General features: G+C 37.4%; 1 protein-coding gene across 4 annotated transcripts; it reads left to right on the top strand.

The window, feature by feature from the left end:
- Positions 1-30,298: 30,298 nt before the first annotated feature.
- LOC111905902 (ubiquitin-like-specific protease 1D) lies at positions 30,299-38,015 on the top strand. 4 transcript variants are annotated; one of them, XM_052766953.1, is made up of 18 exons: positions 30,299-30,945; positions 31,244-31,295; positions 31,405-31,493; positions 31,607-31,839; positions 32,117-32,165; positions 32,506-32,567; positions 32,696-32,741; positions 33,201-33,256; positions 35,856-35,910; positions 36,092-36,135; positions 36,214-36,246; positions 36,342-36,437; positions 36,526-36,610; positions 36,701-36,798; positions 36,872-36,994; positions 37,095-37,209; positions 37,412-37,519; positions 37,660-38,015. In XM_052766953.1, the coding sequence occupies exons 1-18, from the start codon at positions 30,598-30,600 to the stop codon at positions 37,777-37,779; spliced, it is 1,812 nt and encodes a 603-aa protein (XP_052622913.1). In that variant the 5' UTR covers positions 30,299-30,597; the 3' UTR covers positions 37,780-38,015. The 4 variants fall into 4 exon arrangements, with proteins under 4 accessions (XP_052622913.1, XP_052622912.1, XP_052622915.1 ...); XM_052766952.1 differs by having other exon boundaries at positions 31,604-31,839; XM_052766955.1 differs by having other exon boundaries at positions 30,864-30,945; positions 31,386-31,493.
- Positions 38,016-72,089: the final 34,074 nt, after the last annotated feature.

The raw sequence follows: 72,089 nt of genomic DNA, 5'->3' as shown, positions 1-72,089 counted from the left end.
ACATATAAGATTCTCTTATGAAGAAACATTTCTTCACAAAACAAATATCCAAGAGTTAGTGTGTGTCCATATCAAGACATTACACACATTTGGTTTTAGTTGGTCTTTGTCTTCTCCATGACATCACAACTTATCAATTTCAAACGTGCAAGAGTAGGAAAAGCAATTTTCTACTTCACATTTGATGAGTGTGTGTCACTCAATTCACAATCTTGGAATACGATTCTAAGACTTGATTTTGGAATGAAGTATGACTCATCCTTTTGATTTAACCATTTCAACAATTTCTGATTCCTCTTCTTAGACATACCAGTGCACTAAGATGTCCTTAGAGGATCAATTGTGATATGGTTCTTAATCATTAAGATGATCATAAAACCGATACAAAAGTACTCTCCCTTCTTCTTAGATTGAAGAAACCTTTATATTTCTGCCTAATTGATTCTTCTTATTCGTTCTGCAATTCATTGAAACCTTTTCAATGACTCAGAATTCTACTTAATCTTGTAAGCATAACCACATTTACTAGACTTTTAGTAAATTATGACGAATAGTTTTATTGTTATTTGTGGTGGACTTGACTAGTGCACAACATTGTGTTCTATTCCTTTAGTCCTTTACTTGACTCACATACTTGTGTGATCAAGGAGTTAGTCTTAATTTCCTAAGTACCAAGATTTCCATACATGACATGATTCAAATCATATGATTCCAAGTTTCTGTCCAATTGAAACTTGGGCGATGGGAATCTTTCTTTACTTAGAAAATTTGACACTACCATAAATAACATAACTAAGAATCACATCCATTTATAGAAATACACAAACATCAATTTTTCACAACGATTTCATTGCAAGGATAAGATAAATCAAAATTTATTTTATTCATAAAAGCAGCAGAAAACATGTCCTTACAATGCAAAATCAACTGAAAAACTATGTAATCAAATATTCCTAACAACTCTATCATAACTTTCTAAGCTTAAAATTTTATCCTCGAATCCATGCGATCGTGATCCATTTCTTTGTGATCAAACTCATCTTGCTCTTCCATCAAGCTTCCTCTCTTTTCTCTGATCCTGCAAAACATTCAAATTCAATCTTATCACATTATGTATTAAGAATCAATGAATAGGAACTTAATGGAGTTAGATAGTGGATTTTACCTGAAGTAGAGCCAAACGTCTTGACTCTCCCATCTCTTAGATCTCTCAGGTAGACTGGGTAGCTTCGTCTCCAATGCCCCTTCTCTTGGCAATAAAAGCAAATTGACTCTTTTGGAACAACACACGGAACTACTTCAGACTTTGCCTTTCTCTTATGATCAAACTTTACGACCATGGCATGCCTTTCATTGCCATTGCCTATATCCATAGAGGTCTGGAAGGCAGATCCACCAATCAACTTTGCTTTTCCAGTGCGCCAAATCATTGCTGATTCAGCAGCAATAAGCATATAGGTGAGATTGATGAGGGTCACATTGTGGTTCATCATATAGTACTCTCTTACGAACTCACTATATGAGTCAGGAAGCGACTGAAGAACCCAGTCAACAGCCAGCTCCTCACAGACAACGGATCCTAACATTCTTAACCTATCAATGTGTGACTTTATCTCTAGGACGTGTGCACACATTGACTTTCCTTCTTCATGTTTACTTGCCAAAAGGGCTTGAGTGAGTTTGAACTTTTCAAGCCTTTGAACTTGTGGGTTAGGGAGAACAATAGGAGGAGGTGGAGGAAGTGAAGCATGATCTTTTGTTCCTCGATCGAATCATGGAATATCATCTTCATGTGGAAAGTTTGTTCCACGGTATTTGGGAAGACCATAGTTGTCATACTTTGATATCTACAAAACGGGAGAAAATTCAAGTTAGTTGATTGATTGAGTCCTTAATAAATCACCCAAATGAGATATTAATGCTAGGACCCAACACAATATTCCACAACTTGGGAGAGGGATGGCGTAACCCAAATTGCAGAATATTTGAAGGTAAGTGAATGACGATTCACTAATTTTCCACCATGAAAAACGAAAAAGAGATTAGATTTTAAATGTGTTGAAAAACTCCTAGACCCTTTGAGATTCATTGAACTTTTCGATGGCATGTTTAAATCTTGATATGCCCCTCAATTTGTGACTGGGATGCCGAGGATCACTAAACATGGTGTGAATAACCATGCAAACTTACATGGTTCCCCCAATGTTACAGTCATCTATACGATGTGCCAGTTAACCACACACGCTCCACCGAACTATGACAAACATTGAGTCACCCTTTGCTACCTTTGCTTAGAATCATTTACTGTAACGGTTAACCACACACGCTCCACTAACATCTTCGCAAGGGTACAAAGTGTAATTTCATGGAATTGCATCAAATTCACTTTTGTCTAAAGTAACTAAGATTGGGAATTTTGTATAAAACATTTAGTTACTATATACTTCATTATACTTTTAATGGAAAGGGTTTGCCCTATCCTACCCGTTCGGCTAACGACCCTCCACCAATCAAGGAAGCGGTGGATGAGAGTCGACACCCATTAAACGGTCATTTTATAGGCCATAACCTTATACCCCCTTATAGATCGGCTTCATGAATGAGGCTTACTAACGGTAAGACTAGCAGTTTAAGGTATACATATATAATATTAGACTTTTAATGTTATATATAGTATAAAGGTGTATTTTACACTTTTAAAATACTAGGTGGTCTAATTTAATAAATTATATTTTTAATTTAATTAAATGTAAACCATATCACTATGGATTTATTAACTCTCGTTTAATTATACACTTAATTAATTTAATAAAACCATAAGAGTGCAATTTAAACTTTTTCAAAACTTAGGGTTTTAGAATTTAACATTTTAAAAATTAAACTTTTTAATTAAAATTTAAATTCAAAAACTTGAGAGCAAGTTTTGAAACATTTCAAATCATTAGGGTTTAGAATTTAAATATTTCAAAATCAAACATTTTAATAAAAAATTTATATTCCAAAACTTGAGGGCAAGTTTTGAAACTTTTCAAAACTATCTAGATCAAAAAAACAAATAAGGCAATTAAACAATTAATTGGTGATTATCTAGTTTTGTCCTAATCCAATTTCATGCAAGATAATTGACCAAATAATTCAAATAATTTAACATTTATCAAATAAGGTAACAATTATCTAATTAGATGACAAAAATCTTTTATTTTGAGAAGGATAATCATAAGGAATCAATAAAAATCGTATTTTATTAATTTGAAACAATTATGGCAATTATCCTAAGTCAAAATAGGCAGAAATCCCGAAAATTCGCCTGTCTGACAGCTAAACTCGTCGAGTCCACTTTGGAACTCGTCGAGTTCAACAGGCAAAAAGCATAAAAATCGATTTTAAAGCTTGAACAAATAAACAAGGCATCAATACAATAGAAACCAATCAAGACTCTGATACCACTGATGGGATTTAGCCATAAGAACATCCTATGTGCTAATGCAAACCCTAATGCTTGGATCTAGGTTTCTCTATTGTACATGCAATTCATCCAAGACTTTAAACCCCAGATCTAGCATGTGATAATCAATATTAACATAAGAATGGGGTTTAGATCTTACCTTGATTGTTATGTAGCAATAATAATCTTAAATCCTCATTGTAACGGCTTTAGAAAGCTTAGAGTCACAAGTGTCACTGCTCTAATGGCTTATAAACACCAAGAGTAAGAGGATGAAGAATGAGAAGAGCGGAGGCACCCAAAAACGTGTTGAACCCCTAAGGAATCAGTTAGCCACATTTTTGGTGTCGTAGGGATCCTTAAATAGTGAGGCTATTAGGATTATCTAACAAGGAAACCCTAATTTGACTGCTTAGGCCCTAAGCAGCCCATGGACTCCCTCCTTAGAGGATTTGGACGATTTCTAATGGGTTTCCCCATATAATTCGTCCACTCCATCCTCTATGGAGTCCATTAGCCCGATATTCAACTATCACACAATTGACAGTTCTAGTCCCTTAAGTTTAATTAATATCTTTTAGCCACAAAAAATTAATTCTTAATTAATTATTGACTAATATTAATTAAACAATATGATTTCTCCTTTAATATATTATTCTCATAATATATTAATAAATCATAATTAATCCTCTCTCTCCATAATTCATCCTATCAAGTTGCTTCGGTGAAGGCAACCAAAAAGGACCATGCGCCATCAGGTCAAGTACATACCAAAATAGTTATGGACTTAGACACTAATCCAACACTAAGTCCATAGCTACCAACGTTTATCTAACAGGTACTAATTCCATAGCTACCAACGTTTATCCAATAGGCACTAAGTCCATAGTTGGCGATGTATTTATTAGGCACTAAGTCTATAGTTGCCATTGTTCACTCATATCATCTTTCATCTCTCATCATTCATCTACCCATGTTTTACCCAACATATTCGTAAATATAAAATACATATACAATTTAAATTATTTAAAACATGTATAAAATCGTTCATCCAGCATAGATAGCAAGTATACAGGTTATATGTACACATATCACGTAATTTATATAAAATACTTTGTATCTATGTGTAAGATGAAAGTAACTATGCACTCACTTGTTATGGTGGTGATTCCAACCTCAGACAGCGCTTCGCCTCTATTAATTTATTTTCTTTCGACGAAACCTAGTATCATTACCACTAGATTTTAGTCTAATATTCATTGCAACTAATTATTAGGCTAGATTCATCATTAACTCAAAGTCTACTTCATGATCTATCAAGTAAGGAACAACCAGCTGGTAGGATCATATCGGAGGTAGGGTCTGTTTGGCATAGGAAGTATACTGTTTGGAAATCCCACTTTAAACACCTCACTAAATCACAACCTAGACATCATCCCCGTAAGTAGATCAATCAGTATAACGACTTTAAATCACTAATAAATTTTATTTATAGGTTCATAATAATGATATTATATTTAAATATAAGCTATATTTAAAGTATGGTAGGCGTATCTCACTTACAACAAGTTTTTATTAAAAATCGGGCTTCGCTGGAGCAGCATTTCCGAACCAAAAAGCTCTTTTCTCAGAGCCTTCGGGAGCCTCAGGGCTTCCTTTGGGTGCTAGGGGGTTTACCTAGGCTTTAGGGGGGTTTAGAGGCTAGATAGAGGTGAGAGAGAGAGAGAGAGATGGCTTGAAAGGTGTGAATAAATCGGCAGCCCTTCATCTTTATTTATATGCTGAATTGGGATCAATTCATGTCGTGAACTGGCTTGGGTAACAAGTCACAGCCTGGTGCTGACACGTGGCATCGCACACATGGGGTAAATCAGTCGATTTTTCAAAAATTCATAAATTTCGCATACGAGCTCCGTTTTTGATGTTCTTTATATCCACGCGTAGGTAAAAATAAGATCTACAACTTTCATGTTGATTCCATTGGCTAATTCTCGGTCGATCTTAAATTTAATAGTACGAGGAGATTATATTGTTAAATTACCACGAAATTTTCGTAACTCCTTCATACGGACTCCGTTTTCGGCTGTCTTTTTATCGTTGAGTTCCTATAAATGAGATCTTCAACTCTCAATTAGGTTGCGTAGGCCAAAAACCACTCGAACTAAAATTCGAGTTTCGGGTCGTGCACTGCTATGCCAAATCTTAGAAAATTCATAACTTCCTCATACGAAGTCATATTTGGGCGTTCTTTTTATGGACGCTCTCGGTTTAACATATTTGATGAATTTTGTTTAGATTACTAAGGCAAAAAGTCCTCTATCGTAAATTCGCTATTTACGTCTCACAACGTCGTGCCGGTTTTGTCGCGAAACTTCGACGGGCCATAACTTATTCGTTATAACTCGGATTTCGGCGTTCTTTATATGTACGGAACCCTTGTAACAAATAATGCAACTTGGTTAAGATTAATTCTTCTCAATAATCTTCCATCAAAAACTCATTTTTGATATTTATTGTCTCTAAATTGACTAGCCCGAATCTGCAGGCTGTAACATTCTGTTTATTTATTGAATAAATAAATTAATAATTGATTAACGAATAGTCACCCTAAATTGATATTATTAAGTGGATTGTGGGTTTTGGGGAGTCGAATGTTATAAATTAGATTATTCGGGGGATAAAGTGTATTTTTGGGATTTATTTTGTAAAGACTTTTAGAAGTCAGGGGTTGTTTGGTAAGATTGGGACTTAAATTGAAAAGATATTGAAGTGTTGAGGGCTGCTTGGTAATTATTAGGATTGTTTATGAAAGGAATTATGGAAGGGAGGGCTAAAGGGTAACTTTTTGAGTTAAATTGAAAACAAATGTTGTAGGGAGGGACTGAACTTGGTAAATGTACAAAATTTGAATAAACATGGGACTTTACACTCGTCACCTCCCATTCTCACACTAACCCTAACCCTCACCTCTACAACCAGACGCCATCTTTTTCTCTCTCATCTAACCACCGTTACCACCCCAACACCCTCTCATCTTTCCGATTGGTCGAAGTCCCAAGCCACCAGAAGACCACCTCGTGTCCAACTTCGCTGTTGGGCGTCATGAACGGCCGAGAGGGAAACGTTGAGGCCAATGAACGACCACCGCCGCCAAAGATTGAAGACACACCACAATCCCACTGTTGCATCCGCTGCCATCAGCTATCGCCACTTTTGTGGTGGCTGAAGAAGAAGAAGACCGACGATTTGATGGTGGGAGGACTGGTCACGTTTGCTGCTGTCAGGTTCTTTTCTATCGCTGAAGAGCGCCGCAGCCGGTTAGCAATGTTGTTGCTTGCGGTTCTATCGTCCTCCGATCGCTGCACGCCACCAGGTGGGTGGTGGCGTCCGTTTTTGGCATAAGGAGTCGAGTGTCGCTGCTATTATTGGTGTGTATGCCTTTTTCTGTTGACGGAAGTGGAAGAGAACCACCATGGCCGCCAACCATGGTGGCTGCCACCATCTTTTGCTGTTCTGCCAACACCAGCCGCCATGTGGTGATGGTTGTGTACGTGCTAGGGTGTTGGTGTTCGTGTGTTGCGATGGTTTAGGGCTTCAAGTGTGCTTCTTGGCCGGAGATCCAAAGGAAGACCCCACCGCTACCACCGTAAGGTGGTGGCTGCCGCTCTCTACCGCCATTTGCTGCCACTAGGTGGTTATGTGTGTTTATGTATTTTAGTGCGTGTGTGAGTGTGTGAATTTGGTATTTTGCATTGTAACTTTGCAACCGATGATTATGTCACAACTAGCGTTTTGGCTAGGAAATTTCGTCCTTAAGTAAGTAAGGACTATTATGAGACTTATGCTAACACATCTAAGTGTACAATATGAGTTCCTAATGATCCATGTAGAGTTAGAATGCAAATCTCTCCTAAATCTCTCCAAGTATGTGAAATCTCTCCCAAATCTCTCCAAGTATGTGAAATCTCCCCAGGTATATCGAATCTCTCCCAAATCTCTCCAAATATGAGAAATCTCTCCCAAATCTCTCCAAGTATGTGAAATCTCTCCCAAATATCTCCAAGTATATGAAATCTCCCCAAGTATATCGAATATCTCCTAAATCTCTCCAAGTATGTGAAATCTCTCCAAAATCTCTCCAAGTATGTGAAATCTCTCCCAAATCTCTCCAAGTATATCGAATCTCTCCTAAATCTCTCCAAGAATGTGAAATCTCTCCAAGTATGTGAAATCTCTCCCAAATCTCTTAAAGTATGTGAAATCTCTCCTAAATCTCTCCAAGTATATCGAATCTCTCCTAAATCTCTCCAAGAATGTGAAATCTCTCCCAAATCTCTCCACGTATATCAAATCTCTCTAAGTACCTTCCTCAGGCAAAAACAACTCAAAACCGAAAGAGAAAACCCAAAAGAACCCTCTTGGTCCGGATACTTACTAAGGAACCAAGAAGGTTCTCACTTCGAATTTCAGCATGCTCCGGACAATCTCGCTTCGGATCCTCCTTAGTCCGAACTTTCCTCCTGCTTCGGAACTATATTCTGACTCCGAAAGATGTGGGGCGGTTCGGACCTCCAAGCTAAACCGGACAGCTTCGCTCCTGACCTCAGATCCAAGAAGAACACTCCGGACCCCGCCTAACGCCTCCAGAATTTCTTGGTTTCCACTTCAGACCCTCGCAGCCCTAACCCTCCCCTCCGGAATTTGAGATATAGCTTCGGAACTCACCCAACAACTTCGAAATTCATGTTGTGGCTCCGGATTTCACCTTTTGACTCCGAATTTTGGACTATTTCGGACTTTTCTCCATTTTGGGGTATTTTGACGTCGGGAATCCCATCAAACGCGTGTTTTTCGTAACTTAGACCCCTAAAACCTCTATTTTATGCCAAAATTGATTATTTAAATCATATTTACATAAAATAAAAGTTTAGGATTTATGAAGATCTTATCCTAAATCAAGATAAGGACAAGGAGGTTTGACCTTGTGATTTGATGTAATCTTCCATTTCCCATGCAAATCACAGTATCTAATGTTTTAACCACCAGACAACCATGCATGAACCATCAGATCCCCATGCACTAGAGTTCCTTCCTTTTCTTATACTCTTAAATTAACATCAGTAAAAAGAAAATGGGGCTTCACATTCCTCTCACTTTTCTCCTATTCTCTCACATACTCCTCCCACGAGCAAAAATCAAGGATCTTGCTGAAGCAAGATTTCTCAACTTCTCTCTAGAGTTTTAAGTAAGTTTCTCCACTCATCTAACATGTTATGTAATTTTTAAATGAATCCATATTATTTTATTCATAATAATATGTGGTGATCACCTTTATGACAACATTCCTCCCAGGAAGTTACTCATCTCAGCCAAAGGTCTAAGCTTGAGATCTTCACTCCATCCTTCCAAACAACTCACAAACTAACTCAAGGTGAGCTTCATACCCCGAAACTTTTTCTCAAAGTCTTATTGTTTTTGGGGGGAGAATACAATTCAAAGTCTTGCTTAAATCAAAATCAAATTGTTTAATGTGTATGCATGCCTTTTTACATGTGCGTAAGTATGAAATCCCTTAAAAATAGTCCAAAAACTCGAGATTTTGGTTAAGTCTCAAGAGTTTGGATTATATTTCACAAATCATGTTTGGAAACAAGAACTAGTATATATCTAGTATAAGTCACGAATTTTGGATAACAACAACTATAAGGAATTACTTCAAGCACATGTAAAAAGGCATACATACACATCAAACATAAATATAAAGGTTATTTGGGAATGTTGAGTCATACTCATGACTTTTTACCAGATTAACAAACTAGTTGAGATTATTTCTAAATATTTAAAATAAATAATTTATCAAGAGGAATATATGAAAACAAAGTTTTCATGACAAAAGTATTTGCATGTCATAAACTGTTGTTGTAAAACCTTCAGGAACATAGGTAATATGTCATGAAACAGAAAATGTGTGTCATAACCTGCAGTCACGAATTTACACAACTTATAACTTGGCACTTTTCCTTTTGACTAATATGAGTTCGAGCCAACCATTTATAGAAAGGAAAGACCCTGTTTGCCAATTTTGAAATGTTGGGTCATTTTGATAAATGTCCAAAATGGCTTATTTTTCAATAAATGAAACGGAACGAACATGAGCACCCAGTTAACAAGCACAGAAACTATATGGAACGAGAATGATATTTCTATTCAATTAGTACGAATTTCATTATTTTTCTAATAAATAATGGATCTCCAACGATTGCTCAAAAGGTTGCTAATATATTCTAGTCAGAAAAATCTCAAAAGTACCTAAATATAAAAATATTAGTGTACGTCTAAAATCCTGTAAGAAGTTATAGCCAGAGTCTCCTGGAGGGAGAGCGAGAATTTGTGTATAAATCTATATGGGCTTGACACCCCGCACCTTCGTTGTTTGCTACAGCTAGACCGGCCAGTCTAGGGTGACAAATGTCTTTATCCAAATTGAGGGCGCCGGAGAAACGCCAAAACATGTTTCCGTCATATTAGTATGGTTATAAAGACTCACTAGAATATGTTATGTTATCTAGAAATTTATGTAATGAAAACCTCATAAATAAATTTTGGCATGTTGTGTCGACTGTCCTAGACATGGTAGTGATGGTCCGCAATTGTTGTCTTGACTGTCCTTTTTCATCGCGTAGGACGTCCACAATCGCCATGTCAATTTCTTTCGCTTAACAAGTATAAAGTCTTAATACTGCTATTTTACAAATCAGAAAACGTAGGACTTCATGGAAAACGTTTTTACATGATTTTGAAAACGATAAACTAACACACACATATGCAAGTATACACAGTTGGAAACAGAACTTACGAATATTTTATAGCAGAAAATATGGGATTTTTTGGAGAAAACGATTTTATACGATTTTGATAACGATAAACTAGAACGTACACTCAATTTTACTCGATAAGAAAAACAAGATGTTCAACTATGTTCTCTTTTTGAAAATAGGGGATTTACTAGAAACGATTGACTATTACTATACAAAAGAACTGTTCTCGAACACAGCTCGCCTTTACAAACTACACTACTTTTCAAAATCACTCCTTATAAGGATGAACAAAAGTAATGACATGCACATATATATATCCATGATTTTTAAAGCAAGACTTCAAACGATTTCATAGAAAATATCGAATTTTCTGAAAGTGCGATGAGAACGATTCTAAACAAGTGTAAAACTATTTATACGAAAATGCTTATGAACTCACCAACTTTTTAGTTGACGCTTTTCAAAAAGACTTTTATTCTCAGGGATCTAGTAAGCATGTAACAAGGGATGCGGATGCTGGACTATTTACCTGTAGTTTGGAATTTTTCTGTTTATGTCTCTTTTGTGTAAATCGAAGAACAAATACAATATGTAAACAATGTAACTTTGATATCTCAATGTATGATGTTTGGATTTGTCACACCCCCGAACCGAACGACAGAAACATTCGAGGGCTCTTGTGACTCAAATTAAATACCATCACAATGAATATACATGAATCATAACACAAATCATCACCATGCATTGGAATATTACAACTGATATTGTTTACATTCAGTATATTGTTTTAAACATTACAATTCCATAACATAGACTGTCTAATAGATAGTTTAAGCAAAACACCATGACATGACTTAGTACTTATTCTTCGGCCTATCTGTTACCTGAGGGCTGAGAATACAAGTTATTTTGAAAAACATCAACATATGAAATGTTGGTGAGTTCATAAGTAATGTTATGGAAAAATGATTTTCGTGAAGTTGAAACACCTAGAAAATCCGATATTTTCTGAAAAGAGTATTTGTTTAAAAAAAACGTGAAGATCCGTAAATATGCTTGTTGATTTTGAAAACATGTATAATTCTTGAACTTTGTATACATCACACAGGTGAAAATGTTGAACTTTCCGGGAAAACCCGATGTTTTCCCAATACGCAAATTACATGACTTTTTTACTGTTATACCGATACGACGAATGTTTTTGATTACCCAAGTGACATTGGATTAACTAGGGTTTGTGAGTGGTTACAATCACACATTAATGAAAATGACTAGTTTATAACTACAGGTTACGAACGATCCCTAAGGCATCGTCCGTACTACTCACACAATCCAACCACCCTGACTTCTCTTGATTAACGCCACGAATCTGATTACTTGAATTCTCATAAGCCCAACAAACGAGGAGAAAGGAGGGTACGAAGCCCCCTTTTATTTCCATAAGTTATTCAAGGCTATCGGGAATGCGAAAGGCACTTGGCCCAACTCGCATTTGACTTCTCGACCTCGCTAACAGTACTAATGGACCATTAGGACCCAATAGCACAATAGAGCTATTGAAAGTCCTTTTACATGTAATTGGGTCATAGAAGGCCCATTAACATGTAAGCGCGTTCCCTTCGGGCCCAAAGATCATGTTATTGGGCTAGCAAGGCCCAACAAGCACGATTTGAAACTTTCAAGCCCAAAGATTGAATGTTGACTCCTCGTAGTTATCACGTGTTTATTGAAATACTATGGTGTATTGATTTTTGTTTTGTTATTGATTCGAGACCGAATCTATTCGTTTTGTAACGATACTGGTTGTTGAGAGTGTATTTGTTTTTACGTTTCGTCGGTAGTCGTGGATCTTGTATTTTGTCTTAATGAATTAATTTGTTTAAAAGTAAGATTTTTACCTTTTCACAACCTTTCTTTTATAAAAATAGCACTTTTAGTCCTTTATATAAAAGAATTCCATTTTAGTCCTTGAAACATCATTTTGACACTTTTGTATCATAAACTTGTTGAAAATACATTTTTAGCCCAAATTTATTTTGTAAACAGCTTTAGTCCTTCCAGAATGATGTTTTCTCGGTTAAAACCCTCAATTTCGCAACTTTGACAGTTTTGGCCCAAAATAGAAAATTTTTACATTTTGATCCTTTTTGAATTTGAAAAGCATTTTTGACCATTGGAATTGTTTTATTACACTTCAAATCCCCAGTTTTATAGAAAGTTTCATTTTCAGCCCCTCAAATTTAGAAATTTCGCATTTTGAAGCTTATTGGGCCGAAAAGCCCAAATTTAGCCCAGTAAATTCAAAATTTACGTTTTAAGCCCCTCAACAATGTTGATGTTCAGAAAAATTATTATAGAAACTATTTGGACCCTTTTGACCCTCCAGAATTTATAATTTGTCAGTTTGGCCCCTAAGTTTTGTATTTTTGACATTTTATGTCCAAAAATAGGTTTTATGTTTAAATATGTTCATCCTAACCATATAAACTATTTTTCTTGACTTGATTAGTGTAAAATAGTTTAAGTTATGTTTATTTCCTTCCTCATGTTTTAGATCTCGGTTTTTACACACTTTATGGATAACATATTCATCACAAACACAAGATATCACACACATACATGCATCAAATCACACATAGCATACATTTACACATAGATCTACACATTTACTTGTATTCTCCCCCCATAAAACTCATAAAAACCGAAAAGAAGGGGGTATGAAACTCACCTTGAGTTGTGGATCGGTTTTGAAGAAGAAAAGAGAAGAGTTTGTTGTTATTTTTGGCCCTAGCAACCTTTCTTGGAAGATCTCGAATTTAAAGAGCTTCTAAGGTGCAAGATCACAAGATTGAATGGATTTAGAAGAGATTTCGATGAAATGAAGGGGGTTAGATCATAAGTTAGCCATTAACTTACCTTAGATGATGAATCACTTGATGAAGATCCTTAGACTTCAAGCCAAATTTTTGAGATTTTGGATGAAGAAGAGTGGATGATAATTGAGTGATTTAGAGAGAGTTTTGTGAGGTGTGTGTGTTCATTCTCTTGCTCTCGGCCGAAGGAAAAAAAGAAGGAGAGGGAGACAGAAGATTAATGAGATAGTGCATGGATACTTGGGTTATTTGCATGGATAACCTCCATGTAAAAATAAGGTGGCAAGGCCTAAGTCAACTCTTCCCCATGGATTGGGCTTTGGCCAAGGATGGAGAGGGAAGAAAGAATATTTGGGCCTTAAATGTTTAAGCCCAATTTCATGGTTATGTTGAGTATTTTTGGCCCAAATAAATATAAATATGATTTTTATGACCTATTAGGGCTAAATTAGGTTAGTTATGGCCCAATAAGGTTCATTTAAATATTTAGTTTCATTCTAGGCCCAATATGGCCCAGAATATTAAAATAAATGAAAGTGGGTCCAATTAGAGACCATTTAAGAGGTCTAAGCCCATGATATTCCAATTGGAAGCTTATTGGTCCATTGGGCCCAATAAGGAAGTCTTAGTCCAAGATGGACTTAAACAAGGACTTCTAGGGTTTCCAATTACTTGTTGACTATTTGTAGTGCTTGTATGAAGTGTTTGATTGAAATTTTGTCGTCATAGAGTAAGCATCATGCATGCTTTCATGTTTATGATTCATAATTGACATAAGTGTTGTAGTTACAAGGCACCAAAAATTTCTAGTTGTGACAGGATTGCTCTGTTTCATTTATAATCAATTGTTATGATACTGCAAAATGAAGTCACCCGCCTCCGGACGTTTCCGTCGTCTGGTCAGGGGGTGTGACAGATAAGAATAATGAGAATAAACCCTAACCACCACTGTGAGGTGGTGACTGCCACCTCCTGCCGCCACTAGCCACCATGTCAGGTGGCTGATAAGTTAAAAATTAACTTGAAGATCGATTAGATCTATAAAACAGGTAAAGAAACAAATGAGTAAACAGTAAGAACACAATAATGGATCAAAGATGTCGAATGATTAATAAACAATCCTCAGAAGAGCTCGATAAAGAACTTCTACTGTAGAGGATTAGGGTTTACAAGAACGATGAAAAGAAATCTGTGAACTATCGTAATCGCTATGTATCGTTCCTATCAATCCACTCCCTAATATGCATGCAAGCATATTATTATATACTAAACCCTATCAGCTCACGGGTTGGACAGGCCCAAACCGAAGATCAAAACTTGGACTAATAAACGAGCCCAATGACGCAATACAAAATAAATCTGCTACCCAACAATCTCCCCCTTTGCGTCAATTGGAGCGAGATCACTTTGTCTTCTTACTTGGGCCAACGGCAGCAGGAACCTTCTTCTTTACAGTCTCAAACAGACGAGAGACGAGTGCGAGGATTGTCTGTCTGAATCGGATATACCACTTTATCATATCGTCAAAGTATTTGATATCATCCGTTGTATTATCCTTGCACCTGTGGATGATCCCCAGCACATGCTCTAGACAAGCAGTGGTATACAGATGTTTGTCCGCCAAGGCAAAGAGACATTTTTGTCCTTCATTTCTTGTAAACATGACGGAGTTTCGCCTGGCATCAATCTTGCCCATCTGCATCTGGTTTAGATCACTGGCCGAGCCAACATGAGAGATCTTCGGTTTCTTCTTGAAGACAGATGCAATCTCCTGATCCATCAGGGCTACCTCCATGATATAGCACACCAACATCCTTTTGAGGTGGTCAATGATCGGACCATATTCAGCCTCATTAGTCAATAGGATGTTGTGCAGAACGATCCAGTCATGGGGGTTGAGGTTCGGTAGATCTGCTAAAGATATGGCATGTTCGGTTTTTGCAGACCCTCTGAGCACTTTGAACCGAACGTTGATAAATCTCCCTTCAGTGTATGGCTTCAGAACCCGAACGTTGATTATCTTCTGAGCGCTCCAGGTTTGGTACTGGGGTTGAGCAACCTTCAGATAGAAGTCAATCAATTCCCGATCAACCTCCGGATGAGGATGAGGAACCTCAGCAACGTTGGCGAAGGCGTGAAAAATGAACGCCTTTCAGGTTAAGGGCATGTCGAACTGAGAGTCGACAGAGTTGTTGCAGTCAAAGGAGATTACCGGTTCAAGCCATAAGATACTCGGAGTATCGATTGCCTCCTTTAACATCCTCTCGAGAGTCCAAGCAGGGAAAAGAGTCTTCCTGCTCTCGAGAAGGTCGTGGGCTTCTTTTTGTTTGCGTTCAGCTTCTCTCGCCACACGAACATTATCATCTTCAGTATTGCGACGACTTTTGCGGTGCAACAAGTCGGCAATGGTTTCATTGTCTTCATCCTCATCTTCCTCAGCATGTTTCTTGCCTTTATCCTTCACACCCGAACCAGAGGCTTGACCTGTAGGAGGAGGTTCGGTTGTGTGAGTTGCCTTCGAGGAATGAGGGGGTTGCGATCCGAACTCCTTTTCTCCCCCTTGTTTCGGAGTGGACACGAAACTAGGTAGCCCTTCAATTTTACTGAGCAGATCCAGGGCAGGAGCGAGTTTCTCTACAAGGGTTCGCCTCACAGAATGGTTCAGGATCGGATCGTGCGCTTCTAGGATGTTGGATATAGCTGAGTGTACATCCGAAACACACGTCTTGATAACTTCCCGTTCGGATCGAAGAGCCTCAATTTGTTTTTGAGAATTGGAAAGTTGAGCACTCTTGACCTTTAGGGCAGTGGTCTTCCTCGCCAGAACGTCCATCAACGAGTTTTCAGCGGCTAGATCCTCTTGGAGTTTAGAGAGTCGCTCGTCGATAGATGTACGGAAGGCCGAGTTGTCATCTGTCAAAGATTGACGAAGGGTGGCGAAGGACGTCAACTCTGTGGAGACGAACGTGGCCAACTGTTGAACAATTGGTTCCAACGTTGTCTTGGTAGCAGCAGCACTCTCCTGTAAAGATTGTAACAGGGTAGAGGCGTCAGAGAATAGTTTATCGACTTTTTCGGTCGCAGCCTCACAAGCTTTCGTCGAGGTGTCGATGGCGGCAGTGGCAGAAGCGACCGAATCTTGCTGAGCCCTGGAGAAGGCATCAACAATCTTCTAAAGAGCAGCTTCAGAGAGAGATGATTGAGAATTGGAGGAGGAAGCAATGAGCAGATCGATCTTCTCATGCAGGTCCTTAAGGTGCTTCTTTGTTACTGGAGCATCCTCATCATCGTCGCTTTGCACCTGAAACGGACTGTAGTAGACCGAATCAAATGTCATATTTTCCCCGCCAAGGAAAGGGTTATCCATCAGAGGCATGTTCGGGAGATGGTGGTAGTGGTGAAGCTGGTGGTGTAGTGGTGTGGGTAGGGTCGGGTTGTGTTTGGGTAGGGGTAGTTTCGGTTGTGTGTATGGGTTCGGTTACTGGTGGTGGTTCGGTTGCATCGGTATGAACCCCCGTATCATATACGTTGGTTGTAACCTTTGCTGTGGATGTTGTTGTAGCATCGGTAAAGATGGGTGGTGGCACTGGAATGGAAGTGTTTGGAATATGAGTAAAGGGGTTTATGGTGGGAATGGAAGTAGGAATGGTTTGATTGGGAGAGGGAATTGGAGAGGTATGGATTTCCATTTCAGGGGTAGGTGATCTGGGTGGGGTGTTGCCTCTTGGAGGTGTATTGCCTCTTGGAGAGCCATCCGAATCCGAACCCTCACCGTCCGACTCACTTGAAGAGGAAGCGATAATGAGTTTTCGCCTGGGTTGAGTCTTTCGCCTCTTCTACTGCGGGGACTGAGCAGCTTTCGTTGATTTCCTCTTCCTAGGAGAAGGGTCTTTAGCCCCTTTCGCCACCTGCTTGCCTTTATCTGCCTTTTTGCCTCTCGGAGCAGGCTTATCGGCATCATGAATGGACTTTAGCATCTCCGGGGTGAGATCCCTTGGACCAGATTGCTTGAACTCCTTGTAGGTCCGGATGATCCTGCTGTCAGCTGGGACATCAGCGTACATAGTCTCCGGAAAGGAACCATTGAAAGGGAATTTCGATGCATCGGAGACGATGATCTTCGTGGTGTGGAACGTACCAATCGAAGACATCGGTGCGCCGGCGACAGTGGGAATGTTGTATTTGTCCATGACCCACTTCGTAATAAGGGTCCAAAACCTTGCATACGACACCTCAGAGTGCCGTGAAGAAGAGGATAAGCTTTGAATGAGTTGTTGCCAGAGAACCAACCCATAGTCGACATTGACACCGTTGTAAACTCCGTACAGAATCGACAGGAATAGTCGACTGGAGTCATTTGAACCTGAGCTCCTTTTTGAGAGACCCTTGAAAAGCACACTGAACATTCCGTTCCACTGTGGCGGTAAACAAGACTTTTTGAACTTTGCGACGGAGGTGAGCACCTCCGTGTACCCCATATTGTAGAACATATTGAAGAGGTGCCCCAGCGGAATTGTCTCCGAATTAACCCTTGAAGGGTCAGCTTCAAACCCTAGCAGTGAGCCAAATCGTTGCTTGGAAATTGAGGCTTTGTGATGAGCAACTTCGAGAAAGATCCTGTCGACAACTTTATCGTAATGACCCGTCGCGTAGATCTGTGAGAGAAACTCCATGGGTACAGACTCCACCCTCGAAAGTGCATGTGCAATTGGCGAAAACTTCAAGCACTCGATGATTGGGAACATGTAGGAGTCATATGCTTGTGGGGTTAAATCAATTACAAGACACTGTTGAGGGCGAATGGGCAGGATGTGAGAAGTAGCTTGGACGGAGGATGAATCTGCCATTGTTGAAGATGGGAAGAAGATGATGAACAGTTAGGTTGCAGGGAATTTTTGCTCTTTTGGGAATTTTGATGCAGTAAAGAGGTAAATGGGAGAGGATGTCGCTTTTTATAGTGGGTTTAAGGAGAGAGAAAAATCTGCCCAAATCTTCCATCGAAATACCAAGGGTTTTTCGGAATGACTAATGCGTGACAGTTGTAGAACCGATGATCACGCATGAGAGAGAATGTCAGATGCCGAAGAACACGCCTCCCATCAAGCGCCGTTTCTGATAAGCCGATTCAAATTCACACGCGCCTGTCTGTGCCAGAGAGGAACCGTTTCAAATTCACACGTCAGTTAGAGATTAGACGCTTCAAATTCGCATGCTTTCCCTGTTCCGCAATTTGAAATCAAATCAATTAATCTCCTGCCTGAGTCAGCAACTCTTCATCTTATCCCATGAAAGTGTAACGGCATCTTTTTCATAATACGCCCACGTGGATTAAAATCAACCACGGCTTATAAGAAATCACCAATCCAATGAAACAGCCTGTAATTAATAGAACCAGAATTTTGGAAAATCAAAGATTTTCGTGCATAGGGTGAAAAAGAAAAGAAATAAATCAATACTTTTTAGGAAAATTGTGATGTCAATTAAGACACGAAACAAATGATCCCGGGCACAAATCTCTTCCTTCAAAGTCACGAGAGACCTTAAAGTGTTAGTGTGGTTTCCCATTGAATAACGATCAAACACTTATTAAGAAGTGTTGAAAGGCTTCTTTTAATTAGGCTTGTTAGGGTGGCTTTAGCTTTGATTCAACAGTCCTAATTTTGAAATAAGATAGAAAGTGAACAAAGTACTTGTGAGACCGGTGTAGTCTGTTGAACAAGTAGGTAGGAATTAATTTTAATGTGGCTTGGAAAATATAAAATCTCAACAAAAAACTAAAACTGGATCCTAAGGGAAGAAATGTTATGGTGTTTAACAATTTCATAGGAATCACACAAAATAAAAATCTGAGATTTCGTGAGGATACATCCGTCAATTTTTTGGTGAAAACTTGAGCAAATTAATTGTTCACCGTCAATTCAGATTTGGTATTGAATTTTGGGTTTCACTCAGCTCGTAGTGGCACGAAACTAAGATCATAAACACAGTTGTTGAGTAACCATAAACCTCAGTGGTAATTTCTGAGAGTCTCAAGGGTTACGTTGGTGAAATGAATTTGATGGAGAAATGTAATGGAGATGGTGTAAGAAATCAAAGTACCTCTGCTGCAAAAAGTAGGACCAAGCAGAAAACTCTTATCTCTTGTGAGAAGAGAGTTAGGTAGCTCATGATTAGAATAAGTGTGGTAGCCTAATTGGGAAGACAAGGTTTGTGTTTACCAAGTCATTAAGGCTATTATTCAGAATCTGATGAGGCTTTGGGCACATACAGCAGCATGCTTCTAGGGACACTTAACTAATTCAACAATATCCCCATAAACAAACGAACACACAAATAATAGTAATGACAAAAGAAAAAAAATTAAAGAACTAAATATTTTTGGAGTTTGTGATATTTTAAAAAATTAAGAAAAATTGGACTGAGAGAAAAAAAATAAAATAAATAAGACTTGGAAAGAAAGAAAAAAAAAATAAAAACTTTGTAAAACTTTGGAACCGAACCCGAGCGTTCGGTTGATTTCTGTTTTGAAAAACCGAACCCGAGCGTTCGGTTGGTTTCGGTTTTGAAAAATTTTGGAAAACCGAACCCGAACCTTCGATTGGTTTCGGTTTTGAAAAATTTTGAAAAATAGAAGAAACTTACTACGTGACTTTCGATGATAGCTATGTCAAAAAGCTAAAGGCCATCGAAGACACAGCTGGAGAAATCTTTCCTCAAACTGGCCAAGTCACAGCCTCGATCGCTAATCTATTCGAAAAGTTCATGGAGCTATTTGATGAACCAGAGAAGGCCACTCTCTTTGAAGCCAGCGCAGCAGACAACAAGGTAGATCATGTGAAGCAAATTGTCGAAGATGCTACAAGAAGAATGAATGATGGAGAATCCAGTTCTGACGAACCTCCACCACACAATGCTTCAGTCGAGGGGGAGGATCAACCAACGTCACCTCAGCCGACCTCACATGTTGAGGGGGAGCCAAGGTCTCCAACTGCTCCCAAAAGCACTTCACCAACCGAAAGTGCTTCACCATCCGAAGGTGCATCATCGCCCGAAAGCTCCGCACCACAAGAAACCTCTGAAGCTCAAGATTCTCAAGACATTCCTGAAAGCTCATCTATCGAGGGGGAGCAAGCCGATATGTCTTACGACACTGAAAGCCAGTCCGAACCAGAAGAAATGATAAACGCTGAATTAGATCCAACCTTTGATCCAAACTACCCTCCTCTCACCAAATGGACCAGAGATCATCATGTCTCTCAAGTTGTTGGTGACGTCTCTGAAAAGGTTCTGACCCGATCACAACTCAAGGCAAAACAGACTTCCTTGTTCTCAAAAGTCAAATTCTACATGTTTAACTCCTTCGTATCAAAAGTTGAACCAAAGACAGTTAACACTGCTCTTGATCACTCCGATTGGGTTCAAGCTATGCAAGATGAACTGAATGAATTCGAAAGGAACAAAGTCTGGCGCCTCATTCCAACTCCTCCAGATGCCTCGGTTGTTGGTCTTAAATGGGTCTTTAGAAACAAAATGGATAAGGAAGGAAACGTAATTCATAACAAAGCTCGTCTGGTCGTGAAAGGATACTGTCAGGAGGAAGGGATTGATTATGAAGAGACTTTCGCTCCTGTAGCTAGGCTGGAATCCGTTAGAATATTTCTAGCCTATGCTGCCCACAAAAACTTTGAGGTCTACCAAATGGACGTCAAGTGTGCATTTCTCAATCGAGAACTCGAAGAAACTATGTACGTGGAGCAACCTCCTGGATTCGTGAACGAAAGGTATCCTAATCATTGTTACATTTTGGATAAAGTTGTGTATGGACTGAAACAAGCTCCGAAAGCCTGGTATGAAACGCTGACTAAATTTTTAAAGATGTCCAAATTCAAACAAGGTTGACCCAACCTTCTTTCGTAAGAAGGAAGGTAACCACCTTATGACTGTTCAGATTTACGTCGATGATATCATCTCTGGCTCAATGAATCCTAGCCTAACAGCTGAATTCAGAAAGCTGATGGAGACTAAATTTGAAATGAGCTCAATGGGTCCTATTAACTTTTTCCTTGGTTTAAACATTAGACAAGGACCCGAAGGCATCTTTATCAATCAGGAAGCTTACACGAAGACTCTCCTTGCAAAGTTTGGCATGATGGGAGATTCAAAAGTCAAAGTTCCAATGGCGTTCGGCACTAAGCTCACCCCATCCTTGGATAAACTGGCTGTTGATATTACGCTTTATCGTCAGATGATCGGTTCTCTGATGTATCTTACTGCTAGCAGGCCTGCAATATTGTTCTCTGTTTGTTACTGTGCTAGATTTCAGGCCAACCCACGCGAACCTCACATGCTTGCAGTAAAGAACATTCTACGATATCTCAAGCGAACTGCCTCTTTAGGTCTATGGTATCCTTCCAACTCAGGCTTCTTCGTTCAAGCCTACTCAGATGCAGACCTTGGAGGATGTGGACTAGACAGGAAAAGCACCACTGGCGGCTGCCAATTCCTTGACGGGAAATTGGTTAGCTGGCAATCAAAGAAACAAATGTGCGTGTCTTTGTCTACAGCTGAAGCTGAATACATTGCAGTTGCATCCTGCACCTCTCAAGTGATTTGGATCCAGAGTCAACTCCGAGACTATGGACTCAATATGAAAAAGATCCCTCTATATTGTGACTCTGAAAGTGCAATTAGGATCTGTCATAACCCAGTGCAACACTCCAAGACTAAGCACATAGCACTGAGGTATCACTTCATCAAAGATCATGTGGAAGATGGAAACATTGAAGTACACTTTGTTAGAACCACTGATCAACTGGCCGATGTCTTTACCAAAGCTCTTCCTGAAGCGTCGTTCAACAAAATTTTACAAGGGCTAGGTATGATGGAATCAGAGTCAGTACCACAAACTACCTCTAAAACTCAAACGTAAGAAGCGAAATAGACCGAACGTTCGGGTTCGGTTGAATAATCTGGCTTTCGCTCATCAACTAAAGGTAGCTTTCTTGGTTGTAAATTTAATGTATAATTGTTTCTATTTCATTTCTTTTATTGTCAAAAGTCTTTCCTTTCTGAAAATCTAATTTCTTCGGTAACCGAAATAGACCGAACGTTCGGGTTCGGTTTTTCAAAATTTTTCAAAACCGAAACCAACCGAAGGTTCGGGTTCGGTTTTTCAAAATTTTTCAAAACCGAAACCATCGGGTTCGGTTTTCCAAAATTTTTCAAAACCGAAACCAACCGAACGCTCGGGTTCGGTTTTTCAAAATTTTTCAAAACCGAAACCAACCGAAGGTTCGGGTTCGGTTTTCCAAAATTTTTCAAAACCGAAACCAACCGAACGCTCGGGTTTGGTTTTTCAAAACCGAAACTAACTGTTCATCATCTTCTTCCCATCTTCAACAATGACAGATTCATCCTCCGTCCATGCTACTTCTCACATCCTGCCCATTCACCCTCAACAGTGTCTCGTAATTGATTTAACCCCACAAGCATATGACTCCTACATGTTCCCAATCATCGAGTGCTTGAAGTTTTCGCCAATTGCACCTGCAATTTTGAGGGTGGAGTCTGTACCCATGGAGTTTCTCTCACAGATCTACGCGACGGCGCATTACGATAAAGTTGTCGACAATATCTTTTTCGAAGTTGCTCATCACAAAGCCTCAATTTCCAAGCAACGATTTGGCTCACTGCTAGGGTTTGAAGCTGACCCTTCAAGGGTTAATCCGGAGACAATTCCGCTGGGGCACCTCTTCAATATGTTCTACAATATGGGGTACACGGAGGTGCTCACCTCCGTCGCAAAGTTCAAAAAGTCTTGTTTACCGCCATAGTGGAACGGAATGTTCACTATGCTTTTCAAGGGTCTCTCAGAAAGGAGCTCAGGTTCAGATGGCTCCAGTCGACTATTCCTGTCCATTATGTACGGAGTTTACAACGGTGTCAATGTCGACTATGGGTTGGTTCTCTGGCAACAACTCATTCAAAGCTTATCCTCTTCTTCACGGCACTCTGAGGTGTCGTATGCAAGGTTTTGGACCCTTATTACGAAGTGGGTCATGGACAAATACAACATTCCCACTGTCGTCGGCGCACCGATGTCTTCGATTGGTACGTTCCACACCACGAAGATCATCGTCTCCGATGCATCGAAATTCCCTTTCAATGGTTCCATTCCGGAGACCATGTACGCTGATGTCCCAGCTGACAGCAGGATCATCCGGACTAAGGAGTTCAAGCAATCTGGTCCAAGGGATCTCACGCCGGAGATGCTAAAGTCCATTCACGATGCCGATAAGCCTGCTCCGAGAGGCAAAAAGGCAGATAAAGGCAAGCAGGTGGCGAAAGGGGCTAAAGGCCCTTCTCCTAGGAAGAGGAAATCAATGAAAGCTGCTCAGTCCCCGCAGCAGAAGAGGCGTAAGACTCAGCCCAGGAGAAAACTCATTATCGCTTCCTCTTCAAGTGAGTCGGACGGTGAGGGTTCGGATTCGGATGGCTCTCCAAGAGGCAATACACCTCCAAGAGGCAACACCCCACCCAGATCACCTACCCCTGAAATGGAAATCCATACCTCTCCAATTCCCTCTCCCAATCAAACCATTCCTACTTCCATTCCCACCATAAACCCCTTTACTCATATTCCAAACACTTCCATCCCAATGCCACCACCCATCTTTACCGATGCTATAACAACATCCACAGCAAAGGTTACAACCAACGTATCTGATACGGGGGTTCATACCGATGCAACCGAACCACCACCAGTAACCGAACCCATACACACAACCGAAACTACCCCTACCCAAACACAACCCGACCCTACCCACACCACTACACCACCAGCTTCACCACTACCACCATCTCCCGAACATGCCTCTGATGGAGATAACCCTTTCCTTGGCGGGGAAAATATGACATTTGATTCGGTCTACTACAGTCCGTTTCAGGTGCAAAGCGACGATGATGAGGATGCTCCAGTAACAAAGAAGCACCTTAAGGACCTGCATGAGAAGATCGATCTGCTCATTGCTTCCTCCTCCAATTCCCAATCATCTCTCTCTGAAGCTGCTCTTTAGAAGATTGTTGATGCCTTCTCCAGGGCTCAACAAGATTCGGTCGCTTCTGCCACTGCCGCCATCGATGCCTCGACGAAAGCTTGTGAGGCTGCGACCGAAAAAGTCGATAAACTATTCTCTGACGCCTCTACCCTGTTACAATCTTTACAGGAGAGTGCTGCTGCTACCAAGACAATGTTGGAACCAATTGTTCAACAGTTGGCCACGTTCGTCTCCACAGATTTGACGTCCTTCGCCACCCTTCGTCAATCTTTGACAGATGACAACTCTGCCTTCCGTACATCTATCGACGAGCGACTCTCTAAACTCCAAGAGGATCTAGCCGCTGAAAACTCGTTGATGGACGTTCTGGCGAGGAAGACCACTGCCCTAAAGGTCAAGAGTGCTCAACTTTCCAATTCTCAAAAACAAATTGAGGCTCTTCGATCCGAACGGGAAGTTATCAAGACCTGTGTTTCGGATGTACACTCAGCTATATCCAACATCCTAGAAGCGCACGATCCGATCCTGAACCATTCTGTGAGGCGAACCCTTGTAGAGAAACTCGCTCCTGCCCTGGATCTGCTCAGTAAAATTGAAGGGCTACCTAGTTTCGTGTCCACTCCGAAACAAGGGGGAGAAAAGGAGTTCGGATCGCAACCCCCTCATTCCTCGAAGGCAACTCACACAACCGAACCTCCTCCTACAGGTCAAGCCTCTGGTTCGGGTGTGAAGGATAAAGGCAAGAAACATGCTGAGGAAGATGAGGATGAAGACAATGAAACCATTGCCGACTTGATGCACCGCAAAAGTCGTCGCAATACTTAAGATGATAATGTTCGTGTGGCGAGAGAAGCTGAATGCAAACAAAAAGAAGCCCACGACCTTCTCGAGAGCAGGAAGACTCTTTTCCCTGCTTGGACTCTCGAGAGGATGTTAAAGGAGGCAATCGATACTCCGAGTATCTTATGGCTTGAACCGGTAATCTCCTTTGACTGCAACAACTCTGTCGACTCTCAGTTCGACATGCCCTTAACCCGAAAGGCGTTCATTTTTCACACCTTCGCCAACGTTGCTGAGGTTCCTCATCCTCATCCGGAGGTTGATCGGGAATTGATTGACTTCTATCTGAAGGCTGCTCAACCCCAGTACCAAACCTGGAGCGCTCAGAAGATAATCAACGTTCGGGTTCTGAAGCCATACACTGAAGGGAGATTTATCAACGTTCGGTTCAAAGTGCTCAGAGGGTCTGCAAAAACCGAACATGCCATATCTTTAGCAGATCTACCGAACCTCAACCCCCATGACTGGATCGTTCTGCACAACATCCTATTGACTAATGAGGCTGAATATGGTCCGATCATTGATCACCTCAAAAGGATGTTGGTGTGCTATATCATGGAGGTAGCCCTGATGGATCAGGAGATTGCATCTGTCTTCAAGAAGAAACCGAAGATCTCTCCTGTTGGCTCGACCAGTGATCTAAACCAGATGCAGATGGGCAAGATTGATGCCAGGCGAAACTCCGTCATGTTTACAAGAAATGAAGGACAAAAATGTCTCTTTGCCTTGGCGGACAAACATCTGTATACCACTGCTTGTCTAGAGCATGTGTTGGGGATCATCCACAGGTGCAAGGATAATACAGCGGATGATATCAAATACTTTGACGATATGATAAAGTGGTATATCCGATTCAGACAGACAATCCTCGCGCTCGTCTCTCGTCTGTTTGAGACTGTAAAGAAGAAGGTTCCTGCTGCCGCTGGCCCAAGTAAGAAGACAAAGTGATCTCGCTCCAATTGACGCAAAGGGGGAGATTGTTGGGTAGCAGATTTATTTTGTATTGCGTCATTGGGCTCGTTTATTAGTCCAAGTTTTGATCTCCGGTTTGGGCCTGTCCAACCGTGAGCTGATAGGGTTTAGTATATAATAATATGCTTGCATGCATATTAGGGAGTGGATTGATAGGAACGATACATAGCGATTACGATAGTTCACAGATTTCTTTTCATCGTTCTTGTAAACCCTAATCCTCTACAGTAGAAGTTCTTTATCGAGCTCTTCTGAGGATTGTTTATTAATCATTCGACATCTTTGATCCATTATTGTGTTCTTGCTGTTTACTCATTTGTTTCTTTACCTGTTTTATAGATCTAATCGATCTTCAAGTTAATTTTTAACTTATCAGTGGCGGTGTGCTTTGCATTGTTTTGTTTAATTCGTTTGGGGTGCTTGAAACCATACTGGGCCCAATGAAGCCCTAATGGGCCTAATGAACCCTAATGGTCAAAGGACCTAACTTTTGGGCCTATTTGGCTAAGATGGGTTGGAAACTCTAATTAGGGTTAAGAAAACCCTAATGCCATGGAACCCTAATTTGGGACTTATCAGGACCGCATCAGAATTATTTAATAAACCCAAAATATTAATTAACAAACATTAGCAATTTAACCTAAAGACAATATTGGACTTAATGGATTAAGTCCTTAATGGGTTAAGTAGGAACACTTAACCCTAATCGACATTTTATGGAAATACCCTAATATTGGGTTTATGGGCTTGGACTTATCGGGACCCACTTTTGGGCCATAGGAATGGAATTGTGTATTAAGCCCAATCACACCATATAATTTATCTAGAAGAGTGATGGACTTAATGGATTAAGTCCTTAATGGGTTAAGTGAGAGACACTTAACCCTAATCGTCATTTTATGTGAAACCCTAATTTTACTTGGGTTTATTTTTGGGCCTTTCTATTGGGCCTTGATGATTGGGTTATTGGTGGTCCATCCATGAATAATCATACAGACTAGAATATTTAGATGAGCTTTAGGGTAAGGCCCATATGTGAGGGTTTGGGCCTAATTTGGAAAATTGGGCCATAGATGGGCCATAATTAGGCCTTTATGATTATGAGATGTTGGGCCACTTGAAATGCCAAATGTTTGGACTAGACTAAATAATTGGGCCTTAGAATAATACCATGTAAAGGTTTGGGCCCAATTTGGAAATTGGGCCATATATTGGGTTTTGATTCATAGTTTAACTTTTGGGCCTTGAGTTGAATCAAGCTAAGATAGGGGTAAAGCAGTCTTTTACCCCGAGCTTGGACTTATGATTTTTGTGTTGGAACTCAATTATTAATTGGGTGATGTTTTTATATTGACAGTTCGGGAATCTGTCATCCAGTAGTTGGGATTGTGTCTATGGGACTTCAGCAGTGTGAGGTGGGTCTTCTCACCATACCAATGGGTCTAAGGCACCAAGGCCGACCCATTTTATGTTATGTGGTATGATAGTTAGCTTTATGCTAGGTGGTATGCTAGTAATTATATGATGTGTGGTATGCTAGTTGTCTTTGTGATACTTGCATGGAAGACCCCGTTTAGAATTTATTCAGATAGAGGAACAAATTATGGTTAGGCTATGACCGATTTCGTGAAGATGATATCATATTTTAGATCAATTTTTTATAAACCTACAACAAAGTAATTAACCGGTAAGAACTCTGAAACCAAACGACATCAACATATATTTGAGTCGAAGCAGAAGTACCTTGTCAATGAGGTGTCTGATCACGAAATCTACCACTTGTTGCAAATTTAGGGTTCTTACCGGGAGGTTTCCATGTTCAACCATCAACGATCGGAAGCAAACAAAAGCGACCCACTTCAATTTTTGTACTTATTTCACTTTGATTTCTCGGTAGTTGCTCCTGAATATATATTAATATGTCGCTCGGTTCAATAACAGATGTGTATAATTTATATAATGAATGTAATAAGTACAACAACATGTATGTACACCTAAAATGGAAAAATATCAATAAACTCACCTGGGAAGTTGGAGTCTCTTTTGGTGAGTGTTTCGCCTCCTTTGCGGGTTTATCCAATCACCCTACTTCCCATTACTCGTGTTTTAACCTGCAATCTTGCTATCACTATATTTCAAGATATCATCATATTGATAGGAAGCTGAAAACTTTACATAGAAACACATTGAGGGCTTACATATCGAATAAGGAAATACCTGTTGACCTGAACTTTGGGGTTCACAGTTGGACTTGAAGCCCTATCAGTTCAAATCAAAAAATTTAATTTTCATTCTACATCATCTGAAGTTTTGAAACATTATTAAGAGAATTCTTTCATCGAACATGCCACAATTGTTAAATTATAAACTTCCAGAGAAGTAATTGGAAATTTCTTGAACTATAAGCCCATAATAATGTCATGTTTATTTACCAAAATCAAAATTAATGGGTCATCAGAATCAGAAAACAACATAAGAAGTAACTATTATCTCAAACATAAACGCTAAGTGAAAAACAACTTTATGAAAAGCCATGAAAGATCGCACCAAGGTTCAACCTTCTCATGTGTATAATTCTAGAAGGTTTGATTAGGTTAACTTACCGTGAATCCTTGTGAACCACTATATCAAACCAGTGGCTTTTTTTTCCTAATCGTAAGGAAAGCAAGATGGAACTGAAAATCCCTAATCAGGGAAAATTAGGGCAACACAGAGACAACTCTAGGATTATTGATTGGAGATCAAATTCTTTAATTGAAAATTTGAATTGATTGACCATAGTCACGTGATGATACCTTAATCGTTACAGCTGAAGCTACTTGGAATTGAACACGTGGGTGGGTAATGCTTGTACTTCTGATGGAGATTACACACATATAGTTAAACATACAAACATATGAGGAAGAACTTCGATTCAACGATTCAATCGATCGATGGCTTGAAAAAATAGAGTAATAATTGGAAGGGAAAGAAGTTAATCGAGTAGAGTAGTCGCACCCAACAATCAGGACGGAAGTGGAGCGGGTGCCTGGTTCTTCTCCACCTGTGTGAACATCGCAGGTTTGAACCGGGATCGGAACAAATAGAAAGAGAAAAAAAGCGGTGGGAACAGCAAGTGGAAATGGAATAATGGCGGTGGGGGATTGAGATACTGAACGGGGATACGTGTGGCTTCAGCTTACGAAATTGGTGCTCCACACCGGTTTCGTCTGTTTTTTTATCGGAAGTTGGCATCACTAATTTTCGATCACCCTATATTGGAGCAATCCGGAGGGAAAGCATTGGGAAAACGGAGTAGATAGAAAAACGATCAGATGAAAATCGGAGTAAGAAGGGAGGAGGTGGAATATTGGAAGATAAATAGACAATGTTTGATTGGAAGATGAGGCGGTGAGTCGATGGGAGGAGCACAACGTGTCCAAAATGGGAAAATCCATACCAGAGGAAACGAACACGTGCCACGTATTTAGTTGGGAAGAAACCAGGGACTAACATGGAAGATGACCGACATACACACAATTGGAAAGGTAATAGTCAATGCCAAAAATATAACAGAATGGAAAGTAAATAGACAGAATTGTCAATTTGGAATAAACCAATGACGATTTTTGCTAAAAAAAACCATCAAATTAACTGTAGCTAACTTAGGAGAAATTTAATATATATATATATATATATATATATATATATATATATATATATATATATATATATATATAATCACTTATAAGATTTTATCATGTCATAATATGTCATAATGATCAAAATCAAGATAGATATAAAATAACATATTTTAATTTATTTGCTGAATTATACATGTGTTATTGTTGTCCTTTTTATTTTATGTTATTAATCAAGGTTCTAAATAGCATGAGGCGTGGCTTGACGGTAAGGTTAAAATTAAGTTATAACACAGGCGAACCATTTCTTTTTTCAAATGGTGACTATTTTATATACATCAAAAGATACAAATCATATAATTATCGATTTTTATCAAATATATCAAGTTTTTATAAGTGTTATATTAATGTTTAATATAAAAAGTTAACAAAAACTCAATTACTTTAGTCTCGATAAAAAAAATCTTGCCTTTTGAAAAGAACTCGCGTCATAACTCGATAAGGTTCGCCTTGATACGTTATTTGGACGTCACACTTAACAAACTCACCTTAGACGTTTTCGTAACGGCTACACCACATCTCGTGCGTACCATAACACGCTTTTTAGAACCATACTATTAGTTAATATACATGAGTAAAAATAGAAAAAGCAAAAAAAATAAAAAGGATAAAATGGTCTTTTTATATGGACTAGAGATGTTCGATGTAATTTAGGAATGAGTTTGTCACGTTTTTAACGGTTGGACCAAAAGTATAAATATGACTAATCCACATGGACCAAAACGGTAATTTACTCTAAAATTAGTGACCATTTCCAGAAATTACAAATAGCTGGTTACCAGTTTTAACTTTTAACCCTAAAAGTATCACCTTGCATACTCGGTCTTCAGTCAATCCCCCGTCTCTGCAACTCTGCAAACTACCCTCCAGAATTCAAATTCACCTCCGATTTCAAATGCATTGATTGATGATATGGCAGAAATGAATCATTTCAACAATAGCAATAGTAAGAAGCCCTTGAACATTAACTGGGGATTGCTTTTAGATGACTCTGTCGACGATCGTCCACCGGACATCGTCATCACCCCCGCCGAGAAATCGAAGGGCCGCGGTGGAGACCTGCAACAACCTGAAATGGAAGAGGAAGACCCGGAGTACCGAATGAAAACGGATGGCGAACTTGAAAACTTGAGAGTGAGGACAAAGAGTAACATTTTGATGCTAGGTCCTAAGTTGTCGGATAAGGGAGAGAAACTCAAGGCAACGCTACGGAGATGCGAAGCGGAAGTCGAACGAAGAAAGAGAAGCCGTTTGTGCAAGGTTTTCACCTGCATCCCCTTTACAGATTTTATGTGCAATGTACTTAAATTTGATCACATGAATCGGCTAGTTATATTAGGGCCTGTAATCTAATAATGGAATTAGGGAAATGCATCAGGAATTTGTAATATGGATACATGATTGAGGCTCTGGAAAACGAGTAATGTTTCATGTCTAGGTTGAAGATCATCGAGATATCTTAAGCAGTAAATCATTACATGACATGGCTGCTTTGATGATGTATTTACCTGGTGCTTGATATCTGACCAATGCTTTGTTATCATATTCTTTTGATCAGGGTAATACCAGATATAAGGAGACTTTACAACTTTCTGATGAAAGCGATGATGGTGAGATATTGATAGCTTCAAGCAAGTTGTATTAAAGTTAAACTTTATATATATTATAATTTATATCAATTCATATGTGCATGCTCTCAGACAGAGCTTTCTCTTGTAGGTGTATCATGTGGGAAAAAGAAAAGTGATCAGAAATCTTCAGCTTCACCAAACTTTACAAAACTATTTTCTCAAAAGCTAGATGAAGATGTATGATCCTCCACCATTACCTGATTTTTAGTTGTTTTAAGTTTCCCCTCTGGTTATTTATCTCATACTTGAGAAAGAAAATGAGTATTCACATATATTTGTTTGTTTAGCAGAAGACATCAAGAACTGTGAATGCATTTCAAGGTGAATTGTCTTTCTTTAAACCCTTTCAAGGAAAAAAGATGAAGCAAAATTATCAGCAATTATCGTCAAGATCAAAACAATTTAGATGCTCAACTACTTTCAAAAAAGACAGTGAGAAACAGAGAAGCTCAAATGCTGATAAAAAAGTTAGTCATTCTGCTACCTCTTCTTCTTCCAGAAATATGTCAAGCTCTTCCCTCAAGTATGAAATGTTTACCTTCATCTGAGTCTTATACTCTTATTACCAATAATTTCTTATAGAATCCTGCTAAAAATCTTGCAGCAATTCTTGAATTATCATCTAAAGGATAACCACAAAAAGACCAAAAATGGTGATCCGATTTGACAAATTGATCACTTTTTAACCTCTTAACAAAATGACCAACTATTTTGCAATGCGCCAATTTACATTCATGTAATAAAACTTGTATTCGGTTTACTTGTTTATGTATACTAAGATTTCTCTTTCTTTTATTTAGGGCACATGCTCCTATTAACCAACCTTCAAGAAAAGTGAAGCATACACATGTAAGTCATTTCCACTGTCTTTCTCTCATTATTTCTTCATACTTTTTCCCCCCATTATTCCCCTGTATTTTGTTCACAAATCTCTAGACTCCATGGTTGACAAGACATGGTCATGAGATTAAATTAAATGACTTTCTTACCCCTGTTTATTTATGCGAGAACACAGTTGATAACAGTTAGGGGAGAAACATGGTGAGTCTTTGAAGGGATTCTAAGTAACAATGAAGGAGGTTTTAGGCTCTGTTGTTTGTAGCTTTGTATAGGATTTGGATGTGTGCTTTTTTTTGCTTATACTTTTCATTTTGGTCAATTGTTTATGATGTTGTTATGTCTCTGTTAGGTATCATCAGTTTATCATCTGGTAGATGAGGAGGAGCCTCTTGAAGAAAAAATGGATGACTGGTATACTTTTCATTCTTCCATTTATTTATTTATATTTATATATGTTTAAGCCTTCTTTATAATTGTTCTTAACATTGATTTCTCTCTCTCTCTCTCTCTCTCTCTCTCTCTCTCTCTCTCTCTGATAGGGCACATGCTCAAAACCTGCCTCCAAAAAAATTGAAGCCTAAACATGTAAAGTCATTTCCATTGCTTATTTTACTTCATATTGCTTCATAATTCCACCATATGTTGCTTTGATTGTAGTTCTTATTGTTTGGATCAAATGACGTTTCTATCCCTGCTTATGTGGACACAATTGATAACCTAGGGGAGTAGTAACATGCTGAATCATTATATGTCCAATGAATGAAGTAAAATTAGAGGAGATTTTAGCACCCCATTTGTTAAATTTGCAGTTTCTTTTATCCCATCCAAAAAAAGGTGGGACATGGATTCAACCACAGTTTCTTGTCTGTGACAAAGACATAAATGCCCTCAGTTTCTGCTACTATTACTCTTACTCTACTTCTAATTGTAAACAAAATGGAAAGGTTTTAAAGATAGCATACATGACAAAAAAAAAAAAAAAAACTTTGCAATTTCATATACTTTTAGATTGCTGAATTCTATACTCTATCAAATGTGTATTAGGTATCGGCTTATTGTCTGGTTGATGAGGAGCCTCTTTCAGAAAATGATGATGACTGGTATATTGGTCCCTGTGGTTTCTTATTTTATGTGGTTATGGTCCAAACATTTGAAAAGTTGCAGATTTGGTCCTTTTCAACAAGTTTTGTTGTGGTTTTGGTCCCTCATCCGTTAAGTTCCTTAAAATGACAATTTTACCCCCAGGGACCATTTTCACAGTTTTGTCTTTTACTATACTATAAGGACCATTTTTGCATATATTCTTTTTTATTTTAATAAACTATTATATATTAATAGATATTATTTTTAATATATAATATTATATTTTAATAAATATTTTATATTGAATTATGAATTTATTTTAGTTGATTTTTTTTAAAAAAAATTGTTGGAGTAATTCTTTTTTATTAAATTATTATATATCAATACATATAGTTTTTAATATATAATATTTATATCGTAATAAATATTATATTATTGGATTATTAATTTTTTTAGTTAATTTTTATAAATTTTAAACATTTTTCATTGTATTATTACGTTTAATTTATTATTTTCTTCATATATTAAATGTTGTTGTATTGGATTATTAATTTATTTTAGCTAATTATTTTTTTTTTTTAATTTTTTTTGTTGAAGTAATTCTTTTTTATTGAATTATTATGTATCAGTACATATAGTTTTTAATATATAATATTTATATCATAATAAATATTATATTATGGGATTATTACATATTACGAAACAATATTTTATTGGATTATTAAATCCTTTTAGTTGACTCTTTTTATAATTTCATTTAGTTGGAGCAATTCTTTTTTATTAGATTATTATATATCAACAAATATTATTTTTAATATATAATATTTACATCATAGTAAATAATACATTATTGGATTATTAATTTTTGTAATTTTTTTGAATTATTAATTTATTGAAATATTACTTTTAATTTATTATTTTTTTAATATAATAAATATTATCTGATTGGATTATTATTTTATTTTGAATGTATACTATTAACTGTTTTTAAATTTATTAGTTTCACCACAAAAGTCGTCGAAATACGTAAAAGTGTCGATTATCATCGTCAAAAATTAGCAGGATCACCTCCAAACACCTTCATCGAAGGTTCCATAGATATTATACCCTATTCCACCCAGCGTTGTTGGTAGCCACCTGGGACAACCTCTTCATAATCCAATGGAATCCTTCATATCCCACATAATGCGCAACAAACCCCAATAACATTTATAAGTGGTGGTGGTGACCGAGTGATGGTGGTGGTATTTTTCCAATGGTTTCTCATCATAAGCTAGATGAAATGAAAGTGTTTGGCAATGATCCTAACGATTTCGATGATGAGAGACCACGATTTTGCGTATCCCATGACTTTGTGGTGGAACCAATAAAATTAACAAGAACTACTATTATAATCCGATAAAATAATATTTAGTATATGAAGAAAATAATAAATTAAAAGTAATAATCCAACAAAAATTAGTTTAAAAAAAAAAGAAATTAGAAAAATTAACTAGAAGATAATAATAATACAATAATATAATATTTATTATGATATAAATATTTTATATTAAAAACTATATGTATTAATATAAAATAATTCAATAAAAAATACTTACGTCGATTTTTTTTAAAAGAATTAACTAAAATAAATTAATAATCCAATAAAACAATATTTAGTATATGAAGAATATAATAAATTAAAAGAAATAAAAGAAATAATCCAATAAAAATAATTAAAAAAAAAGAATTAAAAATATTAACTAAAAGAAATTAATAATCCAATAATATAATATTTATTATGATATAAATTATATATATTAAAAACTATATATATTTATATATAATAACTCAATAAAAAGAATTACTCAAACAAAAAAAATTTTAAAAAAAAATCAACTATAGTCGTTCCCCCAAAAAAAACAACTATAATAAATTAATAATCCCATAAAAAATTATTTATTAATATATAATATTATATATTAAAAATATTATTTATTAATATATAATACTTCAATAAAATAAAAAAGAACTTATGCAAAAATGGTCCTTATGGTATGGTAAAAGACAAAACTGCGAAAATGGTCCCTGAGGGTAAAATTGTCATTTTAAAAAAGTTAACAGCCAACCAGTTAAACTTAACGGATGAGGGACCAAAACCACAATAAAACTTGTTGAAAAGGACCAAATTTGCAATTTTTCAAACGTTTGGACTATAACCACATAAAATAAGAAACCACAGGGACCATTTTTGCAATTTTGTCTTTTTCCATTTATTTTTAAAAAAAATATTTTTTCCAAAAACTTGTATTAGGTTATTTATACCCTCAGATTTAGAGAAAATGATGTTTTTGGTCCTTAAGTATAGCTGATTTTTGCAATTTTGGTCCTTATTTGAGATTCTTTTTATCCCTATTCCAAGTAAAATGACTTTTTTGGTCCCTGAGTATATCTGATTTTTGCAATTTTGGTCCGAAAACAGGCATTTTACTTGGAACATTGACCATAGATGTTACAAAAACCTCAATAAGGACCAAAATTTCAAGATAAAACTTTTAAAGACCAAAATTGAAAGAATCAACTATACCCAGGGACCAAAAATGTAAATTTATTCTAAGATTTATCTTTCTTTGATAGGTCACATGCTCCTCACACTCACAGCCCACCTTCAAGAAAATCAAGACCTAAACATGTAAGTCATTCCCATTCTCTTTTCATGATCAAATGACCTTTTTACCCCTGTTTATGCACACACGGTTGATAGATAACCAACCTGCTGAATTATTAAACCACTTATAAGTTTTTAATCCTTTTATATATAAAACTAACATTATATAATATTTATATATTTCTTTTCATTTCACCTTTATTAGCATTCAGCTTATGAGGAGCCTGTTGCAGAAATATTAGATGACTGGTAATTTTTTCCATTTATTTATTTATTTATATATTTTATAATCTGAGACATTTGATGTAATTTTTTTTTTGTTTTCAGTATGCAAGATGTTATAGTCTACTACCCTTCAAGGTAAACTACACAATCTCCTCTATCAAAATTACATATTTATCACTTTACATATTTCCATTTATTTACCATTTTACCCTTGGATTGTGAGCTTTCAGGGATGACCATAATTCAGTTGAAGTTATTTATAGAGATATGACATGTCTTGCTCCTCAAGCATACCTTTCATCAACTATTATGAACTTTTATATAAGGTATCATCTTTAACAATTAAAAAAAAAGTATTTTACAAATTACAGATTTACCCTTCAAAATTATGTCTGCCTTTTTTTTTTTGGGTAGATATCTTCAGGAGATGACATCATCAGAAAACATGATGGACAATTTTCATTTCTTTAATACGTATTTCTATAACAAACTCCAAAAGGTATCTATCTACTTTTTTAAATATTTCTATAAATTATATTATTTGTTTTAATGTGTAAAGTATTATTAAATTAGTGGTGTTTGGTTGCAGCTGAGTTATAAGGAAGATTCATTTCTTAAGTTCAGAAAATGGTGGAAAGGTGTCAACATATTTAATAAACCTTATATACTTCTTCCAATACATGACAAGTAAGCTTTTTTTTTTTTTATTAAAAATAATAACTTTTTATATGAATATTTAACTTTTTTATTTATTGTGAAGGGTTCATTGGAGTTTGTGTATTATATGTTTTCCAACCAAGAAAAATGAATTAGGCCCAATTGTGCTTCATTTGGATTCACTTGGACTTCATGATAGCAAATCAATTTTCAATAACATTAAAAGGTATTTTATATATATATATATATATATATATATATATATATATATATATATATATATATGTATGTATGTATGTATGTGTGTATGTATAATGTTTTTGTAGGTTTGTGAAAGAAGAGTGGAGGTATCTAAAAAATTCAGAAGAGAATTTAAATCTACAAATCACAGATGAAATTTGGGAAAATCTTGATAGTAGAATGGATGATAGAAGAATTTCGGTAAATAATTTTTTATTTATGTTTATTTGTAAAAGAAAAAAAAAAGAGTAATTCACTTATATATGTCTTTTCTTGTGAAATCTTCAAGATAGAGTTTTACCTTTTTGCGAATTAACACTACCACTACAAGATGGATGAAGTTAATTAATTGTTTTTATTTATAAATTTAATAATATGTTTTAAATTTAAATCTACAATTTAGGTTCCACAGCAGAGAAACGAGTATGATTGTGGGCTGTTTGTTCTTTATTACATGGAACGTTTCATTAAAGAAGCTCCCGAGAGATTTAAGGAGAAAGATTTATCCATGGTAAATTCGCTTTTTTATAAAAAGATATTTTGACAAAATGGAAAAAAAAATGAAGGGAATTTGTAGAAGGTTAGGACATAAAAGGGAAACCCTATATGTTATTGTTTTTGAATCGCTTGTTATTATTTTTTTTTATGTAGTTTGGGAAACAATGGTTCATGCCTCAAGAAGCTTCCAATTTAAGAAGAAGAATAAGTAATCTACTTGTACAACAATTCAAAATTGCAAAACAAAAGGAAACCATCTCGTCTTCTGTATAGATTTTTGAAGGCCTTAAAAAAAGGTGAATTTTTGGTGTTTTATATGTTACGACACTACTACTACTACTGTACTATAAATAGTAATGGGAATTGGGAAGTGAAGTGATGATAGGATCATTGGTTTTTGGAGGTTATTATATTTTTGATTAATTAATACATAGTTTTAAAAGGGTTGTTGAAGGTTAATTGTAAGTAAGATGAAGGTATTTAAGTTAAAAGCTTTATTTAGAGGGCTATATGGCGTTTATGTTTATGTGATAATTTTTTGATCGATAAGTTGTCTGGTTACCAAATGTCTATTCAATTTTTTAAGTGATTGGTTTTCTTTTTTTTTTTTTTTTTTTTTTTTTTTTTTTTTTTTGAAGTAACTTTTTGAATATCTCCTCTCTTATCTTAATAAAAGAAACCTTTTGATGACATGTCACTCTCACAATTCATTTTCAATTCATTGTTAAATTACTTCAATACCCTTGGTTATTTTATATTTCTTATTCCTTAATTGCATATCCTACTATCTTAAATCAATTTTCACAAATTCATTTGGCTTTTTTAATTTTAATTTTAATTTACGTTTAGAAAAGTTGGAATATAGTACGTTTTAAAAGCAATTCAAAACCAACAATATCATCAATACATTTAAAATGTTTAAAATTCGTAATTCATTATAGAAATTTGTTAAATAAAATCCTATGGTATCATGACCTTGAACTGTTTATCTCACAGATCCTCTGTAGATTTCGATCCAATTGTATAGCTAGCTATATATGTGTGATATTTCATTTACACATTTGTTTATCTCATAATCCTTTGCAGAAAATGAAAATATTTCAACCTTTCAATTGTTTTCATTCAGAAAATATGTGTACTTGCTTCTTCATTAATCTTCTATTCCTATCTCATTCTATATGTGTATGTGTGTATGTCATTGTCTGCTTACTTGCATACTTGGTTCGTGATCTTCCGTCTTTTTTTTCCATCGACTTCATGTTCCTACGATTCTTTTTCTAATACTCTTACATAATAATGTTAGCATTGTGTGACTTATCCTGCATGTAAGTAAAAATAAAATTGGTTAGGATATAGCAATAACTGTAATGAAACCAATTTAAAATATAAAGCATATGCAAAATACTAAAACTGCAATATACCCGATTAGATAAGAAGTACCATAACAGAGTAAAGTGAGTAAGAAAAATAACTTTGCACTTTTATGATTCGATAGATTTTTCAATTTATAATGTTTATTAAGAAAAAGATTGAACGTAAAAAGTTGTATTTGAAAAAAATAAAAGTGAATTGCTCTATTTGTATGATTATTTAAAATTAATATATATATATATATATATATATATATATATATATATTGATTATTTAAAATTATTATAGCGATAACTTGAATCAAACCATATTCCCTGCCTTTTCTTCTGTTTATGTTACTCCACATGTATGTCTTCCACTTTATTGTATGCTTTAATATATGTGAATGTAAAGTCTAATCAGTTACCAACCTTTAAATATAACAGTTAGATTGATGTTAGCATGCTTCTCGAGTGTCATCATGCAGTCATCTCGATCCATTCAAAAGATTATGCACCTATATAAACAGACATTCTAAATTGGTTTTTTTTGTCTATTTTCCTTTTGGATGGTTTTGCCCTTGTTGTTGGTTGATACACGGCTGAGGTTGAGATCACATGTGGGGTTGTTGTTGTTAAAAGATGGTATGGAATTTTGATCCCATAATCGCATACTACTATATAAATGAACAATGGAAATTTGATAAAAGGTATTGTTGGTCCTTTTATTAAAGGTAATACTATATAGCTAAGTACAATGATATTGCATAAAAAAGATAAAAATAGTATGCTATTTCTAATTTTCTATAGTTCTTTCCATTATACAATTCTTTACAAAGTTGTGAAGCCCTGATCATGTTCATTTTATACACAAGGGTGAATCAATAATTTTCAAAGATGGTATGGATGTTTGAACTCATATTGGCATCCAATTATAATTTTGAACAAGGGAAATCTGGTAAATGGGCATCTTCATCCTTTTATCTAGGGGTAAAAGAGCATTTTCCTCCTTCCATGTTAATTATAGAATCTTACTTATATGTTTTCAAACAAGTATTAAAATAAATAAAATGCCAAATAGGTTATGTTAAAAAAATGATTCCTATTTAAAGATGGTCTTTAATGAATAGCACTATACTTTCAAGAAATATTCAAGTTATGGTCAAAATGGTAATGTACTTTCCTAAATGGTGAAAAAGGTATTCTACTTTTACAAATGGTTAGAATGGTCATACAAAAAACATGATTTGTACATTCATTTTTTGATAAATAATAGCATGCTAATTTGATTTGAATAGGATGAGTACAATGACTATTTTGGTAAAATTACAGTTTGTAAGGACCATTTCTATAATTACTATATACCACTTGCATGGACCATTTCTGTTAATATCATTATAATATTGTAGTTTAGAGTTTTGACTGACCATTTATACAAATTTGTAACTAATAGGAGATAATACAAAAAAAACATGATTTTTAATACATTGATTTATTTTAAACAACATTTTAGAGATGACATTTTACTCTCAATTGATATTACTGTCTTTGATTTATTTTAAAAAACATTATGTAATAAACAAGTGATAACGTTTACATTCAATTTGATATTATTACCGCCATAACTTCACCACCATTAGATGTTCTAATAACAATCTAATAATTTGAAAATTTTGATAACAAGGCATGATCTAAAATATATGATAATCTGAAACAAGACATAATATGGAAATGAAAAAACAACATTATTTTCCGATACTAAATATCTGAAACAATGTATAATCTAATAATAAAAAAATTTGAAACAAAGCATATTCTGAAAAATCTTAAACAAAAATAAAGTTCCAACACCAAACACCATCAATCCTGATTTTTGTTTATGGTTTAACCAAATCTTAGTTTCAGATTGAATCTAAGTTATTTAGCAATAAACTAGGAATGAGATGAAAAAATCGAATCAACTGGTGTAAGTTAAGTGAGTAAACCAAGGAAGTTTTAAAAAAAATAATCTTATAAATAATTTAAATGTTTTATAAATATTTTACCCGTGGTTCCCACGGGTTGTAAACTAGTAAACTTATAACATAAACCTTTAAATATCAACTTTGAAAGTGTTTTTAAGTTGGGGGGAATCTATGAAGATATGTTCTTTTTACATTCAGTTTGTCCGATGATTGATTAATTAAAAGTACATATTTGTAAAAAATTATAAAACGGTATTACATATGTACTTTTCCCATTTAGGACGACTTGAATAATTCTTGAATAAATAAAACATTGATATTGTGACACGTTATTCAGGGATGGCAGTTATGAATTATGAGATCAATTTGGGTTTATAATAAAATTAAAATTAAAATATTTAAACAAAGTAGCAAGTCAAATGGGTGATTAATGTATTGCTATATTTTAAATATTATATTTATAAGAACATTAACTTTGGTCATATATATATATATATATATATATATATATATATATATATATATATATATATATATATATATATATATATATATATATATATAAAAGGTTGAGATCATTTGAAAACTTATAGTTTTCTGAGAACCTGAGAACTAAATGTGGAGCGTTAAATCAAAATTAACTCATTAAGGGCATGATGAAAATCTTACCGATCTCATTTAATGTTTATTTTTTTGTGTTATTGGACAAAATTAACATAATAAATCAAATTTCGGATTTTAATATTTTTTTAAATGGAGTTTTTTTTAATTTTTTTTAAAAAAATGAAAAAAATCTAATTTTATAAAAAAAAACTGCAAAATTTTAAAAAAAAAGAAAAAACTGCTTTAAAAAAACTGCATTTTAAAAAAAACTACAAAATTAAAAAAAACTGCATTTTTTTTTATAAAAAACCGCATTTTTTTTCAAAAAAACTGCAATTTAAAAAGAAACCGAAATTAAAAAAAACCCCTGCAATTTTTTATAAAAACAACTGCAATTTTTTTATACTGTAATATTCGTAAGTAAATCATAAAAGATCTTATTTTTATTAATCAATCTATAAACATAATGATACAAATATTTTGTTAGATACAAAATAATATATAAAAAATAAAAAAAGCTTCAAAGATTCACAATGTTATCATTTCTTCATATCAAGATTTCCATATTTTCTTCAATTTATCACTTTTTGCACCTTCAAAATTTTCCATAAATTCTTTCAAATCTACAAGAAAAAAAAATGATTAATACAAGAACTCTCACAAAAATGCATATGTATATATCATGTAAGATTCACATTCGATTATATAATGTAATATTCACATGTGATTGTATCTTTTAAAATTCAAATGTGAAATTCATAAGAAAATAAAAACGAAGAACACTCAAACAAAATTACTTATGATTTATATGTGAATCACATGTAATTCATATTTGATTCACTTGTGAATTACATGTGATTCATATGTAAATTACATGTTATTTATATGTGAATCACATGTCATTCATATTTCATATGTGATTCGCTTGTGAATTACATGTTATTTATACGTGAATCACATGTGATTTATAAATAAATCACATGTGATTTATATGTGAATCATATGTGATTTATATGTGAATCAATATAATTCATATGTGAATTACATGTGATTTTCATCAATCAGACATGTAATGTAACTAACTATCTAGGTTACTGTAAAGGAATTACACGTGATTCAAGAACAATAATTAATCAATTAAAAAGGAACGATTTTTAGTAACTTTTTTAAGAAATGAAATTTTTTAGTTAACTTGAAAATTACCTGCGTTTTGGCTTTGAATCATAAATAGCTAATAGTTAAAGACGTAAAGATACTTTAGACATACATATTTGGTCAGTAATTTGCAATCACAAAATAAACAAAGTGTAGCTAGTTGTACCTATGCCTTCTAGGATGGTGTAATCCAACATCATATAGTTGTGTGTGATAATATTTCCAACTATGTGAATGTTTTTAGATAATAATTGAGTGCAATTTCAAGAGCCCATCAGTCAATCACAAAAGCCACATCCTGCAACAAAATACATACATACCTTATAATTAAATTTAAATCAAACAAACACAACAAGTAATTGCATCAATAATAAATGTAAGTCATTTGTTACCTTAGGTTCTTCTTTTGTTATCTTCACTGTAAGAAAAATTCTTTCATATTTGTATAAACTTCATCTTCTGTTTTTCCATTAACTAATAGAAGTTGGCCTTTGGGTTATGTATATGATTGAAACATAATGAAAATTGAAAACTACAAACAATTCATAATTTCTAAAATTTAATCAAACATGGAAAACTATCATTCCTACTCAAGAAGTAACAACATAATTTTGTTCATTTGTTTACTTTATAATTGAAAAACAAATTGAAATGGTAAGAAATAGGGCATCAATAAAAGTAAAATGTGTGATTAGGAGGTGAAGTGATCAATTAAATCATTAAGTTGTATTCAAATTGAAATGGTAAAAAATAGGGCATCAATAAATAAAACATTGACATCGTGACACGTTATTCAGGGATGGCAGTTCTGAATCATGAGATCAATTTGGGTTTATAATAAAATTAAAATATTTAACCAAAGTAGCAAGTCAAATGGGTGACTAATGTATTGCTATATTTTAAATATTATATTTATAAGAACATTAACTTTGGTCATATATATATATATATATATATATATATATATATATATATATATATATATATATATATATATATACTAGGAAACTTATATGGCCGTGATTTATCACGGCCCTGATAAATTTGTTAGTAAGCTATTTTTAAATGATTTTGGTAAAGATACGTTTTCTAACAAGATGTTGAGTTTTTATTTTCAATTTTTTTCTTGTTCACAATAATAGAATATTAAGGGATATAACTATACTTTATAGATGGAACCATATTTGTATATAAAATTTTAAAGTGTGAAGAGCTTAACATAATAACAAAGAACTAATTGCTTTGACCCAAAAGATTTTGATCCTATAAAATCAAACAACAAAATAACTATAATGTCATTCCAAAATTTGTTAATATTCTGTTATCTTTAAGAAAATAAGAGCAGGGGTGGTGAAAAAATTGGAGGTAGTAAGGGTTCTAGTAGAATTTTTAGAGAAAATAAGTATAAGATTTGTAAATGACTGTTGTACGAATTCGAGTTTCAACATTTGAACCACCTATAAGAAATAACAGCTCATTTATTAGTTTCCTTCTGTAGAAATTTCCAAGATAATCCTCTTTTGGTTTCCAAAAGAGATAGAAACATCACACCTACCACATCCATCCCACCCCACCCCTCACTCACATCCACCACACCACATTCATAAACTACCAATAACTATAAAAACCCAAATGATTATAATTTCTTAGTAACCTAAAAAGAATGAAAAAATTAACGACAATTCAAACCTGTACCTCTCACACTGGAACAGATATTGTAACATCCCAAAATTCCAGGCCAAAATTTTCATTTTTAAATAAGTTATTACAAAAAACCATCAGTATAAAAACATTCATAATAATATCTCGTGTCAACCAAAGTGTCAGTAATAAAAACATATTATCATAAAACCATATCAGAGTGTAGTCCCCAAAGATCTCATGTGCGTAAAAACATAGTGTGATGCGCGGCGATTAAGCCGACTCCTTTCCTTTAGACACGAAGTACCTGCAACCAAAACTGAAAACCGTAAGCACGAAGCTTAGTGAGTTCCCCCATCATACCACATACTATACAATCACAAAGCATACATATTGTCGGACAATTCTGGGGAGCCCGACCTACCCGGTACGACCATTCTGGGGTGTCGACCTACCCGTGTCAAGCCATTCTGGGGTGCCGATCTACTCGTGTCAAGCCATTCTTACCAATCAAAATTAACTCATTAAGGGAATGATCGTAATCTTACCGATCTCGTTTAATGTTTATTTTTTTGTGTTATTGCACAAAGTTAACATAATAAATCAAATTTTGGATTTTAATATTTTTTTAAATGGAGTTTTTAATTTTTTTTTTCAGAAACAAATTTTTTAAAAAAAATGAAAAAATCTAATTTTTTAAAAGAACAGCAAATTTTTTCAAAAAAAAAAAACTGCTTTAAAAAAACTACAAAGTTTTCAAAAAAAAAAACCTGCAAATTTTTTTTATAAAAAAATTGATCTTTTTTTTCAAAAAAACTGCAATTTAAAAAAAAAAACTCCAATTTTTTTTTAAAAAACTGATTTTTTTTTTCAAAAAAAAAACTTCAATTTAAAAAAAAAAACCCTGCAATTTTTTTATACTGTAATATTCGTAAGTAAATCATAAAAGATCTTATTTTTATTAATCAATTTATAAACATAATGATACAAGTATTTTGTTAGATACAAAATAATATATAAAAAATAAAAAAAGCTTCAAAGATTCACAATGTTATCATTTATTCATATCAAAATTTTCATATTTTCTTCAATTTATCACTTTTTGCATCCTCAAAATTTTCCACAAATTCTTTCAAATCTACAAGAAAAAAATGATTAATACAAGAACACTCACAAAAATGCATATGTATATATCATGTCAGATTCACATTCGATTATATAATGTAATATTCACATATGATTGTATCTTTTAAAATTCAAATGTGAAATTCATAAAAAAATAAAAACGAAGAACACTCAAACAAGATTACTTGTGATTTATATGTGAATCACATGTGATTTATATGTGAATCACATGTAATTCATATTTGATTCACTTGTGAATTACCTGCGTTTTGGCTTTGAATCATAAATAGCTAATAGTTAAAGACGTAAAGATACTTTAGACATACATATTTGGTCTACAATTTGCAATCACAAAATAAACAAAGTGTAGCTAGTTTTACCTATGCCTTCTCGGATGGTGTAATCCAACATCATATAGTTGTGTGTGATAATATTTCCAACTATGTGAATGTTTTCCGATAATAATTGAGTGCAATTTCAAGAGCCCATCCGTCAATCACAAAAGCCACATCCTGCAACAAAATACATACATACCTTATAATTAAATTTAAATCAAACAAACACAACAAGTAATTGTATCAATAATAAATGTAAGTCATTTGTTACCTTAGGTTCTTATTTTGTTATCTTCACTGTAAGAAAAATTCTTTCATATTTCTATAAACTTCATCTTCTGTTTTTCCATTAACTAATAGAAGTTGGCCTTTGGGTTATGTACATGATTGAAACATAATGAAAATTGAAAACTACAAACAATTCATAAATTCTAAAATTTAATCAAACTTGGAAAACTATCATTCCTACTCAAGATACAAGTAAACTCAAGAAGTAACAACATAATTTTGTTCATTTGTTTACTTTATAATTGAAAAACAAATTGACATGGTAAGAAATAGGGCATCAATAAAAGTAAAATGTTTGATTAGGAGGTGAAGTGATCAATTAAATCATTAAGTTGTATTCAAATTGAAATGGTAAGAAATAGGGCATCAATAAATAAAACATTGACATCGTGACACGTTATTTAGGGATGGCAGTTCTGAATCATGAGATCAATTTGGGTTTATAATAAAATTAAAATATGTAACCAAAGTAGCAAATCAAATGGGTGATTAATGTATTGATATATTTTAAATGTATATATATATATATATATATATATATATATATATATATATATATATATATATATATATATATATATATATATATATATATATATATATATAGTTTCAAATCTTTCTAGCAACTATTGTGTGCATATATGCACCAACGAGAATTCAGGAAATAATTAAATCATTAATAAATAATAGAAGGGTATAAGAGTAATCTACACTATAATTAATTATGGTAAAAAAAACAAAATCAATTAATATCCCATTAATTTCGGTTATTAGTTTCATAAACCTATAACACCACAACCGATTCCCCCTCTTTCTGTAAATATCATCGTCTAGAACCACCATTATCTCGTTCTCCCTTCATAGAACCGAAAACCCTTCTCCTCTCCTTATTTCGACACCACCAGAGCAGTAGCACCACCCCATACCACCGTAGAACCACCAACTTTATGGATCAGAGAACAAGGGGTTTTAACAGTGCTTGGCTACCAAACAATTTCCCTTAGGTGCGAAATTTCTAGGGCTCGAAAAACCCTCAGATAGAAGGTGGTTTCATAATCGTTTTCCTTTTATTCATATGACATCGACATTGTTATTGGTTGTCGTATTCTTGTTCAGTGTCGTTTATTTTCCACTTGTTGCTGTCGAGAAGATGAGAACTTTTGTGAGTTTTTTCATTCTTTAAAATTTTTCCAACTTCATTTGTATCTATATGCAAGTTCCAAATATATTTTACAATTCTTTGGATGAAATTGGATTAAATAGTTTGTCTAATAATCGATGAGTTAAATTATCGTTGTGTTTGTTCATTTTGGGTTCAAATTTTTTTAGAGTGAATAATCGAAAGTTTTGTATTTCAATCTTGTTTTCTCTATTTTTTATTATTGTTTTCACTTTATTATCAATTAGCAAAATCTCATTGTATATGTTCTAGGAACCAAAATCTCATTGTCTTTGCATTGTCTATTTCTTCATTGGACCTTTATCAGCCCTAGTTTCTTCATTTGTTTTTTATATTTGATTGTTTTAAATTTGTCTTTGATGAAAAGGGCTAAGCTCACATTCTATTAGAATTTGCATGAAAAGGGTTAATGATGTGTGTGGAATGCACTAGTTTTAATTCTACTAACTTAGACATAGAAACAAACACACGAAAGGTAGTGTACCTATCGATTAGCAGCTTAGTTCAGGTAAGTAGGGTATCGAACATAGGGAACGGTAAACAATTAAAATAAATGCTAATATTATCTAAATAAAACAAGTAATAGAAGGGGGTTTTCTCTAGTTTTACAAGACTAGAAACTTAAATAGACTAACTAACAGCTAAAGCAAGTAAATACCACTAAATTCAATAGTAAAGAGGACTTTTGTTTAGGTTCGAATGATTTGTTCCATGGATGATTTTATGGTAAATGCATCGGATTAATTCTTCATTGGTTACCGATTAAAGTGATTAGGTTCGCATTCACTATTGCTAATCCTTAGAAAACATATTAATTCAAGCAATGACCAATTGTCTAAATTAATGAATTTCCTAGTTTATTGATTCGGGTTTAATAAGACTTGTAATTAGCTAATCAAATTGGTGATTCAATTAACCTCTTGTTGATGGTGTATCACACAAGCTCACACATTAATTTACCTATCTTCTAGTTAATTCTAGTTTCACATTCGTTATTCCTAGACATATAACTATGTGGTCACATAAATCATATGAAATTCATAACTAAGAGATGTTCATCCAACTTAATTACATATTTATTAATAGAGAATAATTGTTATTAACATATGAGGTTCTTTAACAAGCTTAACAAAACAATATCACCAATTAAAATTAATCCTAACCATAAAATCAATCCATGTTCACAAACTCATCTACCCTAAACAAAAGTTATGAGTTTTTAGCTCATGATTACAGCAGAAACAAGCTCAAAAACGAAATCAATTGGTAAAAACATAGTTCAAACAAGAGATTGGGTAAAGAGTAAACTTGATTTTGCCTTGATTCTCCTTAAAATTGAATACAGGGTTGATTCCTTCGCTTCCCACGCTCCAGTAGCACCTTTAGTTGAAAATTGGCCTCCAAGGGTTCATCTATATGCTAGGGTATTGGGCAGGAATTTCCTTTATATATATTTTCACAAAACAGAGGTGACTCGTCGAGTCCAATGACCTACTCGGCGAGTCCGTCACTTAAAACCCGTGTACGACAAGTCAGCGACTCTAGAATCGCGAAAGTTCGACGTGACTCGTCGAGTTGAGGCCCAACTCGTCGAGTACGTTTAGAATCATCATTTTCTCAAAACACAAAAGTCGTCCGAAATTGTGTCTAGTTTTCAGAACATTTTGAATCTTGTCATTCGGTGTTACGGTTCATGAGATATGACCAAAATACTGGGGAAGGGTCAAGCTGTCCAACAACATCCTTCTTTTTTCAAAATCCAAGATCCAAGCCTCCAATCGCTAGTTCCGCTTCCTTTTCCATCCGAGCATGTCATTGTTGCTGAAAAATGAAATTATAAACTAATTAAGCACCTTTTGTTCATTAAATGAGATAAAATCAACATAAAGTATTAAGATAATGCATGAAATTTTATAACTAAATATGCCCATATCAGTTAAGTAAGGTTTTTCTTTATATATATATATATATATATATATATATATATATATATATATATATATATATATATATATATATATCAGAATGCAAACACCTGTTCATTTTGTGAGAATATAAATATTACATAAAACATGTGTTGCTATTAATTCTGACAGAATACATTTATACATGCTTTGGAATGTTTATACATATAGAAGAAAAGACTACGATTTAAGTGCATTATGTGATGTATTCTGTCAGAATTTATTTGTATAAGCGAATTCTGTTAGAATTTCTTTGAGAATGTTTGTTAACAACAAATATATTTGTTTAACTGGTAATATTAACGAGTAATGCATCTTATTCTTTCAGAATGACATGGAGAAAGAATTCAATATTGATCATACTATATGAAGATTTGGAATCGAGTTTAACAACTAGTATATATGCGAAGAATTACATTCTTATGATGATACATCACATTTTCGTAAGAATAGTTTGAATCAAGTGGATTATCTAAACTATTGAAGAACAAACGTGTATTCTAACAAAATGTATTCTGTCATAACGTGTAAAGCGTTTCTTAAGAATAATGTTTTTTTTTTTCAGAATTGATTAGTGGTTTTGTTAGATTTTAATGTTTTTTTTAACCATTCTTAGTTTTACTCTTTAAGAATAATGAAATTCTTAAACCGTTATTAGTCATATTTTTTTTTCAGAATGAATGTAATAATTGTTTACAGTCTTATTCTTTATGAATTAGTGTTATTCTTGATAATATGTGGTATAATTCTGTCACACCCTGAACCGAAAAAACGGCGGAAACATCCGGGTGTTGGGTGACTTCATCTTGTAATATCATCATAGTGTATATAATTGAAACAAGGCAAGCATCATCATCACACATACAATATAAGAACCATCATTAATTACATCAAGTATTATATCATTAATTTACATGCCAAAATATTCAGTGTATGATGATAACAAAATACGAGAAAAGTCCGCGTGTCCTGATGACAAAATCTGCTTAACGACTCCCTGAGAATACAAGTTATTTTGAAAACGTAAACATATATAATGTTGGTGAGTTCATGAGCATGCTGTAAGAAAAGTCTTGTATCACTTTGTAAACACCAGAAAATCCAATATATTCTATAAAATGGCTTGAAGGTTTTGTATCAAATCTTGTGTTAAAGCATGTGTGTTTCTGTTTTGAAAATGTATAAAAAGAGTATTCCAGAAAATCCTATATTTTCTGTTGTAAGTAGAAGGTACTGTATAATTGTATGTTTTCCCAAAAAATCCGATATTTTCTGTTTATAAAAGTTTTGTGATCTTAAAACCCTAAGACCGGATACCAGTGAATGTATGTATGTTTTTATATCATCAAAATTGTATATTGTCACACCCCAAAACCATGAACGGCGGAAACGTTCTGGGGCGGAGGACGTCATGTACAGTATCACAACAATGAATAATAGTAAACAAGCAACAACATCATCCATTGCATTAATAATATAATTTCATACATGTGTGTTCTGTCAAGTTATATAGACACCAAAATATACATATCAAAATAAAAGATGAGTCTTGAACGAACTCCATCTTCTCAAAACCTGGCACCTGTACCTGTCTACTGGTGACCTGAGAATACAAGTTATTTTGAAAGCGAGTATCAACTTTAAAGTTGGTGAGATCATAAGTATATTAATGTCTGTGTTTGTATGAAAGCATTTGTAAGATGTTTTGTACAATGTTTTGTAAAATGTTTGACCTCTCCTAGAAAACCCTATGTTTCCTACTAATGGTAGCCTTCTACCAAGGCATCTAGTGTCTGTGTGTATGTCTCTTGTAAGAGTGTGTATTTTCCAAATCCGACTATCATTAACCAAAAATATAGTTTTCACATTACCGCACATCGTGTGAATATTCACGAAGTGAATGTAATAGGAAAATATCATAGTACTGTAGTATTTGTAATAAGTGACTACTGCTGTACTAACTACCTTAAAACAAAAGGCGTTTAAAGTAATATGTGTTCGACCTATATCCTGCTACTGACTCTAGTAAAACGACGATGTAAGACGCCGTAAGGAATGACATTTGGCACCCGTAGACTTGCAAGTCCCACTGTAGTGAGCAGAAAGGTGTAGGATAGTCAATCCAGTATAGATCTATACGCAAACTCATACGCTCCCTAATTAAGGAGATTCTAGATACAAAAACGGTCATGACAGGAAGTGCCATGACCCATCTAATGGTTCACATAACTGCATGAATGTACATGTAATGAATGTGCTAACTGCAAAGTGTACTCTTTCTCTGTCTAGCCTATATGTACTGAAATGTTTTGCGTGTGCTAGCTGTAATGTATGTTCTCTCTCTATCTAGCATGTATAGTAATGTACTGTATGTACTACTCGTACTGACTCATGAATGAACTGACTCATTGTATTTTTCATTGTTCTAGTAATAGTATTAGTATCTCTCTGTGCTACCCCTATGGTAGCTTACTAGTAATGTAATTTGTATGTATGAACATGGAAGTATACCCTTGCTACCCAAGGGTATTGAATTGACTAGAAGAACCTTTATGTCTATATATGTATACATAATATATAACTAATATTTAGACGACCTTCGGACGGATAACCGATGCCCTACAGCCACATCCCAACGAGGAAAAGGAGATAAAGCGAGCTGGCCTTCCTAAGCCTTTTAAACATTGCTTATATAACTATACATACATAGGCATGCATTTGATAAATAAGTATACAATAGCTTAAGTAAACGTATTTGATAAGTATAAGAGTTTGTAAAACAGTTTGATAAACAGTTTGAACAGTAAGAAAACCACTGGTTTTGTAGTTATTAATAAAATGTGATTGTTGTAATAACTATAAGTATTTAACTTGTATTCCCCCCATAAAAGCATTTAAAAACATTTAAACCATTGATTAAGGGGTATGAACTCACCTGTAGTGAGTGGTACGGATGAACTGAAGATGTAGGATTGTTAGGTGTCAAGTGAAATCTTGAACACACTCTATGATCCTAGTTAACATATAATATCACATATATGTATCCAATTAGACTTTAAACAACTAATAAATAAAGTCAAGACACCCTAGGACATGCTAAACACCTTATACAAGTGTTATAAGTTCCAAGGATTGCATCTAAGTGTTGTAGGGAAAGGCTAGTGTGTTTGGGGTTCAAGGAAAACTCCATTAGGGAGTTTACGGTTTTGTGGTCATAACAAAAATGGTTTACGGTTGTAAGCTCACCCACTTGTTGACAATTTGATGTTTGAAGCCTTAAGAGTCCCTAGAAGCTTTTCTACTTGATGTATGTGACCATGGAAGGTACTAGGGCACCATTTCACTCCTAATTGGAGTTTACGGTCCCTAAACCATTTTCCTTTGGTTTTACTACCGTAAACCCATAAGTTTTATGGTATTTGGGGCTTTTCAAGTCCTTATCTCATCAAGGTAATAGTCTAGGTTAGATTCTAGGCATAAGGAATAAATATGGGACATTTGTACACCCTTTGGGGTGTTTACGGTTTTGGGAGATCCCCAAACCGTAAACACATATAAATGAGTGTTTTCTTGTGCTTTTTATGTGACAAACACATCAAGGAAGGATCTAGACTTGTTACAAAGGATTGTGATGGACTAAAGCACCCTAAGGCACCTTAACTTGGTGTTTACGGTTCAATAACTTCTTGAACCGTGAACACCTAGTTCTTGGTGTTCTTGGGTGATTTCCTTGATGTAAAGATGTATAGAAAGCTTTATAAGACTCTAGGATAAAAGTACTTACTTTGTGGAAGCTTGAAAGGAGCTAAAAGTCCAAGAACGCTAGTGTGTGTTCTTGGTGTTCTTGGTGAAAAGGAAGAATCAACCTTTTTGGAATGATTTCACGGTTAGAAGTGTGTTAAAACACTAGATCTAAGCATATAATCACTTAAGGAAGCTAGAAACACTTACTAGATTGAAGATCTTGAAAATATTTTTGGATGATACTTGAGAGAGAATGGGTTTTGGATCTTGAGAAGGTTTGGAAAAAGTGAAAATAATGACAAGATCATATATATACTCTCAGATTTAGGTTTTTTGTCAGAAAATATTTTATTCAAGAAGTAAACTCTAATTTCTTAGAGTTTTGGAATAACTGCATTGCACAATAACCCTAGTGCATCCTCTCTCCTGTTATCACTAAAGTGTGAAATCCTAAAATACTCAAACTTACTCTAAAAAGTCTGAAAATTGACAGCAACTATTCTGACTTCTATTGACTTGATATGTTTGTACAGAATAGAAATTTCGGGTTGTCACATCATCCCCTCCTTAGAAGGAATTTCGTCCCGAAATTAGAATTTAAGCAAATAAGTAGTTACAAATAACTAAGTAAAAAGACGAGGGTATTTCAGTTTCATCTGATCCTCACGCTCCCAACTGAATTCCGATCCTCGCTTGGCGTTCCAGCGGACCTTCACTATCGGGATACGACTTTGTTTCGTCTACTTGACCTCTTGGTCCATGATCTCTACTGGTTCTTCCACGAAGTTGAGGCTCACGTTAATCTCGATCTCGTCGAGTGGGATAACAAGAGTCACGTCGGACAGACACTTTTTCAAGTTCGATACGTGGAAGGTAGAATGTACGTTACTGAGTTCGCGCGGTAAGTTAAGTTTGTAAGCTATAGGGCCGATTCTTGCGAGAATCTCGAAAGGCCTAATGTACCTTGGATTTAGCTTTCCTCGCTTTCCGAAGCGTATTAAGCCCTTCTAGGGTGAGACCTTCAATAGAACACGGTCACCCACCTGGAATTCCAACGGTTTCCTACGTTTATCAACGTAGCTTTTCTGTCGGTCTCTGGAGGCTTTCAATCGTTTACAGATTTGAACGATCTTCTCCGTCGTTTTCTGTATGATATCCGGACCTGTGAGAGCGCTTTCGGGAACTCGTCCCTTAGCTAACTGGGTATCACCTACCTCAGCCCAGCACAGAGGGGATCTGCACTTTCGGCCGTAGAGGGCCTCGAATGGAGCAGCCTTTATGCTCGTGTGATAACTATTGTTGTAGGAAAATTCGACAAGGGGTAAATGAGTATCCCATGCTTTCCCAAAGTCTATCACGCAGGCTCGCAATATATCTTCCAAGGTTTGGATAGTTCTCTCACTTTGCCCGTCGGTCTGTGGATGGTAGGCTGTACTCATCTCCAGCCTAGTTCCTAAGGAACTTTGTAACGACTGCCAGAACCTCGAAGTGAATCTACTATCTCTGTCCGAGATAATGGATAAGGGAACACCATGCAGTTATACAATCTCCCTAATGTAAGTTCTTGCAAGTTTCTCCATCTTGTCTGTTTCTTTGATCGGCAGGAAGTGTGCAGACTTGGTCAGTCTATCGATGATGACCCATATGGTATCAAGTCCACCCGTTGTCTTGGGCAACTTGGTTATGAAATCCATAGTTATCCGCTCCCACTTCCATTCTGGTATCTCAGGCTGTTGTAATAGACCGAAGGGTTTCTGGTATTCGACCTTGACCTTTGCGCAAGTAAGGCATTTACTCACGAAGGTAGCAATCTCTGCTTTCATGTTAGGCCACCAATATAACTTTTTAAGATCCAGATACATCTTATCTGATCCCGGGTGCACAAAATAACGAGTGTTGTGCGCCTCGTTCATGACCAAGTCTCTGAATCCACCTAGTTTCGGGGTCCAGATCCGGTCTATGAAAGAATAAGCTCTGCCACCCTTAACCTTCAAGTTCTTATCCATCCCTCTTAGGGATTCACCCGCCACATTATAAGGCTTCAAAGCGTTGAGCTGAGCTGCCTTAATTTGTGTGGACAAATGTGAATGGATAGTCATAGTCAATGATTTGACTCTACGACCAAAATATTCCTTCCGACTCAGGGCGTCAGCTACTACGTTGGCTTTACCCGAATGATAACGAATTTCTCATTCATAATCACTGAGTAGCTCAACCCACCGTCGTTGTCTCATGTTGAGTTCCTTCTGGTCAGATATGTGTTGTAAGCTTTTGTGGTCTGTAAAGGTAGTGCTTTTCGTTCCGTACAAGTAATGTCTCCAGATCTTCAGAGCAAACACAACTGCTCCTAGTTCAAGATCGTGGGTCGTGTAGTTGACCTCATGTGTCTTTAGCTGTCTCGAGGCATAGGCGATGACCTTACCTCGTTGCATCAGAACACATCCGAGTCCTTGATTCGACGCATCGCAATAGACAACAAAGTCTTCTATTCCTTCTGGAAGGGATAGTATTGGTGCGGTGCACAAGGCTCGTTTGAGCGTTTGAAACACTCTTTCCTTCTTCTCTTCCCAGTCAAAGGCCACACCCTTATGGGTCAGTGTTGTAAGAGGTTTCTCTATGCGGGAGAAGTTCTGAATGAACCCACGATAGTAGCCAACAAGGCCTAGAAATTGACGAATTTCAGTAGGCGTCTTCGGTGCTGACTAGTTCTCAAAGGCCTTGATTTTGGAAGGATCCACGTGTATACCCTCTTCGCTAACCACGTGCCCTAAGAATTCGACTCATCGAATCCAAAATTCGCATTTCGAGAACTTCGCGTAGAGCTTCTCTGAACGTAATGTTTCGAGGACTTGTCGCAGATGTTGACTATGCTCCTCCTTACTACGAGAGTAGATAAGTATGTCATCGATGAAGACGATGGCGAATTGATCCAAGTAAGGACGACACACCCTATTCATTAAGTCCATGAATATTGCGGGCGCGTTTGTCAATCCGAACGGAATCACTACGAATTCGTAGTGCCCATAACGAGTTCGGAAGGTTGTCTTTGGAACATCCTCCCCTAGCACTCGTAGTTGGTGATATCCGGATCTCAAGTCGATTTTTGAAAAGAAGTTCTCCCCTTGAAGTTGGTCAAATAAATCGTCGATACGAGGCAACGGATAACGATTTTTGACCTTCAGCTTGTTGAGCTCCCTGTAGTCGATCCACATACGAAACGATCTGTCTTTCTTCTTGACGAACAAGACTGGAGCTCCCCAGGGTGAGAAACTTGGTCTTATAAAGCCCTTGCTGAGCAGTTCGTTAAGTTGACCGGACAGTTCTTGCATCTTTGCAGGTGCTAGACGATAGGGCGATTTGGCTACTGGGGTAGCCCCTGGAACTAAATCGATTCGAAACTTGACTTCACATTGCGGAGGTAATCCTGGGAGTTCTTCTGGAAAGATGCCAAGAAAGTCGCGTACTACTGGAATGTTCTGAATGTCCTTCGTTTCTTGGCTCACATCGACCACATGAGCAAGGAATTACATTCCTTTCGCAAGAATTTCTGAGCTTGAATGCTCGAGATGATACGATGGTTTGTGCCGGGTTTGTCGCCATAAACTACTAAGGTTTCGCCAGACATCAGATTAAGGCGTACAACCTTTTCGTAACACATGATATCGGCACGATGAAGACTCAACCAATCAATGCCGATAATGATGTCTGAACTTTTAATTGAGACCGACATGAGATCGATAGAAAATGAATGGTTACCTAAAGTTAGGGTACACCCTATGAATATACTGTTAGTGCTCTCTGTCTTCCCATTAGCCATTTCTACAGTGAACGGTTCATTAAGTGCTCGTGATTTTTGCTTAAGTAAATGAGCAAATTTTTGGTTCACGAAACTCCTCTTCGCTCCACTATCAAATAGAATGCATGCATAAGAGTTATCGAGGAGGAACGTACCAGTGACCACTGTGGGGTCGGCAACCGCTTCCTCATGGCATATGGCCAGAACTCTTGGCGCTCCACCGACAAACCCTGCCTTCGGATAATTTCTCTTGAAGTGGCCTACCTCGCCACATCCGTAGCAAGTTTGGCCCACTCCAGCACCGGGGGCTTGGTTGATTGGCTTCGCCGGAGCTTTACAGAAACGGGCTGTATTCCCCTTCCCGTTGTAGTTCAGACACTGCATCTCCCGGCATGCGCCGACGTGATGGAAGTTGCACTTAGGCAAACTTCCAGCGTACTGCTTTACCGGAGCAGCAGCGGCAGGTGCTATCGCAGCATGTATTGCCACGACCTGCTGCTTTTTGGCTGCATTAGCCTTCTTCTTGTCATACCAAAACTTCCGCTTGGAGTCAGCGGTTCTTGCAGGTTCTGAGATGGCCAGGGTAGTAGTTGCGGCCGGGGTACGAACCCCATGGTCTATGAGTCGCTGTGCCAATCACTTGGCACTATCAAATGTAGTGGGTGTGATGCCAATCTCTCGATCTTCTTTCCTTCTGAAGGAATCATGTTGGGACAGAGGGCCACCAGTTCATAGAACCTGGCGGTGTAGGCGACTACTTTGGAGCCCTTCATGGATAGGCTCCATAGCTCTTCCTCCAGCTTTTGAATCTCGCCCCTCGGGCAGTACTCCTCAATCATGAGGTCTTTCAAAGTTTCCTAGCCCATCGCGTTAGCCACTATAAGAGATAATGACTTAACATGTCCATTCCACCATGTTAGGGCTTTAGTTTCGAAGGTGCAAGCAGCGTACTTCACCTTGCTCTCCTTGGGACAAGAGCAGATTTCAAAAAGCGATTCGGTTTTCTCGAACCATTGCGAGAGGGAAATGACTCCGCCAGTCCCCTTGAAGGACAATGGCTTGCAGTTCGTGAAGTCCTTATAGGAGCACTCTCTCGAGCGCACAGGAGCTTCAACCTGAACAGTGTAACAACACAAATTTTCAAACAAATTTTTCATTTTTTAAAAATAAATACTTTCATTCAAAACAAGGCGTAAATAATTTATGTGTCATGTCAAATACAAATTTGTCTAAATCCCAAGATCATAAAAACATCCTTCAGTGTGTACAGATCACGCCGGCACCTTCCCACGGTCCTCGCTAGTACCTGAAACACATACATGACAACTGTAAGCATAAATGCTTAGTGAGTTCCCCAATATACAACTTACGCACATACGCCTTTCCAGGCCCTGACCTTCCGGTCCATGTGTCTCAGGGGACTTCCGTCCCTGCTGGGTAAACCTTCCGGCCCTACCCACGCCGACCTTCCGGTCCATCACACAACATATCGCCTTCCGGCCCATAACATATTGCCTTCCGGCCCATAATATAATCGCCTTCCGGCCCATGAAATACATATCACATATAACAAATAACTTACCACATATAGCATACATATCACATATCATATCCGACCTTCCGGTCACACAGTCAAACCCTTCCGGGTACAGTATAGTGAGAAGACTCACCTCGTGAATACTGAAAGCTAGCAAATCCTGAAATCACTCGTGCTCGATCCGCCGAGCTACAACCTCCCTATAACATCATATATCTCTTATTAACACTTTTATCTACTAAGTTTAACTGCCCTTAAGAAGTCACACATAGGTCAACTCTGGTCAACGGTCAACGGTCAACTTGACCGGACTCGGCGAGTCTAGACGTCCTCCAATTCTCTAAGATTCCCCTTCTACTCGTCGAGTATCCTCCTTGACCCGACGAGTTACTCCTGGAAGAATCGCGGGGCCACCCCGACTCAACTCGTCGAGTCTGAAGAACAACTCGACGAGTTCCAGTTAATCTTCAAGCTACTCGCCGAGTCTGTTCATCGGACTCGGCGAGTCCATGCCATGCAACCGCTCAAACTGCTTTCTAAGGTCAGAACTGCTCCGACCACTCATAGGTCTGGCCTTCCTAGACTGATCCATCACGTAAGGTCCTCATTTCAGTGCTCATGATACACCCCAAGACTTATAATTTACGTAATGACCTAAGGCATAAGGATTCCAATCCAAAACCTTCATCAATTCCCGAAATGCACAGGCATGGGACATTCTGGACCTCCAAAGGTCCCAATACAGGGTTACAATCGTTTGGGGGACTAGGGTAACATTTAATCTAGTCACAAAAAGGGTTCCATAAACCCTAATTCCATAAACACATCAACATAGCAGAGTATACTCGAATTCTTACCTGGATGATGTGCTCTCTGTGTCCCCAATCCTCAGAACGTGACTCCCTTGCTGTTCCTTTAGCCAAGCCCTTCTCTTCCTTGCACAACAACTCTTTCAAAATCACCAATGGCCTTTAACCTTGCTCCAGATGCACACAATCGATTTAGGGTTCCTCTCAGAAGGCTAAAATGAACAATGACGGCCAATAAGTCCCTTTTATACGTCCCAAACCTGAACGGTTAGGGTTTTCGCTAAACAGCGCAGACTCGCCGAGTCCATATCTGGACTCGTCGAGTCCAGTCGCGAACCCGCGACCAGGTCTGCGATCCTACTCGGCGAGTCTAGGCTCCAACTCACCGAGTCCCCTCTTAAAACACCCCAAAAACATAATTTTAACAATACCTGAGATTCCGGGCTGTTACAATTCTCCCCCACTAGGATTAGACTTCGCCCTCGAAGTCTCACTCTGAAAATAGTTCCGGATGCTGCTCCCGCATCTCACGTTCCGGCTCCCAAGTCATTTCCGATCCCTTCCGGTGTTGCCACTGAACCAACACCAGAGGTACCTCCTTGTTCCTCAGAACCTTGATCTTCCGCTCCCTGATGGCCACTGGTCTCTCAGCATAATTCAGGCTCGCATCCACCTGAATATCCTCTAATGGAACCACTGCCGACTCATCGGCTATGCACTTCCTCAATTGCGACACATGAAAAGTGTCGTGGATTTGCCCCAACTCCGCTGGCAACTCCAAACGATAGGCTACCCGGCCTATCCTTGCAATCACACGAAATGGCCCAATATACCGGGGCCCCAACTTGCCCTTCTTCCTGAATCGAATCACCCCTTTCCAAGGAGAGACCTTCAGGAGAACGAAGTCGCCGACTTGAAACTCAAGCTCGGATCGGCGCCTGTCTGCATAACTCTTCTGTCGACTCTGGGCGGTCAATAACCTCTGTTTAACTTGCTGAATCTGCTCTGTCGTCTGGAGCACGATCTCCATGCTGCCCATCACTCTCTGACCCACTTCTCCCCAGCAAATGGGGGTCCGACACCTCCTACCATACAACAGCTCAAAAGGTGGCATACCAATGCTCGAATGATGGCTGTTGTTGTAGGAAAACTCTGCCAAGGGTAAATACGCATCCCAGCTACCCCCGAAGTCTAACACACACGCTCGAAGCATGTCCTCCAGCGTTTGAATCGTTCGCTCACTCTGGCCGTCTGTCTGGGGATGGTATGCGGTACTAAAATGCAATCTAGTACCCAGCTCCTCATGGAATTTCTTCCAGAATCTGGAAGTGAAGCGCACATCACGGTCCGAAACAATCGAGATCGGCACCCCATGCCGAGATACCACTTCTCTCACATATATCTCCGCCAACTTCTCCGCTGAAGAACTCTCACTGATGGCAAGGAAGTGTGCACTCTTCGTCAACCTATCCACAATCACCCAAATGGCATCGACTCCTCTGGCAGTCCTCGGTAATTTGGTAATGAAATCCATAGTGATCTGTTCCCACTTCCACTCGGGAACCTCCAATGGCTGCAACTTGCCATGCGGTCTCTGGTGCTCGGCCTTAACCCTACGGCAGGTCAAACACCTTTCAACGAACCATGCGACGTCCCTCTTCATACAGGGCCACCAATACTCTTTCCTCAAATCCAAATACATCTTCGTAGCCCCGGGATGGATCGAGAATTTCGATCGATGAGCCTCTTCCATCAAAGTAATACGCGTACCGCCCACGAACGGTACCCAAATCCGATCCTGAAACGTCAGAAGCCCTCGTCCATCCTTAACGAGCTCTGAAATTAACCCAACGACCCGCTCTTTCTTCTGCATCTCTGGTCGCACAGCCTCTGCCTGTGCCCCACGAATAGCATCCAATACTGGAGTCATCACAGTCAATCTCAAACATACGTCTCGTAATGGAGTGCTTTCCGCCCTGCGGCTCAATGCATCGGCTACCACATTAGCCTTGCCTGGGTGGTACAGGATCTCACAATCATAATCCTTGACCACATCCAACCACCTCCTCTGACGCATATTTAGGTTGGGCTGATCCATCAAGTACTTCAAGCTCTTATGGTTCGTGTATATCGTACATCGAACCCCATACAGGTAGTGACGCCAAATCTTGAGAGCGAACACTACTGCCCCCAACTCTAAATCATGCGTGGGATATCTCGCCTCGTGAGGCTTCAGCTGCCTCGACGCATAAGCTATCACATGACCCCTCTGCATCAACACTGCACCCAGCCCCGAGATCGATGCATCGCAATAGACTACAAAATCTTCCATCCCTTCCGGGAGAGCTAATACCGGGGCTTCGCACAACCTTTGGCGAAGTGTCTCAAAGGAAGTCTGCTGCTCGGGTCCCCATGAGAATGCAACACCCTTCCGGGTCAATCTGGTGAGCGGCACTGCGATCTTGGAGAAATCCTTAATGAATCTCCGATAATACCCTGCCAACCCAAGGAAGCTCCTGATCTCAGAGGGTGACTTCGGCACTTCCCAACTCATCACCGCCTCAACCTTGGCCGGATCGACCAATATCCCCTCCTGATTAACAACATGTCCCAGAAATTGGACCTCCCGCAACCAGAAGTCACATTTGGAGAACTTTGCATAAAGCTTCTTCGACCTTAATACCTCAAGGACCTCCCTCAAATGCTCCTCATGCTGCTCTCTAGATCTCGAATACACTAGAATGTCGTCGATAAATACAATCACTGACCGATCCAACATCGACCTGCAAACCCTGTTCATGAGATCCATGAACACAGCCGGGGCATTGGTGAGCCCGAAAGGCATCACCACAAACTCATAATGCCCATATCGCGTCCTAAACGCTGTCTTCTGGACGTCCTCATCCCGCACTCTCACCTGATGGTACCCTGACCTCAGATCGATCTTGGAAAACCAAGATGCTCCCTGCAACTGATCGAATAAATCATCGATCCTCGGTAACGAGTAACGGTTCTTGACCGTCAACTTGTTCAACTCCCGTTAATCAATGCACATCCGGTGTGAACCATCCTTCTTCTTGACGAACAGAATAGGTGCTCCCCACGACGAGCTGCTCGGCCGAATGAATCCCTTCCCCAGCAACTCCTGGAGCTGCGAGGACAACTCTTTCATCTCTGGAGGTGCAAGACGATAAGGCACCTTAGCAATAGGCACGGCCCCCGGAACCAGATCGATACCAAACTCTACTTGCCTCACAGGAGGTACTCCCGGTAGCTCCTCGAGGAAAACATCTGGAAACTCCCGCACCACTGGGACCTCCTCCACTGACCTCGGTCTCTCGGAAACCTCCCGCGTATCCATCACATACGCCACAAAACCCTTACAGCCCTGTTGTAGACACTGCCTCGTCCTAGCGGCCGAACAAAAAGCTGATCCCGAACAGGTACCCTCGCCGTACACCGAAAGAACTACCCCACTATGGTCTCGTATAGTCACCAGCTGACGCTCACAGTCGATGACGGCGCCAAATCGGCTCAACCAGTCCATGCCCACGATGACACAGACATCACCCATCGCAATAGGAATCAGGTCAATTGGGAACTCAACCCCGAAAATCTCTAGCACGCATCCCCGGAGAACCTCCGTGGCACAAATCACTCTCTCGTCAGCTATAGAAACTCTCATAGGTCGGCTCAACGACTCACGACTAACACTGATATGATGACTAAAAGCCAAAGATACAAAGGACCTACTCGCACCCGAGTCAAATAACACTAAGGCAGGCACAGAGTTCACAAGGAAAGTACCTACGCATATAATAACATAAGCATAACATCTCGACTTTAAAATAAATACATGAATTACAGCATACCTGCCACAACATCGGGCGCAGCGCGGACCTCCTCCGCAGTCAGCTGAAAGGCTCTTCCCCGAGCCCTCGGGGCCTCGGCCTTCACTGGTCGAGTCGCAGTAGCTCTGGCAGCAGGTGCAGATCCCTGAAGAAGCTGAGGGCACTCGCCCTTCCGATGGCCTGTCAGGTTGCAATGAAAGCAAACCGTAAACCCCTTGGGGCACTCCCTAGCAATGTGCCCCTCCTTGCCACACTTGTAGCAAGCACCAGATCGACATGCCCCATCATGACCCTTGCCGCACTTTCCGCAAGTGCGGCCCTTCGAACCTCCTATCCTCGAATCGGCGGACTTTATCCGCTTGGCTGCCGGCTGGGACTGAGCCGGTCGCCGGTCCACCCGCTGAGACTCGGCCTCCTCCCTGGCCTGGGTCTCCAACTCGATCTCGCGCTTCCTGGCATTCGCCTGAAGCTCAGCAAAAGTATGGTAGGTGGAGTTTGACACAAACTCCCGGATATCTCTCCTCAACACACCCAAGTACCGGCTCATCCGAGCCTGATCAGTGGACACCAGCTCGGGGCAGAACATCGCCCTCTCATGAAACTTCTGCGTGATCACCGCAACAGAATCAGTACCCTGCTTGAGGGTTAAGAACTCCTGAACCAATCGTTCCCTTTCCACCTGGGGAACGTACTCGTCCCTGAACATAGCAGTAAACCCCTCCCATGTCACTGCTGTAATCTCTGCCAAAGTGAAGTTCGCCGTCATGAACTTCCACCAATCCTTCGCTCCCAGACGGAGCTGGTTCAAAGCGAACTGTACCCTCAGGTGCTCCGGGCATGAACAAGTGTAGAAGCACCCCTCTATATCCGCGATCCACCTCATCGCAGCAATCGGATCCTGCGTCCCATCGAACTCAGGTGGCTTCGTGTTGCTGAACTCCCGGAACAGCAACGAGTCACCCCCTTGTGGCCTGGCGGCGGCCACAGCTGTGGTAGCTGCAGCGGCTGCAGCTTCAGTCAATGCGGCGTACCACTCCTCAAACGTCTCCATCAGGGTGGTCTTAATAGACCCAAACATCTCCGGGATATCAGCCCGGATCGCCGCAGCTACCTCCTCGTGAATCATCTGACGAATCTCCTCGTCACTCGCACCGCTCGAACTCGCTCCGTGGCGTGGTCTAACCATGATGTCTCTGAAATACAACATAGAACTATCAGAGACTCCATCGAGTATAATCGCACTCGATAACGCAACCCTACTCAGTCTCCGATATTCAGGGATTCTTACTTGGGTCTCCCACTGACCCGGTGTCTTCGGTAGTACGGGCCCAATACTACCGACCACACCGCATCAGCATTCATCCCAAGTCTTCCTCCCCAAACCCCGGATAGTGAGTACTCTACTTCTGATATGCACTATCTACCTGCACGCTATCAAGCATCTCACATCGGCAAACTTCCCTAGACTAAGGCATCACAAATCAGGCCACTCTAGTCCTATCATGAATACCTAGTCTTCTAGCATGCATAACAGTTCATATCATAACTCATCTCATAACATAACATTGTAAGGTATTTTGGGGATCTTTACCGTTCGGGCGCTGACTGATCGTACACACTGCTTCATTCTTGTTTACCACAAAATCATTCATAAAAGTTTATGCCTTTATTTGTGAAAGTTTTTTTTTCCTCAAATCCTCGGTTTGAGTTCAGTTACGCCCGAAGGTGCACCCGAATCCCTCAAACCAAGGCTCTGATACCAATTGTAACAACGCAAATTTTCAAACAAATTTTTCATTTTTTAAAAATAAATACTTTCATTCAAAACAAGGCGTAAATAATTTATGTGTCATGTCAAATACAAATTTGTCTAAATCCCAAGATCATAAAAACATCCTTCAGTGTGTACAGATCACGCCGGCGCCTTCCCACGGTCCTCGCTAGTACCTGAAACACATACATGACAACTGTAAGCATAAATGCTTAGTGAGTTCCCCAATATACAACTTACGCACATACGCCTTTCCAGGCCCTGACCTTCCGGTCCATGTGTCTCAGGGGACTTCCGTCCCTGCTGGGTAAACCTTCCGGCCCTACCCACGCCGACCTTCCGGTCCATCACACAACATATCGCCTTCCGGCCCATAACATATTGCCTTCCGGCCCATAATATAATCGCCTTCCGGCCCATGACATACATATCACATATAACAAATAACTTACCACATATAGCATACATATCACATATCATATCCGACCTTCCGGTCACACAGTCAAACCCTTCCGGGTACAGTATAGTGAGAAGACTCACCTCGTGAATACTGAAAGCTAGCAAATCCTGAAATCACTCGTGCTCGATCCGCCGAGCTACAACCTCCCTATAACATCATATATCTCTTATTAACACTTTTATCTTCTAAGTTTAACTGCCCTTAAGAAGTCACACATAGGTCAACTCTGGTCAACGGTCAACGGTCAACTTGACCGGACTCGGCGAGTGCCAAGGCGACTCGGCGAGTCTAGACGTCCTCCAATTCTCTAAGATTCCCCTTCTACTCGTCGAGTATCCTCCTTGACCCGACGAGTTACTCCTGGAAGAATCGCGGGGCCACCCCGACTCAACTCGCCGAGTCTGAAGAACAACTCGACGAGTTCCAGTTAATCTTCAAGCTACTCGCCGAGTCTGTTCATCGGACTCGGCGAGTCCATGCCATGCAACCGCTCAAACTGCTTTCTAAGGTCAGAACTGCTCCGACCACTCATAGGTCTGGCCTTCCTAGACTGATCCATCACGTAAGGTCCTCATTTCAGTGCTCATGATACACCCCAAGACTTATAATTTACATAATGACCTAAGGCATAAGGATTCCAATCCAAAACCTTCATCAATTCCCGAAATGCACAGGCATGGGACATTCTGGACCTCCAAAGGTCCCAATACAGGGTTACAATCGTTTGGGGGACTAGGGTAACATTCAATCTAGTCACAAAAAGGGTTCCATAAACCCTAATTCCATAAACACATCAACATAGCAGAGTATACTCGAATTCTTACCTGGATGATGTGCTCTCTGTGTCCCCAATCCTCAGAACGTGACTCCCTTGCTGTTCCTTTAGCCAAGCCCTTCTCTTCCTTGCACAACAACTCTTTCAAAATCACCATCCCTTTTATACGTCCCAAACCTAAACGGTTAGGGTTTTCGCTAAACAGTGCAGACTCGCCGAGTCCATATCTGGACTCGTCGAGTCCAGTCGCGAACCCGCGACCAGGTCTGCGATCCTACTCGGCGAGTCTAGGCTCCAACTCGCCGAGTCCCCTCTTAAAACACCCCCAAAACATAATTTTAACAATACCTGAGATTCCGGGCTGTTACAAACAGACTGAACAGGGGTTCCTCCTTCAGTGGAACCAGATGAATGATACTGAGCCATGGCTGTAGCCACAACTGCAGCTACATCAGCATTTAAGGCTGTCGTGTTGAATTGAGGAGTAGGTGGTTGAGGAGGTGGTGTTTTGTTATTGAGGTTTCTCCTTGGATTTTTGCGAGGCGGCATCTTTGATCTATAGTTTATGAAGATGAAAATATTGATAAGATTTCAATGGAAGAATTGATGAGAATGACTCATGGACTAATTCTCCATAGCCCAACGATATGATTGAATGAAAATCTAGAACTAATAGATGATCACATTTGGATAATAATTCCCATAAGATTAGGTACCTGTCAATATTACTGGAATTACAGATGCAACAAGTTCGGGAAAAACGGCCAACAAAAGTAGGCCTTACATCAACCAAAATGGGAAAGTTTTGACAGAATTACAACCTAACCAAGACCTAACAAGCCTATGATTTACAAAGATAGGGAATTAGACCAGAGTTTTACATAACTAGGTTATAACCAAAGAAAGAAGTTGAGGAAAATCTATCGGCGATGAGAACCACCAAAGTGAGTTCTTGATCCCAACAGAAGACGTTCTATGTCCCTCATGCGCCTATTAGCTCTTGCTTGCTGAGCTTGAAATTCTCTGACTTCAGCTCGGGTTTCAGCGAGTTCCCTCCGAAGAGCTGCATTGTGAACTAGAGCCCTTTCATGGGCAGACTCTAGTTGGCGAATGCGGACAGTGTTAATACCAGTGTTGGCGTCAATCTCCAAGACTCGATTGATAGATGATTGACCCAGTATCGTGTTCCGAGAAATCCTACGAACCATGATGGGTAGGACTCTGTCAGCAGAACCTCCCTCAGTGAGGTTGTAGAAACTTCTGTCTCCATTGTAGGGAATGGGTTGACCTTGTTCATGGCTCCACGTATTCAAGTTTGTGGCCCATTGGGGTATGGGTCCTTGAAATGCTGGACGAGGGTCTGGGTTTTGATTAGCTGGGGGCAGGTTGTTGACCTTTGGTTCTGAGTCAGAACCATCAGAAAAGCCTTCAGCTTCATGATCATCAAAAGGAATTGGGTGATCATCTTCTGGTTCATCCTCTAGCCATCCTGCATTGTCGTGGTTGGGATAGTACGGGTCTCCGGGAATGTGGAATCCAACCATTAAATCTACGCGAGAAGGGAGGTATAAGAATCTAGCACATAATTAACTTATAATAATGCAAAATACTCCTATAGTATTTTAAGTTTAGGTTCTATTGTTCTCATTGTGGTATTGTGGGTAAGTTTTTAGACTTGTTGCAACCTCACAACCACACTTAGGCACATGCTAGTCAACCATCGGATAATATAGTTGATCAGGCTATATCTTCCCAGTTTTGACCATATGTCTCTAAGTCTAATTGTGTTGCCCAACAATCATAATACTTTTGTACTGTCTTAGTGACACTGATTTTAGTATGAATGCAGACACGTATACTTAATTAAATATTTTAATATTTAAAGTATAAACTCTTAGTCAGAGTATTTTAATCCCAATATATTTATAGTTAGTATATCTTTTATGGGTTGATATACTCAATTCTCTATAAACAATGCTCTGATACCAATCTGTCACACCCCAAAACCATGAACGGCGGAAACGTTCTGGGGCGGAGGACGTCATGTACAGTATCACAACAATGAATAATAGTAAACAAGCAACAACATCATCCATTGCATTAATAATATAATTTCATACATGTGTGTTCTGTCAAGTTATATAGACACCAAAATATACATATCAAAATAAAAGATGAGTCTTGAACGAACTCCATCTTCTCAAAACCTGGCACCTGTACCTGTCTACTGGTGACCTGAGAATACAAGTTATTTTGAAAGCGAGTATCAACTTTAAAGTTGGTGAGATCATAAGTATATTAATGTCTGTGTTTGTATGAAAGCATTTGTAAGATGTTTTGTACAATGTTTTGTAAAATGTTTGACCTCTCCTAGAAAACCCTATGTTTCCTACTAATGGTAGCCTTCTACCAAGGCATCTAGTGTCTGTGTGTATGTCTCTTGTAAGAGTGTGTATTTTCCAAATCCGACTATCATTAACCAAAAATATAGTTTTCACATTACCGCACATCGTGTGAATATTCACGAAGTGAATGTAATAGGAAAATATCATAGTACTGTAGTATTTGTAATAAGTGACTACTGCTGTACTAACTACCTTAAAACAAAAGGCGTTTAAAGTAATATGTGTTCGACCTATATCCTGCTACTGACTCTAGTAAAACGACGATGTAAGACGCCGTAAGGAATGACATTTGGCACTCGTAGACTTGCAAGTCCCACTGTAGCGAGCAGAAAGGTGTAGGATAGTCAATCCAGTATAGATCTATACGCAAACTCATACGCTCCCCAATTAAGGAGATTCTGGATACAAAAACGGTCATGACAGGAAGTGCCATGACCCATCTAATGGTTCACATAACTGCATGAATGTACATGTAATGAATGTGCTAACTGCAAAGTGTACTCTTTCTCTGTCTAGCCTATATGTACTGAAATGTTTTGCGTGTGCTAGCTGTAATGTATGTTCTCTCTCTATCTAGCATGTATAGTAATGTACTGTATGTACTACTCGTACTGACTCATGAATGAACTGACTCATTGTATTTTTCATTGTTCTAGTAATAGTATTAGTATCTCTCTGTGCTACCCCTATGGTAGCTTACTAGTAATGTAATTTGTATGTATGAACATGGAAGTATACCCTTGCTACCCAAGGGTATTGAATTGACTAGAAGAACCTTTATGTCTATATATGTATACATAATATATAACTAATATTTAGACGACCTTCGGACGGATAACCGATGCCCTACAGCCACATCCCAACGAGGAAAAGGAGATAAAGCGAGCTGGCCTTCCTAAGCCCTTTAAACATTGCTTATATAACTATACATACATAGGCATGCATTTGATAAATAAGTATACAATAGCTTAAGTAAACGTATTTGATAAGTATAAGAGTTTGTAAAACAGTTTGATAAACAGTTTGAACAGTAAGAAAACCACTGGTTTTGTAGTTATTAATAAAATGTGATTGTTGTAATAACTATAAGTATTTAACTTGTATTCCCCCCATAAAATCATTTAAAAACATTTAAACCATTGATTAAGGGGTATGAACTCACCTGTAGTGAGTGGTACGGATGAACTGAAGATGTAGGATTGTTAGGTGTCAAGTGAAATCTTGAACACACTCTATGATCCTAGTTAACATATAATATCACATATATGTATCCAATTAGACTTTAAACAACTAATAAATAAAGTCAAGACACCCTAGGACATGCTAAACACCTTATACAAGTGTTATAAGTTCCAAGGATTGCATCTAAGTGTTGTAGGGAAAGGCTAGTGTGTTTGGGGTTCAAGGAAACTCCATTAGGGAGTTTACGGTTTTGTGGTCATAACCAAAAGGGTTTATGGTCATAAGCTCACCCACTTGTTGACCATTTGATGTTTGAAGCCTTAAGAGTCCCTAGAAGCTTTTCTACTTGATGTATGTGACCATGGAAGGTACTAGGGCACCATTTCACTCCTAATTGGAGTTTACGGTCCCTAAACCATTTTCCTTTGGGTTTACTACCGTAAACCCATAAGGTTTATGGTATTTGGGGCTTTTCAAGTCCTTAGCTCATCAAGGTAATAGTCTAGGTTAGATTCTAGGCATAAGGAATAAATATGGGACATTTGTACACCCTTTGGGGTGTTTACGGTTTTGGGAGATCCCTAAACCGTAAACACATATAAATGAGTGTTTTCTTGTGCTTTTTATGTGACAAACACATCAAGGAAGGATCTAGACTTGTTACAAAGGCTTGTGATGGACTAAAGCACCCTAAGGCACCTTAACTTGGTGTTTACAGTTCAAGAACTTCTTGAACCGTGAACACCTAGTTCTTGGTGTTCTTGGGTGATTTCCTTGATGTAAAGATGTATAACAAGCTTTATAAGACTCTAGGATAAAATTACTTACTTTGTGGAAGCTTGAAAGGAGATAAAGTCCAAGAACACTAGTGTGTGTTCTTGGTGAAAAGGAAGAATCAACCTTTTTGGAATGATTTCATGGTTAGAAGTGTGTTAAAACACTAGATCTAAGCATATAATCACTTAAGGAAGCTATAAACACTTACTAGATTGAAGATCTTGAAAATCTTTTTGGATGATACTTGAGAGAGAATGGGTTTTGGATCTTGAGAAGTTTTGGAAAAAGTGAAAATAATGACAAGATCATATATATATATATATATATATATATATATATATATATATATATATATATATATATATATATATATATATATATATATATATATATATACTCTCAGATTTAGGGTTTTTGTCAGAAAATATTTTATTCAAGCAGTAAACTCTAATTTCTTAGAGTTTTGGAATAACTGCATTGCACAATAACCCTAGTGCATCCTCTCTCCTGTTATCACTAAAATGTGAAATCCTAAAATACTCAAACTTACTCTAAATAGTCTGAAAATTGACAGCAACTGTTCTGACTTCTATTGACTTGATATGTTTGTACAGAATAGAAATTCCGGGTTGTCACATCTATGTATTCCGTAAATTTTACAGTGGAGTTAATCTTTATGTGAGTCGTTATAACCATACTTGATAATGACTGATCCGCCTGTCATGACATTTTTCAGTAGCCGACTTTTTTAAGGTAAGGTTTGTCACCCTAGACTGACCTAGTCTAACTGTAGCGAACAACTCAGGTGTGGGGTGTCAACTCCGTATAGATCTATACATAAACTCTCGCTCTCCCTCCAGGAGACTCTGGTTATAACTACAAGCTACGGTTGTACACTAGATAGGTGCGAAAAAACGAAATGTCTCACAAGAGCCTTAATTGAATTTACGCGAATATTGAATTGCACATATATATTGTTTCCGTGTATGTTTTTAGTTTTTCAAGGCCCAATGAGTATGTATGTGATTGTGTGAAGCCCAACAAGCATGTAGATGGACCACAAAGGCCCAATAAACATGTAATGTATATTCCAGGCCCAATAAACATGTAAGATCAAGACTAAGGCCCAATAAACATGTATGATATATTCCAAGCCCAATAAACATGTAAAAGGGCAACTAAGGCCCACTAAACATGTAAATTATATTCCAGACCCATTAAAAGTGAAAATGATGTAATTAATCCGTTTGTTATTGTATTGTTTGTTCTAGTTCAGTTATTTACCAAAATAACAATAAAAGCCCACTTTTGTAATAATGACATTTTTGGTCCCTTAAGACCAAAAATTTACGTTTAAGGGCTTGTTTCAAACAAAATAGACTTTCTAGCCCCCTTTTTGTTATAAATAACACTTTTGGCCCAAATTTTATGAAAATTGACATTTTCGGCCCAATTGTGTATAAATTTATCTTTTCGATCCAAGTTTAATAAAATTTACATTTTCAGCCCATTTAACTGAAAATTTACATTTTTGGTTCAAATTTGTTTAAAATGAAATTTTAATTCATAAAAGCTGAAATTCACAAGTTTATCCCATGAAATCGTGAAGGCCCAATTTGAGGCCCATTTTGTGGAAATCTACACTTTTGGCCCTTTTAAAACCATGAATATCATAAAAACCCATTTTTATTTAAAAGTTACTCTTTTAGTCCTCTTTAAATCGTGAGTTAACAAAAGATCCTTACTTTTTGTTTACTTTGTCAATTTTATCCCTTTACAAGATTTTATTTAGTTTCAAACATCATTAACAAGTTTTTAATCCTTTCATCTTCATAATAAGTTGCATAAAGTGTTTTAGTTTTCCAATATCAC

Source organism: Lactuca sativa, chromosome 8, assembly GCF_002870075.4.
Source record: "Lactuca sativa cultivar Salinas chromosome 8, Lsat_Salinas_v11, whole genome shotgun sequence".
Lineage (NCBI taxonomy): Eukaryota > Viridiplantae > Streptophyta > Magnoliopsida > Asterales > Asteraceae > Lactuca > Lactuca sativa.
The sequence above is the reverse complement of the archived record's forward strand: the minus strand, read 5'-3'. Positions and strand labels throughout refer to the sequence as shown.

Excerpts from the sequence above, each read along its gene's own strand:
- LOC111905902 (XM_052766952.1), top strand. The coding sequence starts at position 30,598 with ATGGCAGAAATGAATCATTTCAACAATAGCAATAGTAAGAAGCCCTTG. Across the intron at positions 31,296-31,404 it reads TTCTGATGAAAGCGATGATG|GTGTATCATGTGGGAAAAAG; the intron begins GTGAGATATTGA and ends TTTCTCTTGTAG. Across the intron at positions 36,611-36,700 it reads TCTATAACAAACTCCAAAAG|CTGAGTTATAAGGAAGATTC; the intron begins GTATCTATCTAC and ends GTTTGGTTGCAG.